Source organism: Ammodytes marinus (genome assembly GCF_949987685.1).
Source record: "Ammodytes marinus genome assembly, chromosome: 6".
Lineage (NCBI taxonomy): Eukaryota > Metazoa > Chordata > Actinopteri > Uranoscopiformes > Ammodytidae > Ammodytes > Ammodytes marinus.
In genome coordinates this window covers 30,365,074-30,435,778 of record NC_137235.1, presented here as the reverse complement: position 1 = coordinate 30,435,778, position 70,705 = coordinate 30,365,074, and the positions used below count along the sequence as shown (strand labels likewise).

Genomic DNA, 70,705 nt, shown 5'->3' with positions numbered 1-70,705 from the left:
TTTGAACGTGAAGAATTTTAAGGAATCACACAGGGAAAGAGTACAGCGCAATATTGGAAAAAGTCAAGACTCATTTTTCTAGAAAGGGAAATCAGGGGTTCAGCACAGGGAACTGATTTCACTCTTGCTACAGCCCCACTTGCAGCAAGCATTGGACAGTCCCACCACTACGTCTCGTCCCTTTCTGTCCGTGCTCCGTAGAGCCTCCAGCACCTCCTCGGAGATCGCTGAGCGAGCTGAGCGGCCGAACCCAGCAGCCACAGATGATGCCACACTCTGCGTTTTGTCTTTCCATGCTCGGGCCTGTGCGGGATCCTGCTCTCTGGCAAGTTGAGGGATGACATTGGTGTCCCATGGGTCAAAGGCCTCTCCTCCAATAAGAGCTGCTTATAACAGAAGATGGTAAAGCTCTTAATGTTGCAGTTTGGACTGTAAAAGTGGCAAATCATAAAGGCTAAATAATGTCAGTCTGTGTCTGACGCACACACACACACACACACACACACACACACACACACACACGCTCTCTTACCTGAGTCTCCTATGCTTCTCCTCCAGCGAGAGCCTCCACAGGTGAAGATCACAGCCCGTATGAACTCTCGTCCACACAGTTTCACCCCATAGAAAGAGCTGGGGTTCCCCTCATTGGATCTCACCCTGTCCACCAGTGCCACCAGCAATCCCAGGGTCAAGAGCGCTGCCTTCCACATAGTGAGAGAGAGGGGGAAAGGTTGCCGCAGGTGTCAGCAAAAGGCTGGAATTTGCTGGAGGTGTCTGTTTAGGTTTGTGTGTCTTTCTGGACAACACCACCACCTTATATACCCTCAACGTCCTAGAAGAGGACCTAGGCTCAATCCCACACTTCTTCGTCATCATGGCCAGAGATAAGACCGGGGACCTTTGGGGGCAACAATGCACCTGTAGAAAAAAAAGAGGAAAGTTGTGATTAAGCGGCGAATGATGCCGCAGCAGTTGATGTCAACAGAGCAGTCTGCTATCTAATCACCTGTGACCTTTTGCTGGCCTTTCTTTCCCTTACATTGTGCTGTGTGTGTCATCAGCATAACCCGAATCAATGTTGAACTTCTCAATAGTGAACAATATGAATTATTTATATGAGCCTTGGTGTATATAGGAAGCAGAGATAAGCGGTGGATAAGCGGCAACATTTTATATGAAATGAATTCCATCTTTTCCATCATCTATCTGCCTGACATTCTGAGCAATCAGAAAAGTAACACTAGAAGTGGTCATTTGACGTTAGGCCCTAGTGAAAGTGACAGACAGGGACTTTCCGCCAATCAACGATCGGTTCTGTCACTGACGCTGCGACCACCTCCCAAAACAGCCAATCAGCATTCAGTGTAGGGCGGGGCAATGACGAGAGGGTAGCAACAGTTGCCCCGGTGAAGGCAAGGCGCCATAGTCACGGTAGTCCTGGCGACAACAGCCAAGCAACGGGAGTCAACAATAACAACTTAAATCTATGGGGAAAAAACTTGAACGACTAAAAAAGGACAATACTGGAATAAACTAGAGGTGAAAAAGTAAAATATATCCTAATTGTGATTCCATTCTATCCTAGTTATGTACGCGTGCTTGCTTGTACAGTCGTCAGCGTTAACGTGAAATCGGTCGAGCGTGTCGGTTGACAAGAACTGGTTGCTATCTTTTTTCCAAACGCACATCGTTGTTATGGCGATGTCAAATCTTTGATAAGAGCACAAGATGGCGGGTGTGTTGGCTGAGTGCAAGTCGCACTTTTTCTTACCAGCTCATTTGTTTGAATGTTCGGGCTGTTTCTTACTGTTTCGGTTACGCTGAAATTACAGTGGCACGTGATGGGTGCAGTGGTGGTAGCTTTCTTGACTTTCCAACATGAGTACAAGCAACCAGCTCAGCTCGCGTAAACGTCACAACTCAACGTGAGCTGCTAGCTGGGGAAGCTATCACTCTCACTTTTCAAGTGAACTGTCCACACACGTAGATACAAGAAAAAAAGCACATGAAACAGCTCATGCTAGTAGATCTGCCGTGAGTTTTAAACGCCCAAACACGACTCTTGTATGTTTCGTAATCTTTGTGTGACTTTGAAAAAGTTTTTGGTCTGACATTGAATTGGGCAGGTCACGCTAGTGAACACGGTGTGCCGGATGATCATCTGATTGTCTTGTTTGCCTGTTGGTTTATGCAGGAGTGGCTTATCTTCCTGTGGGATGGCCCACAGGCCTGACTGACAGTTCAAGGATTCATATTATACAGTTTATTACCAGATAATAACACGTGACAATTTCCATATCCTTACTTTAGATTAATATTTATTTAGTTATTTTAGTGTTTTGTTCAACTCAAAACACCATTGTCATGGTCCATGAACCTTGTTTAGTACATTTAATTAATTGCTATTTTATGGTCCTTATACTCGTACTGTGTTTCATACTGCACCAAACAGGAAAAGCTGTAGACTCCTGCTTAGTGTCAGACAAAAGCCTTACTTCCTCCTCTGGTGTATGTTCCTTCCACACACACACACACACACACACACACACACACACACACACACACACACACACACACACACACACACACACACACACACACACACACACACACACACACACACACACAGAGGGGAGGGCACAGACACAAGGTCTGTGTGGTGTTCAAAACACAGAGGTAAAATAACCAGCCAAAGCGAAGTGTGTTGCTATGCATGTTTTTCTTAAGCACTTCAATTAATTGAGTTATCTCTTTTTTATTTATTTCATTCACAGTACATGCCTCAAAGCTTCGGTTGCCATGGCAACTCCTGGATTCTCAGAGGACCTTCATCCTCAGCAGCAGACCAATGCCGTTACCATAATAGCAACGGCCTCTTCCACCGGCCCCTCCCCTGCCAAGACGCCCACTGCGCACTTCCTCTCCGACATCCCCCCAGCCTCTCGGACCGGTGCGTCAAAGAGCGGACAGGATGCGCTGTGTTCTCAAACGCCTCCCGCCCCGGCCCAGTGTGAGAAGTCAGTGGTTCTGGCCACTGCATCGCAGCACTACGTTATCCCTGACATCCAACAACAGAAGAGTAATGGTCAGAGCAACTCGCCTCAGTACATCATAGTCACTGTCACAGGTGAGAGACTGATATGAATGACTGATACCTTCCTAATACGCACATGTGAAGACACGCACAATACACATGTTCTAGCTGACAGACACAACATGATAGGACATGCATGCACTCTGCAAGCTTCAGTTTGTCCTGCAGAGAAAGGTGTGAGAAACAAAGCTAGATGCTGGTTGGAGACAGTAGGCAGGTTGTCCGGTAAACAGTGCTGGAGTCTAGGTACGGATGGGTGCAGAGGAGAGTTGTGCATACTTCTTGGTCCTTAAAGTCTTTGAGGTGATGACACATGCTTGTCTTTGGTTCCCAGGACCCATCGTGATGATCCCTTCCTGGTCGTTTCTTGCCCTCTTTGAGGAGCAGTTGAAAAAAAGAAAAAATTACTATTTCAATAATCCTGGAATTGCAATTTTTTTGATTTATCAAGTTAAAGGTGCTCCGAGGAACTTTCAGTTTGTGTTCATTCTAGCGCCCCCCTTTGGACAAAAGCGATAGTGTTTTTACCACGCCAGCTGTTGTTCCTGGGTGAGCGTACCCATGACAAAGGCATTAAGAAAAACAATATAAAAATAGCATTCTTTGCACTGATGTAATTGATGATAATCAGAGGAAAAAGTTCAGAAATATTTAAAAGTTCCTCGTAGCACCTTTTAAGAAAAGGAAATATTTGTGCTTTAATGGCCTCTCAAATTTAAGGACAATATGCTTTCCTCTGTTTTATGTCATTGTTTATTGAATATCTTCAGCTTTTTTATTTGGATGGATCACCTTTGGATCTGGGTGCTTGACAAAGGTGTATTCACTATTTTCATAACATTTCATAGACCAAAACGATTGATCAACTTCTTTTTACTAATCATAAAAAATGATAAAAATGTAAACTAGTTCTTTCTATATTAGTTGATCTGTGTAATGATGTATAGGGGTTACTTGATCATCTACATTTGAATAGCAACATTTTCACAAAGAAATGTGTTTGCAGTTCAGGGCTGGTCATCAGTAGCTGTAGCACCATTAAGCACCAAACATCTTTCATTTATAATTGTTATTAGTTTTGGTGATGATGTTTGTTACTTCAGTGTTTCTTGGTCATGTAATAGGTCACAGGTTTTCTTTTAAATTAAGTAGCATGAAGAAAATCAGAGATCTAAAAAGCCCTGATGTAGTATACGCTTGTCTGCTTGGGGCGGAGCATACATTATGTGGACAAAATAAGCTTATGGACTTGGTTGCTAGGCTGCAAGGTCCCAAACGTGGGAGCGTGGATCACTGATAGATTAAACCTGACTTTGCTTCTACTCTGCAGCTTTTCACAGTCAGTGGTATAGTGATCTTTCTTTTTTTGAAATTGGGTTTTACATCAACATGGCTTTAGGTTTGTAACTAATGAGATGTGACAGTTTCTGGGAGCTCATTTAATGTGGGATTTCAAGGCTGCGGACCTTTTCCAGATATTAGTTCAAATGAATTAAAGGGGGAGTCAGAGCGATTCTGAAGAATAAAAAACTCTGGTGTTAATACCCAGCCTAGGCTTTGTAAACAGGTACAGTATCTACACAAAGGGTATGTAAACAAAGAGGGCCCACCATAGCTAGTAATATGCCCGTTTACGCCTAGGCTGTGAATTAGCACTGGATTAATTTTTTTACGACCACACACAGTACGCAAAAGCAGTGGATCATGGAGGAGATATTCACTGATTTTGACAAAAAGTATTCTCTAGAATCACTGACTCACTTTCAAAATGTGTCATGAATTAAAACTCAAATGCTCAGTCATTAAGAAACCAGTCGGTATTTTGAAAAACTTTGTCAACCAATGGTAAAGATAGAAATGGCCGTGGTGTGTGTCTGTCTGTGTGTTTATTTTAGGGCCGTCTATTCGTAGATATTTTTGCCGGCTTAGATCAAGTAACACTGTGCACTCTCACCCAGAGTGAGGGAGCCACAGGCCTGGGGCCTGTCTCTTTTTCATCAAATAGGCTGACTGTTAGCTGAATAACTGTCTTATGGCATTCCTTCATATTTCTAACATGGACTACAGTAAAGTAGCTGCTTCTGCTCAGTACAGTAACGCATCTGACTTAGTTATCGGTCTTCATAAGGAGATACACTTTAACTAATGTGTTTTTTTGTATTGTATATCCAAACTTGATGTATGATAGCAGCCTAGGATGGTGTACTCCATTGCATTTTTTATTTCCATTTATACAGTATAACTATACACTGAGTTTAAATATGGTAACAACCAACAAGAGAGGAACAATGTTTTCTGTTCAGCAGGGACTTCGTACTATCAAAGGAAAAGGAGTGTAGAAGCAGTCGGGCCGTTATAAGTATCTCACTCAATTACTCAATTCAATACGGCAATAATATTATAATAGACATCTATCTAGTAAGATTATTTTCATTACCAATTGAATATACAGATCTTATTGATATCCTAATAAAACACAAATGTCCATCACAGTCCATATCGATGCCTCTGTAGCTGCTATAACCAACAAATGTTTGATATTTTATGAAGATAAAAAACGTAATTGATGTAAAGGTGGTGAAAATAAAGAATAGTTTAATGTTCTATCAATGAACTAATCAATTTATGGACCAACAGTTGCAGTGCTTCCTACAATAGCCCATGATGGAACATTCTAACAGTATATTTCTGTGTGAAATATGCCTGTGTTATCAACAAGATTTGGTTTGTTTTTATGTGGTCACAGTCCAAAGTTCTCCATTCTGGTTTTAGCTGTACGTTTCAGGATTGGGTTAACCTTAACACAGTTATGATGAACCGGAAGGGCTCGCACACATTGACATTTCCCTCTTTATATTGTTCAGTCAGTACCCCCATTAGGCTTTTCCCCTTTGAGTCCAATAATGTAGTCGAGTATAAAAGTCTATAAAAAGATTACAACGATATTTATGCAGCAGTCTGCCTGTGGGAAACACTACCTAGAAAGTAACATCCTATTAATGTGCTTAATTAATAAAGTATTTTATTATATTATTTTCTTATTTCTCGCTCCTGTATTGTGTCATGAGAGGAATTTGAAATTGTTCAAATCAAAAAGTTCTTTATTTTGATGAGAGACTGGTCCTTCCCTTTTGATCAGTAACCAAATTCAAAACTAAATTGAATGAACAAGTGGCTCTTGCAGGGTTGCGCTGGCTTTTCGATATACATGCTATCAAGACTATTGTTTTGTCACCTAAAAGGGTACAAAGGAAGTGAATGTTACCCCCTCCTCCGCCCACCATCCGCCCTCTTATTCCCCCCCCCTCTCTCTCCTTCATCCCCTCATGTATCTCTCATTTCCCTCTCTCATCTGATCTGCCTGTTTACAAGATGGAGTGATTTGTCTCTCCATCTGGGGAGATTAGCTGTCCAAGGCTGTCCTCCTGTAGGCCAGATATAAGGATGAAGGGAGAGGTGTACAGACAGACACACTCTCCCTCCTCCCCAGTACCAGTCTCCTCCTCAGCTGAACAAAACAAAAAAGAGCAACAAAAAAAAACATCAAAAACAATCATTTGTTTCAGGATGTTCTGTAATGGCTGTTATTACGATTTGGAAGCAGTGTGTCGTGAGTACTGAACTTGTCTTAACGGTGTGTGACTTTTCTGTTGTGTACTCTATTGTTTTCCGCTCGTCTGACTCAAGCTTGAGGCGCAGTGGGTAGGGAGATCGTCCTCTGGAGTGCAGGGTCGGAGGTTCGATCCCCCGCCTACCCGCCACATGTCGAAGTGTCCCTGGGCAAGACTCTGAAGCCCACATTGCTCCCGATGGTTCAGAGAGTGCCTTGCATGGCAGCTACTGACATCGGTGTATGAGTGTGTGTATGAATGGGTGAATGTGGCAAGAATTGTAAAGCGCTTTGGGGCTGAGAAAATCGTCTAAAAAGCGCTATTTTAGTCAAGTCCATTTACCATTTTTATTTACCAAGCTTCTCTCCCTCCACCCATCCTTAGAGGGCTCTGTTCACTCCAATGACAGCCTGTCAGACTCCAGCCCAACCGGCCCTGCTGTTCCTACTCAGGTTGTCCAACCCATGCAGACCACACAGCAGGTAAGATGCACACCACTCATACACAAACCCAACAAATCTGTTTACTTTAAACCATGAAGGAGCAAGTCATAACCAATGATAGAGCAACCAACCGCTTACATCAACTATATATGCTTTCACATACCCATACATAGTTATACTTCTGTCTATACTAACCTACGGTTATTATAGACATTATACCAGGGGTGTCAAACATACGGCCCGCGGGCCGGATCCGGCCCGCGAGATGATTTGATCAGGCCCGCGACCTGTAGAGCATAAATTTCTGAGTATGTCAAAAAAAAAAGTAAGTCTCTAGCCCATTCCTGTGAGGAGTTATGAATTTTTAAAGAAATAACCGAAATGCTCACTCCTGCCGCTAGGGGGCAGCTTAAATAAAAAAAGCACATTTTAGCAACGTGGGAAATGGTAATTGGCAATCCTGCTTCACCGCTATTAATGTTTCCTACAGTGCTTTATGGCAAAGTAAAAACCAAAAAAAAAAACATTTTTATTTTTAGTACATTTATTTTATTACTTTTTTATAAAAATAAAACTATTTTTATTTTTAGTGCTGAACAATTAATGTACTAGCAAGCGTGGTGTGTCTGCGGCTCTGTGTGCGCAAACGAGCAGGAGCATGCTAGTGTAGGCCTACAAGATTTATTTCCTAATTTTCAATGTTGCTTTATTTGTTTTAAATTGGGAAAAACGAATTCCAAAACAACCAATAAGCTCTGTATTTAAAAATAAATCAAAACAGTAGAAGTTGCACTTTTATTTAATAGTATTTTGTACAGTCTGCATGTTTGCACAAAATGTGTACCTGTACATATAGTAAACAAAATTGGACAATTGTAAGGTCAGTGTCTGTTGTATTTGTGTATTCAAATAAACAGTTGTTTATTTCATTAGTGCACATTGGCATCTTTGAGCAAAATACCCCCAAAATGTTTGCTGCGGCGCTGCTCGCCGCACCTCCTATTCCCATGGCCAGCAGCAACCTTAAGACATTTCCTGGGGGTACAGAGATCCCTTGTGATCCATGATAATGTAGGTTACAAATGTAGGCTGAGTGATAAAGCACATTACTGAAAAACAAAGTTAGGGATTTGGAGTTATTTTGCCATTATTTTACTAGTCCGGCCCACTTGAGATCAGAGAGGCTGTATGTGGCCCTCGAACCAAAATTAGTTTGACACCCCTGCATTATACGGTCTATTGTCTAGACTGTATATAGACTGTATATAGTTTACACTGCATTCATATCTCCCATTCAACTGCTCATTCTACATAAAATGTACCACCATTGTCATTACTTGTACTGTCTATCTTTTTGTTCATACTGCACACACCTTTAGTGTATTCCCTTACTATTTATTCCATACACGTGTACATTTCTGTGCACTTTATTGCATTGTTGCTTTTCTAGTTAGAGGCCAAACTACAGTTCTCAGTGTTCTCAGTAGCTCTACTTTACCTGTGCAATGACAATCAAGTTGTATTCAATCAAATTAAAAAAAGCTTGTCATACACTGTGGCTCCACTCCACCACCAGCAGAGGTCAGTGTTGCAAGCGGTGTCGCAGGCAGCCAAGAGGAGTCAGAGCGGCCACATCAACAACCTGCACATTAACCAGGAGGTAAAAAGACCTGCAAAAACCTTTCCTCCTATCCTGTCAAAGAAACTACACGAAACACATTCAAGTGGAAGTGTAAAGGTCAAATGATGTATGCATTAGGAATGACCATGTCCAGTCTTACAGATGGATAAACAGATTTGTATTTTTTTTCTCCTATGTCACAGTCCTCTTGTCAGGCTGTCTGAGACCCAACCTAAAACACTGAGCTCTGCACGTCACCTACCCATACCCATTACCATCTACATAGGCCACATATATTCTTCTCTTTTTCAGGTTCTGAAGTGTAGGTTGCTTTTCTACTAGAAGCTGTTTTCATGGTTCAGTGTCCTAAAAAACCCTCTATATTTTTCACAGTGTCATCGCTAATTCGACTCTTTTCGGTCTCAAACGCTCCGTTTTAGAGCCTGTCTATTTAAGCCCCACCTTCTAAAAAGCTCAGTCCGCTCTAATTGGCCCTGAATATAACTGCCAATCAGATCTCAGAAAGGTTTTCAGAAAGGTGGAGGTGGAGAAAAAGAGGCAGAAGAGATTGTTATTTATTATTATTATTATTTGGCAATACTATGAACCATTAAAAAAGTGAATTTTTTGTTTTTTAAGATTTTTTTTGGCATTTTTATGCTTTATTGATAGTGTAGAGACAGAGGTGAAATGGGGCAGAGAGGGGAGTGATATGCAGAGAACGACCGCAGGCTGGAATCGAACCCGGGTCCGCTGCTGGCCGAGGCCATTTTTCACAATAGGTGACCTTTACTGTCTGTTGGATATGTACATGGACAACTGTTGTTTGCCATTACAACTTTGTAATACAATAGTATGTCAATATTGTGTGTATACTATACTATAATATTGTGTGTATTCAGCTTGTTGTGCTGGCTGGCATCAGGCATGAATGAGTCTCCTAATGGTATCAATGCATTAAAGGTTTGTCTGCTTGTTGTCCAGGTGGAGCATGTGTACTCTAGCCAGGTGCAGTACGTGGACGGAGCAGGAGACTCCACATTCACCACCTCCAACATGTGAGTACAGAGAAACCTGCTCTGTTTGCATATTACATATCTTATTAACAATCATGCTCACACAAATACACACACACACACACGATCAATTGCACACACACCATGCCACTTTCCTGGTCATACAACGGTACATTTATGCGTGTATGTATGTCTTTCACCTGTCCAGACGATCGAGCGCCTACTCTTTCTCCGACTCGCCTCTCTACTCCCAGACTCCTCCCTCCTCCACCTCCACCTACTACGAAGCCCCGCCCAGTGCCGACTCAGACCTCACCGGCCCTGGCACCTCGCAGTCGCTGTCCGTGGCAACGGTGGGAGCCAATAGCGGGGGAGCTGCTGCTGGCGGAGGGGGCTACGTCGTTCAGGGAGGTTACGTGTTAGGAGGAGGACAGAGTTACTCCAGTCCCAACTCTCGTGCCCCGCCTGCCACTGTGAGTACTCAAAAGTTCAGAGTGAAAGATGTGCCTGTGATAATCTAGAGACATGGAAGTGCAGAAAATAAAAAGGATTCGGTGGATGCCCGTCTTCCCCAGGTGCAGTGGCTATGCGAGAACTACGAGGGGGCGGAGGGGGTGAGCTTACCTCGCTGCACCCTCTACTACCACTACCTGCTGCACTGCCAGGAGCAGAAGCTAGAGCCTGTTAACGCCGCATCCTTCGGCAAACTCATCAGGTCTGTCTTCATGGGGCTACGTACACGGAGATTAGGGACCAGGTATATGTACACACACACACATACAGTACACATACACACACACACACACACACACACATACAGTACACATACACACACACATACACATAAACATACATACACACACACATACACAGATTAGTCTTGTGGAGCGATTATCTCAGGGCATTCTCTGAACTCTTCATGTGTGTCTTTCAGAGGGAACTCTAAGTACCACTACTACGGTCTGCGGATTAAATCCGGCTCCCCACTCCTCAGACTGATGGATGAGCAGCAGCATATGGCCATGAGACAGACGCCGTTCTCACAGAAGAACAGGTATCCACGCACGACCACGTAGTTCTGTCCTTTTGGCCTTTGGGGGACGTTTGTACACATAACACACAAAAAAGTGAACCGGGCATAAGTGCATCTTTGTGGTAAAAAGATCCATTCAAACAAAGGGACGTTATTGAAAGTGGGTTTCTTAGTGCTCCAATTGGCTAAATAAACTGTGTATTTCTCTCTCTGTCCCCCCCCCCCCATGGATGATTCATCTGTCCAATAGGCTAAAGCCTGTTCAGAAGACACCGGGCATCACCAATGGGACATCAGGTGGACTGGGTCAGCAGCCGACGGGGGCGCTGTGTGACATTTCGGCACAGGTGCAGCAGTATCAGCAGTTTCTAGGTGAGCAACACCTGTACTCTGCCAAATGTTAACCTTTTTATATATATATGTTTTATAGCAACATTACATATCCGTTGATGCTTTTTGATTTTCAATGTAATGATTGGTTGAAGAATTGGACTGACCTGTGTCACTGCTCCTCTGTGTGTTCCCTCTGTTTCTCTGTTATTGTTCCTTGTGAAGAGCCTTCACGGCCGCTGCCAGACTTTGTGGACATTGATCTGCGAGATGGAACCCTGCCTGACGGGATCCTGTTTGAACACCTCAAGGCCTTTCAGAGTCTCTACAGGGAACACTGTGAGGTAGGCAGGCAGGGACAAAGACAGGGACATGGAAACACTCATACTTTTATACTCTGGACTAGAAGTGGGCTTTGTTCATTATCCACACGTGCACATTGTTACTGTTGAAACCCAGCTTAATTGACAGTCGGCTATCGAATGTCAAAGATGCAGCTAAATTGTTGTATGGAACATAAGTGGTACAAGACATCAACAGACTCCCTTTACTACGTCTAAGGTGGAACCAAATGTTCCTTTCCAATGAAAATGTCAAGCAGTCGCGACGCCAGAAGTGGGCAGTCGGGTTAATAGGACGCTTGTGTGGTGTTGTGTGTGATCCCATCAGGCTATTATGGACGTGATGGTCAACCTACAGTTCACTCTTGTGGAGACACTGTGGAAATCCTTCTGGAGGTTCAACCAGAGCAGTGACTCAGAATCCCTCGACCTGTAAGTGTGACTCACACACTCACTCACACAACCCAATGAAGGGAATACTATATGAATACTTCATCAGCTGCTGTAATTGAGTATGAATGGTGTGACACAACTGTCTGGTGTGCTTCTTCCAGGCACAGTGAGTCTGAGAAGCGTCTCCCCAAATCCTGCCTGGTGGTGCTGTGTAAATTTGAGCCGGTCCTGCACTGGACCAAAGAGTGTGACAACCTGCTCTACCAGACTCTGGTGGAGATCCTCATCCCCGATGTACTGAGACCCATCCCTAGTAAGTTTAGAAAGGCCCGTAAGAGCCCTGTTTGCTGAAGTGTTTAGTCAGGCAATGACACATTTTCCCTCCTGAAAAGACAAGAGAACATTGGTCCTTCAGGGATTTGACCTTGTTACTAAATGTTAATATGAACTCATTGACTCTTTCTCCTGTCTACATCACCACCATCACTGCCTCAGGTGCCTTAACTCAGGCCATCCGTAACTTTGCCAAGAGTCTGGAGAACTGGTTGACAGGTGCCCTGATGAACATCCCAGAGGAGATGGTCCGCATAAAGGTATTCTTATGACCATTTATCTGAGATGATCAGTTTCTCATTAAAATGTGATATGTATCATGTTCAAATCTGATACCTATGTTATAACCAGATAAAGGCGTATCACGTTATAACAAGATCAGTCAGTATCTGATTCTGACGTAAACCGTCCAGTGGTAGTTGGCATGGAAACAGTTAAAAAAACATGACCCACATCACGGATATTTCTCCTCCAAATTTCAGGTTGACAAAGCTATCACGTATTAACGTGCTAAGTGTCTTATCACGTTATAACATGTTAAGTCTTTATCTCGTTATGATGTTGACTCCACATCATTGTAAATGAAGGTCACCCCCTCAATGATCTCTTGAGTATAACAAAAAGCTTGAATGAATATTGATTGTGCTTGCTTCCTCACACGTACCATCTTATCAAGTCTGCCTTCATTGTCTCTCCTCCATCTTTCCTCCAGGTGGTGTGTGTAGGGTCCTTCTCCCAGACACTGCGGCGCTACACCAGCCTCAACCACCTGGCCCAGGCAGCCCGCGCCGTCCTCCAGAACTCAGCCCAGATCAACCAGATGCTCTCAGACCTCAACCGGGTTGATTTCACCAACGTACAGGTCTGCGCTACTGTCTCCTTTTTCTTTCCCCTCTTTCCCCTTCCATTTCTGTACGTTGGTGTTTTAGCAGAGCACTGACACCTTTCCACCCTGTGTCCCCTTCAGGAGCAGGCATCCTGGGTGTGTCAGTGTGAAGACAGTGTGGTACAGCGGCTGGAGCAGGACTTTAAAATGACCCTGCAGCAGCAGAACTCTCTGGAGCAGTGGGCCACCTGGCTGGAAGGTGTTGTCTCTCAGGCCCTGAAGCCCTACGAGAGCAACCATGTGGCCCTACCAAAGGCCGCCAAGGTCTTCCTGCTGAATTGGTCCTTCTATAGGTAGGGCGGAACTAGAAAAAAATGGTCATGTAGAAGAATGTTTTGTTTTTTAAGGGTCATATATTTAGCTAAATGCTGTTTATTCAACATTAATATGGGTCCCTGATGTGCCTATATATTCCCAAAGTATGAGAAAAAAAACCCTCTCTCTTTTTCTTCTCCTCTACCTTTCTGTGTTGAAAAACCCCAGTCAGATGTTTCTACCAGTATGAAATCATGAGGGGAGAAGCTATGCCAACCCCACATAACCAACCCAACTTAGCACTACCTCTACCTGTGATAAGCACCCCCCCCCCCCCCCTCTCCCCCCAGATACCTCTTAATTTAACATCCGGTTAGATTCAAACCGGCAGTTACATTCAGGGTCAATCAGAGCAGACTGGGCTTTTTGGAATGCGGGGCTTAAAGAGACAGGCTCTAAAACGGAGCGTTCCAGACAGAGGCTGAGAAAATAAGAGGTTCAGCAATGGCACTGTGAGAGAAAATTTATTTTTTGGGACATTACAAACATGAAAACAGTGTCCACGCCAGATCCAAATTCCAATTTTTGAACCTGAAAATGAGCATGTGTGATATTAAAGCTTGTCTGCTTTCACACCAGTTCCATGGTGATCCGGGACCTGACCCTACGCAGTGCTGCCAGCTTCGGCTCCTTCCACCTGATCCGCCTGCTGTACGATGAGTACATGTACTACCTGATAGAGCACAGGGTGGCCCAGGCTAAAGGAATCACACCCATTGCGGTCATGGGAGAGGTATGTGTCTGCACATTGAGCCGCTCACATAGATCAGTCCTTACTTCCAGAACACACCTTTATGAATGTCCCATCCTTTCCTCTGTGTTTGCAGTTTGCCAGCACAGTCAAGAGCCGAACCTCTCAGGACCTGGAGAAAGGTAAATTCAAGCGCGGCTCTCCTCACATGCATGTTTGAGTTTCTAGGGTTTTTTTTTAACGTCATGTCAACGCCTGTTTTTCCTTCCACCAGAAGAAGAAGAGGAGGATGAGGAGGATGAGACGGATGACGAGAGCAGAGAGCTGGTGCTGCAGTCCAGCTCTCTGAGGGCGGTGGACGAGGAGCCCATGGAGCCCCTCGCCAAGCAGCCCCGGACCAGCTTAAACCTGCTCACTCTGAATGAGCCCCGCGGGACAACACCTTAGCCAATCATTGCTTCAATTGTCACACACAAACTCTCTCACACACACACACACACACGCACGTTTGCTTTACGTTTCCTATCATGTCATCCCGATCGATCGTCCCGTATACGCTTATGGTTTACAAACAGATGTTGCTGTCGAGGGTGCGGCTGTCTGTCTCAAAGTTGGGAGATTTGCCAATTTTTTTTATCCTGTATTTTTGTGCTGCCATTCTTCTCGTCTTTGCCTTCACCTCAGTCACATCCTTCCCTCATTCCCTGTGCCTTCCCCTGTCTAGATATCAGTGGCCACTACTGTCCAGACCACACTACACTGAATATGGTGTATGTGCGGATATTACATATATATATATATATATGAATGTTTTTTGATTCCTCCCTAACCCCGCCTTAACCACTGACCTGATTGCTGTGGAGAGATGAGTAGACTCCAGTGTTCCTCATTGTGCTAAAAAAAAATATCACTCTCCTTGCCTTTTTTAAAGCACTGACTATGCAAGGGAGCCGGACTGTCTGAAATATACACTTTTTTAAACCTCAGAGTAGCATCTGGAATGATACTGCGCCATGAATTTTGTTGGCACATAGTTATCAATTGACAGCTATATATGCCAACTTGAATTTTTGGCCAATTTACTGCATTACCCTGTGCCTTTTGAGAGATTTCTAGCGCCGAAAAAAAGCTTGTATTCTATATATTCTGTATCGTGGATTAATAAATGAAGGTCCTGTGACGTAGTTGACATGGTGTTGTCATGAGATTTTAACAAAAATATAATGATTCTGTGATGGAGAAAAAGAGTTGAGTCTTGTTGTGATGCTTCTGCCCAATTGGCCGTTCTTCAACCATGGCTCATAATCTCTGATATGCACACACTGACCTTCGTAGATGCATTGCTGCTTGAACGGGCCCACAGGACAAGGCAAACGCTTGAATCATCCCATACAGCAGCACTCACTTCACTGTATCCAATCCATGGTAACCATTGTACCAGCTTTTGTAGTTTAAAGCAGATTTTCTGGATTTCACTGTGGAAAACTTTCTAGATCACCCTTTATTATGTACCTTTTGTGAACATTGTCCAGGCTATTTGTAATTGAACCATTATTGCCTTAATGACTTAATGTTGTGATATGTCCACCCATTCAGATTATTGAGCTATATTTTTATTGTGATGAAGATGATGATGATGATGATAGAACAAGCATGTGATAAATATGGTGACATTCTGGATGGATCCTTCCCAAAGAGCACACGCTCAACCAGCAGCTTATGTTTTAAAGTGTTGGACTTTGGGACTGGGAGGGAAAAGCTAGAAATGGTAATGGGATGTAGTGGGATGTCCTTCAAGTGTGTCTACTCAGATCCCACCAAAGAGCACTAACTTAAAAAAAAAACAAGGGTATATTAACGTGTAATCTTATCTGACTGGAAAGATAAAATCAACTGCTAACTCAGTCACTATTCTATATTTAAAACAAATGTTAATGTGACTTGTGGATTCTGTCGTTAAGCTTGTCCTGCTGAAGCTTTTCTAGAGGGAGATATGCTTGATGTTGTTCTGAAGACCTTTGTACTTTGATCTGTGATCGTCTGTAGCTTTATTCTCACCGTTAACTAAAAAGGATGTGATTGCTCTCAAAACTTGTGCCATTTATTTTCCCCGATTTAGACTTACTTTGTTCTTGGTTGTTTCCCTTACACCAAATATTTACCGGAAGAAGTTGAAGTAGCCGAATTGTTCCCCAAGGCTTGACAATAGACCAAGGCGCAGACTGGACTTTTCCTCAGTGTTCAGGTGTATTGAAGAGATTCTAGACAGGACATAGAGAGGATTTGAGGTGCATGGTAGCAGCAGGTTGAGATGCCGCATCGGCTCTCTCTTAAGGCCTCAGAACAGTGTCTTATATCTGTGTGTGGGGTGCATCACATGTTATTAATATCCCAGAATACAGTAGACAACTTCTTTCATCACAAGTCAAACACAAGTCCATCTATGGGTGTTTTCATCCCTCACCAGTGACCCCTAACCTGTAGAAACGGTCTGCTCTGCAAACTCTGGTGATAGAGGCTATTCAAATTCACCACAAAGCATCACGAGATTCAGTTATTGAGTTATTCAAGAGAAATAAAACAAAGTAACAGAGCCCAAGCATACGCACACTTCTCCTTAAATTATTTTTCTATAAATACCAACGTTTTGCCGCTGCACATTTCTGCCTGTCTACGCAAGGTTTATGTAAGCAGCAAGCTTTATAAATGAAGCCCCTGGGGTTACATTGACCCTAATTTATCTGTAAGCAGATAAATTCAGATCAGTGAATGGGGTTTCAACGAGAGGTGTGTTGTGTCACACCTTATTAGAAGATGAAACGCATCATAGATGTCTCAAAAGCACAATGAGTGTACACATTTAAACCTGCAGTGTGTAGAATTTTGGGTTTTATTTCCTAGCAGATTTTGTAGAAAGTAATTATAATATCCATAAGTACATTTAATTTAGTGCATAATAGCTGAACAGATTTTTTTCAATTATAATGTTTTCCCTTAGAAAGGGTCTCATATATGTCCATATTTCTGCATATTTTGGACCAAAGCCTAGTGCCGCCATCTTGAAAGTGTCATAGTTGGAATGTCATCAGGTGCATTGTTTAAAATTTAGAATTGTTCTTGTCCTTGAAGGCCACTGTAGCTTCTGTTATTATTCTAAAGGGTTGGGGTTACCCAGGGAGCGTTGCATTCTAGAACTTTGTAGAACTTACTTGATGATCTCATATTACACACTGCACCTTTAAACCTCAACCTAACCAATATCACATGTTCCAATGCATGAATCCACCTAGTGTCGAGCGGCTAAATGTTTTTTAAACCACTACAAGTCAGTTTTGTCCCCAAGAGGCTTAAGTGAACCAGCAGTTAGAACATTATCTCTCCTGTTCACTGTTGAAAGTCCAAACTATATGAAGATATTGTGTAGCACAATGTTTAGTCCTAATGTTTACTATCTCATGACCTATTGTCAGGATCCCAACCCTCATGGCGGGAGCTGCTGATATGCACTGTAGATTCATTAAGATCCTTTTGGGTGTACCATTCTAAATACAACAGACTCACAAGGATTTTTTATTGTTTTATTTTAACAAAATATCCCAATAGAACACAGTCATACAGTGTGACGTAAACCAGCTTAACAGATGACTCCAACCCTCCATTCCCATGACATACATTTACGAAAACGGATGCAGTCCTGGGTTCAATTTGACATCTTAAATACTGCAGCCTTATGAATCGACACAGCCGGACTGAACTGGTCCAGACCAGGTGAGGGAAAACAACAAAAATAATCGGTCATATCACATACAAATTAAACATGCACACGCTTGTCCATACACAAACCCTTTTTGGATGAAATCCCCTTGTGAACATCACACAGGTGCAGATATTGCATTCGTTAAGATACAGACACGCACGAGAAAAAAACACTGACACTACAATAACAGTATGCCTTTATGTATAAAAAAAGAAAAGGAAAAAAATAAGGTAAAAACTAAATCTTCGTTCAGTCCAGCTCTTGGTTTTTGGTGATTACAAAAGAAACCTGTAAAATTAAACATAGACCACCTTAAAAAAAAAAAATCATCTATATAGTTTCGTTTAGGGAATTTCTTTGTTCAGTTTGACACGTGTCTTAACTACATGTTACCAAAGCCCAGTCACTGAAAAGTGTGCGTTGGGCTCAGATTAAGGTTAAGAGCTCCCTACTGATGATAAGGCCGTGCTTGTGCGGCCCTCTTCTTTCTTCATAATACAATCCAGGTACATCGGTCATTATCTGCCAACACTTGCAGGGACGAGCCTGCAGGTGAGAAGATGAGTGAAGATTCAAATTAGACTTCACAATTATCTATACAAGCACCTAAATCAAATAAAAAAAAGTTTGAAAACTTCCAATAGTTGCCAAGCCCAGTCTGATAATAATAGCAAAACTTCAGGTATATATAACTAAAATAATTGATGGCTGAATTCCTTTTAGCTGCTTTGGTTTTAGTGTCATGGTTGGGGCCCTTTTCACAGAATACATTTGATATGACATCAGGAAACAACAGTTGTTACCATTATTGGTTTTATGCAATTGTCCCAGCTACAATGCATCAGTAGGCTGTACAAAATATCAGCTAAATGGAATTCGGCCATACATAATGTGACATAAATTCTCACAGGGACACTTACAGTGGTTGCTAGGCCCAAAGCATCACAACCTCTAACTTTGGTGACCATGCCATAAACACAAGCACCAACCCTACAAACACAATAAATGCTTTGCACTGTGTTTGAAATTCTCCAACACACTTCTTGCAAAACACTAAACACAGTGTTTTACATAAGACACATTGGTCAAAAAGGAAATCACCTGCAATCCTTGGGAAAACACATCTATTTAAAATTCAAAACACAACTAAACTTGGAAAAGCACACAGACTCACACACATAAATAAAAAAAAATAAGCTAATTAAATACCAATCAGTGTGAGCCTTAGCATTACAAATAGACTTCAGGTGAGCTCAGCTCCTTTGTGAGACAGTAAGAGTCAGGGGAAGAGGAGGAGAGAAAGCGGCAGGAGGACGATAACAGACGGAGACACATACAACAGGGTCACTATAGTGGACCATGTTATAGATCATGGCCTAACAATATAGGAGCCTGGGCAGAGTCCAGCCCAACTACACAGTAGCTCCATAATTAGGACATTTAGACTGGATATCAGGAATATTTTCGCTCTTGGTTCTCAAAGGATGACATTGCATGTGATGTTGATGAGGCGATGTGGCCAGACGCAAACGGGAGGCCGTATCCAAAAGATTCATATTCCACCCGCCCCATTCCTTACAACACTGTTTTTATTTTATTTTACTGTAATTATTTCAGAGTTTATATTGACAAACTGAACTACTTGTTGAACTGCAATACCTATTAGTTTTTTTTGTTGGCCAAAACAATGACATTGCAAAATACACTTTTTTTTTCAGAAGCTTTTTTATTTTTATTTTCATGTGTCTAGATGAACTGTAGTGAATCAATCTTTCGCAAAAAAAATCTGTATGAAACTTGTAAAGTCAAAAACCATCCAAAGAACTGAATACAGCTGTGTTTTGCATAAAGCACATCTGTGTGTTGTTGCTGCTAGGAAAGAGTAATTCACAAGTACATGTGTGTATTGTTTTGATGCTAAAAACTGTTTTGAAATGGGATTGTTAGGTTTTGTTTCAAGAGTTTCATTTTGCCATATAAATTAGAAGTTTATCTCCATGTGCTTTGTCCTATTCGGCCTGTGTGTTAAGTTTTGACACAGTGGGCCAAAGTCTGCAACATGTGTGTAAGCATTCGGCAAAAACTGTAAATAGAACAGCGCCATCCTCATTTTATTAGTTACACCTGTGATTTTCCACTATTTCCATTAGGGATGCACCGAAATGAAAATTCTTGGCCGAAACCGAAACCGAATAAAATTAAACAGTTGGCCGAAAGGCCGAAACCGAATACCGAAAGAGGCTTTTGCAGTTTTGTTTATTATTTAGTCAATTATTTCAACATTGCATAGGCTACATGAACTCCCAAATGTTCTCCTCAAACATAGCCTACAACTAAAAAGCAACCCTAAATAAATAATTAAACAGTAAAACCTTCAAATCTAAGAGTAAAATTAATATTTTACTAGGAATTAATTTGTGAACCTCTCACTGATTTTTACCTTGACTTATATGAGGATGAATCTACAAAAAGATCGACTTATTGCCTTTCTTCATTTTTTGCAGTGCAGGTTGAGTTGCTCTAAAAAAAACTGCACCACAGCTGCCACCATAATGTTCAGACTGAGAGGCTTTAAACAATGTCCATTCTTAGGAGGTGATTGTAACCTTTTCGTCTATTGACTGAAACTAACGGGGGGAGGCGGCTTGCTGGACATATATTTAGTCGCGCTGTCAGTTTGCCGACTTGGCTCTGTGTATTCAGGCTCGAGAAATGCAATCAGACCGTAGGAGCCTTTTCCCCCAACAGCGCTAACGGACAGGATATCTCCGGTTATCATTTTAGATATCAAACTAAAGTTTTTTTTGCGCGGCGGCCCTCACCGGCGAGGTGTCACTGTGAGTGACACCGTTACCAACTGTCACACTGTCACAGAGTTTCACCGGGTGAATCGCTGCTTCGCTCGCGCAAGGCTTTTGTGTTTCTATGGTGATTAAACATCAGTGTTGGACGAGCGTTTTAACTTTATGCTGCATAAAGCATTGCACTGTCTGCGCCGTGTTTCATCCAGTTTGAAAAAAGTCTCCCACACTGGACTCTGACATTTTCATGCACGCTCCAAACTGCTCCTGCTGCGCGCTCACAAAGAGACGTGGACTCGCATACACGGTTACGTCTCTCTTTACTGCCATTTCCTGGTTTACAAGCGCGCAGCTCTTTTAAAAACATATTTCCTTAGTGTCATTTAGTTCGCCAATTTTCGGTAATGTTGTTCGGCTTTTTAACTGTTTCGGGCCGAAACCGAAAATGACTTATTTTGCCATTTTCGTCCGAACTTTTTCGGTGGCCGAATATTCGGTGCATCCCTAATTTCCATATTCGTATCCAGCTTTAACGAGAGGTACATTAAACACCAATGTCTACTAAATACTCCCCAGCAGTCACAGATAAGACACGATTGTGGGACGCTACTTGGTCTGTGTGGGACGGCAGGCCCAGATGTGTCCAGAACTCACCTTTGTGTAGAGCTTCGTTGGTCATGCGATTAATGTAGCGGCAGCTGCTCTCAGGAACCAGCCACTTCATCACTGTGTTGACACAGGACTTCCTGTAAGAGCTCCACACACTCCCACTGACAAGAGAGAGATGAACGATTGATACCTTTGACACAAGAGAGACAGACAGGTGTGTGTGTGTGTGTGTGAGAACAGTAGTCCCTCACCTGGTCTGACCCTTGAGCTCTGTGAGGTCACCCACACCCACGGTGCGACACATGCCTGTGTTTAAGTCCCAGCTGACCTGCAGGTTGGAATGGTACGTGTTTGGCCTGGGAAGACAAACGGTGAGAGGCAGACTCAGTGGAGACAGAGGACAGGGGGGCGGATGCTAGGCTGAAAAAGGCTTTAGTTTCATTAAGGACAAGTACCTGCAGTGCTCCTCCTCAGAGTTAGAGAAGGCCAGTAACATAAGACCAATGTTGATCATCACAGTGTTGGTTTCAGGACACACCTGACACATAGCAAAACACACAATATGTCCTGGTCATTTTTTTTTTTTGTTTTCAGTCAAGAAACATGCTACATGTGTTTACTGTAGCAAATACAGTGTCTGGAACAAGATAGGATATGTGTACATTGATTCGAGTACATTTCTGTAAGAAATATACAGTTAACCCCAAAGACTGCAGGCCTATTGAGACTCCATTGTAATCGAGTCAATATTGGAGGAAGACACACAGTCTTCCTCCAATATCCTTAAACATTCTTATTCACAATATATGTGTGTGTGTGTGTGTGTGTACTTACATCTAATATAACAACATCATAGTCGCTGAATGAGCAGAACTGTGGGGCCCAAGCAGCATCGCTCCTAATCACTTCATTGATGAGATACTCAAAGTCTAGAGTCAACTGCTCCACACAAACACTCTGCAACAGAAAACAAAACTGAATCGACATGTTCTACTAAGCAGGAATGCTGTTAACTAGGGCTGCAACTAACGATTATTTTGATAATCGATTAATCTGTAGATTATTTTCTCGATTAATCGATTATTAATCGATTAGTGTTTTGGTCCGTAAAATGTCAGAAAATGGTGAAAAATGTTAATCAATTTTCCAAAGCCCATGTTGACGTCCTCAAATGTATTGTTATGTCCAACACACACAGATATTTCAGTTTACTGTCATAATAGGATGAAAGAAACCAGAAAATATTCACATTTGAGAAGCTGAAATCAGAGAATTTGGAAATGTTTTATTAAACGATTAATCGATTATCAAAATAGTTGGCGATTATTTTAATAATCGATTCGTCGATTAATCGTTGCAGCTCTACTGTTAACAGTTATCCTGTAACAAGATCATTATGTATAAACACACTGAAGGCAGGTTATGTCATAGATATAATGGGCAAGTAAATGCCATTATATTAAAATTTAACTGTTTTGGTTTTTCTGAGTTTGCAGAATATTTTTTTCATTGTACTGTGTGTAACATTAAAAGAAGTCTGACACAGGTTGCCAACAGTGACAGCCAAATCATAGGCATGGATTAAATGTTAAGTTCCAGAACAGAATTTGAGACCAATACAGGTCCACAGATGTACCGACACACCCACGCACCTGTCCGTCGTGTGGCTCAGTGAGCAGCTGCAGGTTACGTCCTTTGTGGTCAGTGACGGTGAACGGCAGCTGGACTTTATCGTCTTCATAACCTGAAGGGAAGGAAACACAGAGGATTTCAGGATTGACAGCTCAGGCCATGACTACTACACGTACCGACAGATATTTTAGAAAAGTGCTCTCTCCGTACACCCAACAACCATAGACTGGCGACAACTCAAAACGGCTATTGAAAACGCTGACGTACTAGGCCATTAGGTGGCGATATAGTGTCAAACACCATAGGAGAATATTGTGAGCGAGCACATTGAGCATCTTCTTGAAAGAGGGTGGCGCATGCTATGTAGATGTAAACAACAATTGCTTTAAGCAAATAAATACGTCTAGCGTTTCAAAAAAACCTCAGAGTTTGTCAAAATCTCTACTTTGTGGCAGAGGTTTCAAGTTGTGATGTTTGCGTGTGGACTAAAGGCCAAATTGCACAGAAAAAGCTGCGGTCTCAAGAATATACCAGCTTATGTACGTGTAGAACCGGCCTCATTCTCAGTCCCCTCCTCTTGTCCTCACCTTCTGTATTTTGCTCTGCTGCCCCCGGCTGCTGGAGCCGATAGTGCAGGCGTGAGTAGTTGACGTATCCAGGCTCGCTGGGGCTGTTTTCTTGGGACGAGGACGGGGTCAGAGGGGACGAGGGTGCTGAGGAAGGGGAGGCAGGACACATCACTAGTCCAGGGCGCTGTGGCAAACTGTGGCTTCCACCCGACGTTGATGCGTGTGTTAAACTAGTCCGTCTCTCTTCCTCCTCCTCCTCTCTCATCCCCCTCTCTACGTTTATCCCTTTGTCTCCTGGTGCTGCCTCTTTTCCACCGTCATCCGCTCTTCTCTTTTCTGCCTGGCCATCGTTGTCTTTGGCCCCCCCTGCTCCCTGGGCCCGCCTGAAGAGGTCAGCTGCAAACTCCCTGGCACGCACGGCTGCTTGGGACTGGCAAGGAGACGAGGAGGGAATGTGAGCGGGTCTGCTGGCTGGAAGTCGGCTTTCCGGAGATCCCTGAGGTAGCGAGGAAAGACAGGCCAAGCCGCTGGAGGAGAAAGCAGAGGTAGCTTGGCTGGCTAGAGCTGCTCTCTTTGTGTAGAGGATCTGCGATGACTGACCCTGCTTTCCTGCAACAGACATACATGCACAGAACAGGAATATAACTAATGCTGAAATCAGAATACACAACAACAGCCTGCTGATTAAAAAAAAAAGCATGAGATTAGCACATCAGCTTTTTTTATGAAGGAATGTACTGATACTTTGCTATTGCATTTTTATTACCCGGGCAGAGTGAGATGCCGCAGGCCACCAGCGAGTAGCTAGTGTTTAATAGAATGACTTGGTCCTTCTTCAGCTGGAACGCTGGCTGGAACGTGGGGAACGGGTACACCACCTGGTATCTGCTGTTGAGCACATAGCCATGCTCCAGACACTCACCACTGCCTAGGGGGAGGAAAGGATGAGAAAGAGGCAATGACAACAGTAAAGTAGTGCAGTGTGTGTATGCACGTGCTTACCTGTGTGTGTGTGTGTGTGTGTGTGTGTGTGTGTTTACCTGTGCGTATGGTAGTGGCTGAGGGAACTGGGCAGCAGTGAGAGCAAGGTTTAGGAGGAGGCATGGGGGCGATGGTGATGTAGATGTCTCTGTTGTTTTCATCGCTCATCATTAAGTTCATCAGACTGGTGCTTGAACAGCGTGTACTGTGGTAGAAACACACATTACACACAAAATGACTAATAACATACACATCACATCACAATGACATAAGTCTACCTTAATATCAATCAGCATTGCACAGCTGCTATCGATGTATTTATTATTATTCCTTACTTGAAGCCAAAGATGACAATTTTGGAGTGGTCATTTGGCCATTCACACACAGTCAGGTAGAGGTCACTGTAGATTTCCTCTCCAGCAAACAGACGTAAATGATGGACCTGGAGAGAAAAGGCGGACATGAGACAAAGGACAAGATGTCTGTACATTAAGCAGATTTATCCAGGTTCTCCAATTGTATTTATCAGTTCATATGTGAATCTGCTGGATGGAAGACATTATGGTTTTAGTGAGAGTTGGGCGATATCCCAATACACATATATATACTAATACATTTCAAATCTCTTGATTAAGTCAGTTATACATCCGGTGTAGAACATCTCTGGATAAAATGTGTATACTGGATATGTCACCCAGCCCTAGTTCTCGAGTACAAACCCTTTCCTTTACCTGTTTGAGCCTACTGTGCAGGTTGAACTCCCACCAATATAGATGGTATGTATAGAAAGAGAAGTCGTCATCTTCTCCACAGTCGCTGGTGTAGGACAGAACGTAGCGGCCACATTTGGTGAAGCCCAGAAATATATGTCTGGAACCCAAAAGAGCAATGCACCTGTTGAATATGCAGCAGCTTGAGCAATATTACACATGGTGAATCCTCACGCTCGTTTGTTATGGTCACTGGCAGTCAGAGCCGGCCCAAGCCTTCAGGGGGCCCTAAGCGAAATATGATTAGGGGGCCCCTCTCCAATGTTAGCACTGCTGAAACTATAGATCTTTGTTAAATATCATTCACACACCCAGTGTTTTCCGCTAGTGCCTCCACTGTGCGGCTGTGTGAAAATATTAGACAGCCTCGATTCAGACCCTCCTAGGGGGGTCCGGGGGTATGCCCCCCCGGGAGATTTTTTTAACCTTTTTAAAGTGAAATGCATGAATCTGGTGCACTTTGAGAGGAAAATTAAGAGGCTAAATCTGAGAAATTTTGTATGAACAAATAATTTGGAGACACTGGGTCAAATGAATTAGAAGCTATTGAAGAAGGACACATGGATTTTCCATAAAAATAGTAATATAAAATAAAATATTATGGGTTGGGCTTGGAGCTCTTTTTCTTTTACGGGACATATTTCTCTGTAATATAGTGAATGCATTTAAATGCAGTGTGAGGAACGAAGCAGAAGAACTCTGTTGTCCAGCTACTGTATCTTTTTTTCCACAGACGAGGCTGAAGGCTATAGACTATACACAGTGCATGGGCAACTGAGGGCAGCCCCATTTCCAATTGTTTTTAAATAAACTCAATACACACTGTGCATGGATGTGAACGTGACAATTTCGGATTTCCTCCCAGATGAACTGATTAAATTTTTAGGCTATTAATTATCTAGACCAAAACATTTTATTCCTTTTTTTGTATGATAACTCACATTTGCATAGTATGATGTTAATATCAAACACACAAACTAAAAAAAAAAAAAAAAAAAAAAATTTTTTTTTTTTTTTTTAGGGGGCCCCCCAGGCAGTCGGGGGCCCTAAGCGGCCGCTTAGTTCGCTTATGCCTCGGGCCGGCTCTGCTGGCAGTTCAGGATGCCTGAATATGATGCGTCAGATTAGTATGAGGAGCAGAAAGTCACCATATTAAGCAGAGCGGGTATCAGTCAGGACATGTCATGTCACATACTTATTGAAAACTGTTTTTAGTCAATGTCAAAAATGTAATGTTTCCACTATTAGTCAGATTGATTGTATTATGGGGGGCAGCCAATGAATGCTCATTTTTGTGGCCTCACATTGTCTCACATAAAAACATATTCTGATGACTTCAACACTGTGAGATGTGAAACAACAAATCCATTCAACACACACATATACACTTACCCTGCTCTCAGGAACTCTTCGCTGACAATGTTCTTTAGTGGGACACAAACTCGGGGTGGTAGCTTCCTGAACAGGCGCTGAGAAAACTGGCCCGAGAGCTAACAGGCAAGAGTGGATACAGATGAAGGCAATTAACTATTAAATAGTGCAACATGAAAACACAAACTTATGTAAAAGATATACGATTTGCAATATTATAGGATAAGCCTTTTTTAGTGATTATTGATGAAAAATCTACAAAGGACATTGGGCTCCATTCAATGCCGGGAGCACATTAATACCAGAGTATTTAAAAGGTTTGGGCACGCGCGCAAACACAGCAGATTCGCTGTCTATAAAGTGAACTGGTTCAATACTTAACGTTATATCTAAGGTCTGGGGTTGAATGAACTGTGGAGTTACTGAAGGCTGCCTCTGCGGTGTAGCTGAAGCTAACGCTGATGAGCGTTAACATAACAGAAATATGTTTACCATTGGCTTCAAAGGTTAGCACGCTAACATGTTTAATTTAGCGTTACACTCTGACTTCCGAGCCTGTTAGTAAACTAAACGAAGAGCCGCAGAGAGAGAAACACTCATTGTTTCATACTTTGTAGCAATAAGCTGATTAGCCACCTGTCTGGTCTGCCATTATGTTAGTTCGCTTCCGAGGTAGTTAGCAGCTAGCCCCCAGGAGCTACTGAAAACATGGAGCATTCACTGAAGCGGGTTTTAACAATGTCTGAACTTTTTGTTATGTCATAGATGCCCACCTTCCCGCGCATGAGAAGCTTCACGACATGGTCTTTGTGTTTCCTTTGAGTCTTCAGTTTGCTGTCGTCCTTTTCGGATTTCGAGCTGGGCGCCATCTCCCACTGAACCGTTGTTCCTCGCTGTAGTCAGAACCGTCGCGATTGGTCGACAGGCGGCACGAGGCTGCCCTCACTCGCCGGTGGATGCATCCATCAAAACCAAAACAAAGGTAGGGTACAGCAAAGGTGACATCCTGCAGGAAACCACCACGAGGACCCAACCATGTCTCTTATGTCAGGTGTCATTTCCCCATCTACAAAGGGTGTTTCGTCTCATACGAATTTAGCAGTAGGCCTACAATGGAAAAACTCCCCAAAACAATGCTGGCAATTACCTACCACACAAAGAAATAATGAAATGGGCAAGAAATTGGTCATTTGAATGTTTTTATTTAAGTATTTAAAAACAAGCTGTAAAAAATAACATTAAAAAAATCAGCATACAGTAACGGAACCTATTGGAACAAAAACAAAACAAAAAATGATCTTCAAACATGAAATTAAACAGGGCAGTCAGTCAAGCACACAAACACATACATGCACACACACACATCCACCCAACCTACATACTGTAGGCCAGGCAGTGCTTTATTACAGCCGAAGTACACATTTCTGTTCAGTAGAATACACTGTATACAGATGGACACACACACACACGACCCCCTTAAGAAAAATAATTACAATGCATAAAATTAAAACTAAGAAATCATGATAGCAGGGAGAAATATACCTGCAACCTAAACACTGGGAATGTTTTTTTAAAATTAAGTTTTAAAAAAAGACAACAAAAAAAAGACCGAAATTCTTTACTTTCCTTACAAACATAATTTCTGAATATATTCAAAATACTGTTACCGTATTTTTACCCTCAAGAAATGGATGGGGAAAACTAGTTAAACATGTGTCAGTGTTGAAATCAAGCTGTGCTGGCTTGCTAGCAAAGATGCTCAATTTTTTCACATTTAAAAAAATTTAATCAGATGTATAACAAGATGGGCTTGACGTGAAGGGTCACACTGAATATAACCCCAAGTTGTTAGTTATTTAGTGCTTTTTTTATTTATTAATTTTTTAATCCATGGGCAAACTGGGTTACCTTTTCTTCAATTTTGACAAAAAAGAAAAAAAAAAGAAAAGAAAAATATGTAGGTCGGAATAGAAAACTTCTGGGTGCATGAATGGATGAATGGGTTTGTCTTAAAGCCAAAAAGGAAATCCAATAAGGAAAAAAAATAAGTCCAGAGAGCCATCACAGCCATCTACCAGAGCGATCCAATCATTTACTGGGCCTGAAATGAGAGAACAGACAAAATGTAATTTAATCAGTCAGTTCAGTATTTTTTTTAGCTTCTAATCGCGCTTTTCCACTGTGTGGCATCAGTTTAACTAGACTCGCATTTTCGGGACACCAATCCTACCTTTTAATGACCCGCCGCAATATTCTTCTACTTATTTTAACAAACAGATACAAGGGGGTATTTCTTAAACATTTTCCATCCGTATTTTTGGCGGTTGGTTCAGTTAATAGTGCAACAACTGCTCGTAATTTCTGCTTTGCTACTTGGGCCCGGAGTTGGCTTTCTGCCCCTTTGTATGACGACCCCGCCCACGTTCAGGAGGTTCTATATGCAGTGGAAAACGACCCGTGCTGTTACCAAACCAAGTTGAGCTAAGTCGAGTCAAGTAGAGCTACTTGCGCGGTGTAAAAGCGCCATAAGACATCGGAAGCTACCAGGTTAATTATGGACACTGGTCATGGATGTGCTACCTGCTGTCCCTGCTGTGGAGCCCCTCCCTGTCCAGGTGCCTGTCCTCCCTGTCCGTAGTAGGCTGCCTGCTGTCTGTAATACTCTGCCCAGGCTGCGCTGTAGTCCTGCTGGCCTCCAGCTGCCGCTCCTCCTCCTGCAGCAGCTGCTGATGCAGCCACTGCTGCACCTGGAGCAGCCTGTGCCCCTCCAGCTGGCTGGGCTGGAAATACACAACACAGTCATTTTATTTTACATAATGACACAATCACTTTAATAGTACAAATTCAAATACCTATTTACAAAACTTAATAGAAGCAAAACTATTGTTAATTCTCCCAGAAATAACCTTGTAGTGTTCCCAAAAACCGTCAACGTGTCTCAGAAGATCCCACTTACCCATGCCCATCTTCTTATAGTACTCCTCCCAAGCTTTAGTGTAGTCTGGCTGACCCCCAGCGGCCTGCGGAGCTTGGCCCTGGTCCCCTGGTGCTGCTGCTGCAGGGGCTCCAGGAGCCTGGGCGGCCATGGCGCCCCCTGGCTGTTGGCCGTAATATTGTGCATAATAGGCTGCCCATGCTGCGTTTGGGTCTGCTGCTGCCTTACCTAATGGGGAGGTTAAATAATATAATGAACATGTATATAAATATATAGGAAGTGCCCTAGAATAACTTTTGAGGCAAGTACAAAACAGAATAGTTTAGCACCGAGTGCATAGATGAGGTACTCACTGGGGTCATGTTGACCTGGGGCTTGCCACTGCTGATAGGTGTTTCCTCCCCAACCCTGAGGACAGAACTGGGGACCACCAGGCGCAGCTCCACTAAAGAGAACAACAGGACAGTTGAAAGAAACTGCTGGTTTGTACACGCAGGAAAATTCAAAATCCCTGCATTCAAGTTGTACTTACTGAGGAGCACCACCAGGAGGCCCTGGATTATAAGGGTTTGGATTATAGGGACCACCCATTGGACCACTTGGGCCTCCTGGACCAGGACCACCACCCAACGGACACAAAGGAGCCTTGGGGAAAAAAAGGAAGAATGTGAATCCTTGAAGGGGACGTTTTATCTTTATTTTTGGCATTTTTCATGCTTTCTTGATAGTTTGAAGAGACAGGAGGTGAAATGGGGCAGAGAGGGGAGTGACATGCAGAGAACGACCGTGGGCGGGAATCAAACCCGGGTCTGCTGCTGGGCCCAGCCCAGGGGGGGACGCCCTACCAACTGAGCTAAGGGCGCCCCCGACGTTTTATCTTTTGACAGCTGTTTGACCTGGCTTCATTCTCTACTCCACAAGTCACTTGGGCGTACCTCAATCTTCTCCTCTATAAGCCCCTTTGCGTGGTCAATCTGTTGTGGGGACCCTCGGATGGTGAACAGTTTGAAGTTTGGATCACCGTTTGGCGGTGGCTGACGAGATATCTCAACGAATGCACCAGTCTGTTGGTTGATAGACTTGACATTCTCTCCTCCTCTGCCAATGACAAGTCCACATTTGTGAGCGGGAATGGAGAAGGTCATCTCTCCTCCCGGAGGCCCACCCCAGTGTCCAGGGCCTCTACCACGTCCTCGCCCACCACCAGGCGGCATCCCTGAACCAGGACCTGGGGGACCCTGTGGAGAAAAAAAAAACACCACATATTAGGATTAACTATGTCACAGCAAAACCCTGTTTCAGTTTTCTGTCAGCAACACAAAAATCCAAGACCACTTTAAAGAAATAATATGGCTTACCCCTTGCCCACCCTCCTCTCGGGCACGGATGCTCTGTAGCAGGTCAGTGATGATTGAGGCAGCATGCTCACACTGGTCTGGTGGACCCATGATATGGGCTATTTTATCAGGGCCGCTGCCATCATCTGGAAGGAATGACAAAAGGAATTTGTTCCGGTACTAAAAATGCAAAGATCAATTTGAAGAATTTCCAACCCAATAAACCTAAATTATTTGACATTTGAAAATCAATGTGCTGCTCATTGAATCAGTGGCATATGTTAAAGGAGCTGTAAGCGGAATGGTTCTTTTAGCTAACTTCCTGTCAGTTACTGCAGTTAGCAGTCCCCTCCCTCGTCCCCACGTCACCACATTAATGCACTGCGGTCTTCGAGCAGCAAGTTATCTTGCTTGCATCACCTCAGATCCATAAGTGTGATAAAACATGATAAAAACCATCAAAAGAGACACTGGGAAGGATTTTTACCTGCTCCGCCATTGTAGGCGCATAAACATTCACCCATGTGTCGCTCTGGCGTGCACCGGCAGTGAGACCATGAGTGAGACGGGTGCGGACGGGTGTCGGTATTCTCTCTTGTGATTGGATACAATTTCAGGGGTACTACATAAAGTTTAATTGCTTATTACATGCAGAGCAGCTTACTAAGAGATTGGCTTTATGAAACGCGCACATCGTGTAAGTGATTACTGTATGAATAAAGAGCGATTTAACACTTATATTAATATAAATAAACCGCTTACTTCACCTATAAAAAGACCTTGGAATGACAGCAGTATTAAAAGGTTAACCAGACATTTTGAAGTAAAATGGTAAATAAATGACTTATTTAGACAGAAGCTTTAGCATCTTTAGTAGATTTTATCATTTTAGCTTTTGCCTCAAACACTGTTATTTCATCAGTTTTATGGTTCCTTGAAATATAAAGAGGATACAAACGTCCCCCAAGTGACACGTAATTAAGTATGATGCAGTTAGATCTTTCAGAAAAGGTTTTGAGAGTTCACCTGGTTTGAACTGTATCTTCACTCCAGCATCGCTCTGGATCTTCTTGATCATTTCTCCACTTCGACCAATTACAACTCCCACAGAGTGGCGGGGCACAGCGATCTGTGGAATTACAAAGGAAAACTTAAAAACTCACCCTAAAAGAAAAATTATTGAAACATAAACGATACATTCATAACTTCTTTCTCAACAGTCATTCAAGTAGTTCACTAAAATGTATCTTCTGTGGTCAGGTTTAAAGAGATAACTTACATCGATCCCAGCTCCTCCTCCTACTCCTCCTCCGCCGCCACCACCACCTCCTCCACCACCACCACCACCACCACCACCTCCTCCCATTCTTGATCCGTATTCGTTCCTGTCTCCAAAACCTGCATTGTCCCTTTCTCGAAGAATCTCATTAACCATCTCCTTTGCTTGCTAAAAAAACGAAAACAATAAAATGAGTCACGATTTGAAGGGTGAATAGTGGGGTGATACATCTCCCACTCAGCTATAAAAACATCTTACGAGCTTAGTACCTGCACTTTGTAGGGGTCTCCAATGATGCGTAGGGGTTTGTCAATGTTGGGTGGCTGAGATCCATCTTGAATCAGAATCATTTTAACTCCAGCTCGCTCCTAAGATTTTGCAGGAGAGGTTTGTTACATTGATGCAACACTCGGAAAATTCCTCTTATCCAAACACAAGCATGTTACACTGTTTGAAATGCAGTTTCCCATTAATTGTTTGAAATGCAGTTTCCCATTAATTGTTTGAAATGCAGTTTCCTATTAATTGATGCTATATCAGCACAAAACCGTCGCAATTATTTCATTTCTAATATTTGCACAGCAAAAACACTCCCGATTTCGGGTTTTTAATAGTCTTCTATAAAAAAAGTTACCCTGGGATTCTCACCTGTAGCTGCTTGATGGTCTCTCCTCCCTTGCCTATAATAAGGCCGGCCTTGCCTGCAGGGATGATCATCTCCTGCATGGAACCTGACTGTTGTTGTTGCTGCTGCTGTTGTTGACCATTGCTGCCCCCCTCATGACCTCGTGACACTATGTCATCTATAAGTGCCTTGGCTCTCCTGGAAGAAAATTCAAATTAAAGAAGGATGATGAAACAATTTTATAGCACAAGGCTAACCTGGCGTACAAGCTATTTAGATAATAGGTCACATTGTGACTTATTACCTGCATTATGCCATATTATTATTTGGCAGATGCAGAGGTTCATACAGACTTTGGAGTCTCTCTTTGCACTGAATGCTTGGCTAAATGTATATTAACTGTAACCACTGAAGTAGAAAACATGAACTGGTTTTAAGAATTTATTAGGGCTGCCTCCTGAAAGTAAATGATTCAAATCATCAGGCGGAACCCTAGTAAATTCTTCCAGTTGAGCCGTTTTGTTGCCTTTTGTCAATCAGTGTGCATTACAATAAAACAGGATACAAGCAAAACACTGATGTAAACATGCAAGGATAGTAAGTGTCTATAATGTGTCACGTCAAACACCATAGAAGAGAATTGTGAGCGTAGTGTTGAGCAAGCGGCAAAATAAAACTGGAATTGGCAAAAGAAAATTCAAATGTTTGTGGGCGCTCAGGTATTGTATTGTTTTAGTAAACTGAAGTTTCACCAACAATTAATCCCCGGACTAGACAGTAAGCGTCTCTGATGCGTTATTTACTCACACAACAGAATCACTCATTTTAATCTAAGCTGTTGTCACCGTTCCGGTGAGGCTGGTGCCTGTGTCTCAATGCCCGTTTCAGCCGCGAACACGAATAAAGGCTAAATAGAGCATTCAAAGATCTCCATCCTGGAGCACGTTTACCAAAAGCTCTGTTTTCACCGACGTCTACCAGTAACATCTAACTCCAATGCTCTTCTCTGATTACCTATAGCACGCCTACCGCAAATAATCAAATGTGCATTAAACTGACAGATCTGGAAAATTCTGAGTATGGGACAGACTTAGATCTGATATGATCCAAGTCTGATTAGAGTTTGATGACTGGCCTAATCATCTGATTAGGCCAGTCATCAAACTCTACTAGAAGTTGCATGGGAAATGAAGAAATGCAATGATTCTAACGTAAGCACCAACTTACTGAACAGCATCTGGGGACCCTGTCAGAGAAACACTTCTTTCTGAAGTACCGGCACTGTCTGTGAATGAAAAAACAAAACAAAATATGTAATAATCAAAGAGCAAAAGGGAAATCCGTTATAGTGTGATTTAGCAGTTAGCTCACCATGCGCAATCTGGACCTTGCAGCCAGAATCCTGCTGTATTTTGTTTATCTGTTCACCTCCTCGGCCGATGACTTGAGACAACAGAAGAGACATTTAGATTTAAGGTTGAACTCATGCAACACTGCCATGCAGGCATTATACGTCTATGGTTTAAAAAAGGCTTGTGCATGTACTCACTTAGACCAACCATGCTATCCGGAACCCTATACTCTTCAGACATTGTGGAGGGCCTTGCACTGCAGAAGAAGAAAAAACATGTTTTTTTTAATTAAAAAAAAAACAAACATCAAAAGTGTTCACGTCAAAGAAACATACAAAAATAACCCTTTACCTTTGCTGGGACAGGGCAGCCAGCTGAGCTCCAATAGCTGTAAGAGAAGGACAAAGTGGTGAGTGTTTTTTTGAAACCGAGTTAGTGTTCGTTATAGGATCAATGTTTTTGTATTTTTAACGTACACATTGGAGAATCTATTTCGCTCTGTGATGCTATCTTTTTAGCATCAGGTTCATCTGAAAACAAAAGAAACAGAGTCTTACAAGAAGGACCAAAAAAAAATTAAGACCAAGTGTCTGTCTGTGCTGATTTTTAACCTGCTTCTTCCAGGGATCTTTTCTGTGATGCGAATGGATAGCCCTCGCCTCCTCCGTTGTTGCTCACTGAGGGAACACCGTCTCCACCAATTTTAGCTGCAATCTAGAAAGACATGCAGTGGGTTTAGTATTTAAATATTAGAAATAGGTGACATTTAAACAAAACAAAATGTGTGTTAAACAAGTTATGCCATTTAAAATGGCATAATTTGTTTAACAGACACCCTTAACTATTAGACAATGAAAGTTGGTACTAGCATTATGGCAAGTGTAGGATTGAGTCTTTTTGGATATTGAACCATATCATCATCATCATCAGGAAATCTGTGTCTCTGCTGCTGCAGACCTTTACATTTTGACTTTTGACATTGACTTAAGATGCTCATTTTACAAAACTACATTGCTGGAGAACCCCTTTGATTTCTTCATGAGTATAAATACAAAGGAGGTAAACCGACAATACCAACAATGCCTTCACAGCAGCTGTATTTAAACTGATACAATTAGACAGCAGATTAATTTGCAACAGTTTAATCAATTATGCTTATTATAAAAAAGGACAAAACTGCAAATCTCTAGTTTCAGTTTCAGTTACTTTTTATTTGTATGTCCCTGCTCATTGAATCACTTTGGATTTGGAGCCGTTTCTCAATCTAGTTTATAGACTGGATTGAAAACACAAAATATATAAATAAAACCATTGGTTGCAGCCCCGTCTTTAATGGCTACAAAGACATGTTATGCGTTAGTCTTGCCCCACGCTCGCCGTGAAAGACGTTAGGCACTATCCCTAAATAACTTATGCGTTCCTTTGTCCATGTTGTCTAGTCTAAGTTATCAATACAATAAAACAAGACTTATTTAGACCGTATTTCGTCATAAATTCGCGACAATCTTTAAAAAATAAAATCCCCAAAATGTTTCATACCCGGAGTGTAATGAAACTCCATGGTCGGCTAACCGTTGACTATAGTGACTAACCTAAGCTAACTTAGCTCAATAAGCTAGTCCATTTAACTTGACCCGATGATACCGGTGGTGGTAGGCATTTTTATTTAAATTAAAGAGTGACCTACACTGCTGCCGCTAATCAATCCACTCCACAATCATTTTCAACGAACCACGGAGACTGAAACAAGCGTGCGAGACAAATGAATGGCATTGCTACTAGCGAGCTAGCTAGCGTGCTCGCTAACAAACGCTTAAGCTAACGTCACGGGTAATTAAGCTAGCTTCATTTTCCCACCAGCTAACAAGCTCACAGACTGTCCTCTATTGCCCTAAGCCATTAAGTTACCTGTCTGGCACGTTGTACTGCATCTGCAAAAGCGTCGTTTTTCATCCCAGCGCCGACTCCATTAGGCGGCAGAGCGCCGTAATCAGACATGCTGCTCACAGGGGGCGAATAGACACAGGGGGCAGGCTGGAGAGCTTTGGCCGGGTCGAGCTGCGCAGAAGCGGGAAGGCTAAACAGGAGCGTACAGGGGACACCAATGTGAGGCTGCCTACCACGCCGGCAAACTTCCCTGCTTAAAATAACCAATGAACGAACTTTTAACGCCGGGGTCTTCTTCCTTTCCTTACCCCTCCTCTTCTTTATTCAGCCGAGTGTTGACGGCCGACGACATGTAGCAGACTTAGCGCCACCTCCCGGCCTGGAGGGGAGCTGTCGGTGGTTTATACTGTTGAGGACAGGCCTCTTTCATAACATTTAGAACTCTTACTTGCATTAATCCATTAACTGGACAGCCAGAGCTACTCAGTGAACCTAGTATATTGAAATGCCAACTGGTTTATTAGCTGTGTGACAGTAGCTCGAATATGATGTTCTTTGCTACAGTTGCATTGCAACGAAGGGCAACAGGTCTGAGCAAAGTGGCAGCTAGTTAATACTTTCATGAGGACAAATTGGTTTAGTGTTTGTGCAGTGTTTTCACAAGGCTGTCTACGGAAAGCTACATCTTCCCAACATTTCTGTCCTTCAGTAAAACACTCACTCTTACTGAACAAAAGCAGCACCATGCATGTGTTTATTTGCACATCCCAAAATAAATACTGACACATCAAAACTGTTCAGAGGCATTAATTATGTCTCATTTCTTATTGTTTCATCATGATAATATAGACACAATTCACTATTTACTTCAGTGTTTAACCTGCACATTGTGCAAATACAGTTTATTAAAAATACTATGTTGCACTGGACCCTGTAGTGTGTTTCAAACATAGGAAAACAGACACAAACACACGTCTCTGCGTCCTCCAGGCTTCTTGATATGGCTTTGGCACTCTCACTCCTGAGAAATATGAAATATGAAGTCCCTTGTTGTGCTTACTCATTAGTAATCATTCAAGGAAAGAGCACATTTACAGTGTATCTTTCCTTTTTTCACCATTCGCTTTTTTACTCGTCATTCAAGAGTTGAGTTCAATCATTTCCTGTGGTGTTTTAGAATAAATTCTGGACTTCACAATGTAACTTTTATTTAAGACATGTTAATCAAAGTGCTAACTCTTTCACTCCAATGGTGTGCTGCAGGTTCTCCTCACTTACACAACAGGAAATGGGATCGGTCCTCCTATCAATCCCTTTTTCTTCTCTATATACCACCACCTAGGAGACAAAATATTGCTGTGGGAATGTAACATGGCTTTCAAGTTTAGTTCCTTTTACCTGTTTGTTCTCAGGCAAGTTCATGCAGCTCATCATCCGTCCAAAGTCAATGCAGTACCAGGAGGCTAGTTGATTAGCGTTCACGTAACACCTGCCATGCATTGCAATGCATAAAACACACAGAAAACTCCTGGCAGCAGCTGCCAGTTTAAGGTGAGCTCCTCCAAATGTGAGCAAACAAAGATTATATATGCCATTGATCTATTGTTTTTCTTTTTTTCTTGCGTAGTTCATTTTCCATCTTATCGACCATAATCCTGAAATCCCAAGGCTTGTGATCACAAGACGTATACATCATCACAAACAGGAAGTATACATCCACAGTCAAGGCTCATTTCCTCATGCATAGCCAACAGATCTGGACGTGCTCGTAGTTTAAAGCCACCCCCCACACCATCCAACCAGTTTTCTACCCCTTGCTCTTCCCACCCCTCATACCCTCAATGTCCACTCCCAGGAGTATCCTTGTGTATTCGTAGACGACGTAGGACACGCTGACAGCGGGGATGACTTTCAGCAGGTTGGGGGAAATTCCTCGATAAAGTCCGAGCACACCCTCCTTGGACACGATGTTGCGAAGCAATGCCAACATGGAGGGTTGAGGGGCTCCCTTCGCTAAAGCTGAGGGGAGAGAAAAAGATGAGGCTCCCCCACAAACCCATGTTGGTCTATCATTACATGTGAATCTGAAAACCTGAAGGCATCTGGCAGAAGTCATGTTTGCTCTTGATTGTCTCTCTAATTGTATTTTTGTTTAACTAGGCCAAGGGATCATCCTGGTGGTTTTGCCTTTAGTTCATTAACTACAACGATAGTGAACAATCTGTCATTTTTTGTATTATAAAAGACAGAATAGATCTCAAATTATTTCTTGCAAAGCATAACATGCATTGAGAAAGAGTTTTTAGAAAGCCTTCAAGTGCATTTCACGGACTTCCACATTGGACGGACGTGGCTCCGTCAACATTTGACCACGTATGGAATTTTGGCAACGTGACAAAACTGTTTGCCATGAAAAGGACCTTGACATGCTGGTGAACGCCTCAAAATGATTTTCACGATAGTTGTCATTCTTTTCAAAGTACCCATGTTTACATAGGCCTATTGCTTGTCATTTGAGTTACCTTTGCGACACCATCTTTAAAAAGCCTTGCTGATCTTGATCTTTGGGTTTGGAAGGTTCTTTAAGCGTGAACATTTCATGAATCATAACATAAGGCTTATGCCCCCTTAACATCTCAAGCCAACTGAATGTGTGGGGCTCACATGATAAACAGTTCTCTCGATCTATACAAGAAAAGTGATCTTAACACCCCTTTATACGCAAAGAAATAGAGAGCAAATGTAACATGATGGACCCTGCTGTAGAGAAATGAAGCAAATCAATAACGTTAGCCCTTAAATGTGTGGGAGCTGATTGTTGTTACTTTTACAGCTCTCTCCACTTACACCAAATGAGGGAATGATGGTGTTGATTCCTCAAGCACCGTTCAAGGGACGTGAAAATAATCTATGACTAGGAGCACTGAAGCTCTTCTCGATTCATATTTTGGCCCAACACCTAATTATCTTGCCATAATTTAGCACCCATCTTTATCTATATTATTACTGACCTTGCGCCTGCATTCGGGTGCGGATCAGTGCCAGTGGGTAACTTGCCAGCTGTCCACAGGTGCTGGAAGCGGCCCCGCAGCAGACCAGCATCATGACCCCTGGGTCGGCTAAACCTCTGTTCCTGTTCAGCCAGCCAAACTTCAGAGTCTGTGAAATAGACGGGAGTGAGAAGCAGGAAAACACTAAGCAGGTGCACTGTAAAAAGCGGCGCGCTTTCACGCCTATCTGACCTCGTAGACAGCCAGGTCGATGCCAGCGTAAGGGACAATACTCAGCAGGTTGGGTATATAGCCCTTGTAGAAAGCTGCAACGCCTTCCTTCTGTAAGATCCGTTTGGCACAGTCTGCTATTCCTGAGTATTGGCCCGTATTTCGTAGTGTGAGACGGGTCTTTAGCACCTGTGGGGAGTTTGGGGGGGGGGGGGGCAAGACAACAAGGAGGAGGAACAGAATGAGGAAAGACCTCAGCCATTTCACTTATCATGTAACCCAAAAAGCCTGTTTCCCTGAAGCTGTCTTACATCTGAAATATTTCTATGTGTGTATTACCCTGATATTACCTCCATTGGGTAGATGGCTGTCTGAGCTGTAGCTCCAGCCAAAGAGCCGGCAACAAACCTCTCATGAACCCTCAGATGTCTTCTTTCATTGCCGCCACGCATCACCTTCTTTATCTGAGTCATATAGCAAAGGGATGTGCAAATTGTTGCTTAGAGAGAATGGGCTTATTCTTTTGACAACAGTTAGATGAGAAGATACAGTATACCACTCTTCAGTATGACACACATGAATCTACAGCCAGCAGCCAGTGAGCTTAGCTTAGCATGAAGAGATGAATATACAGTATATACTGGTAAGTGATCTTCTCATCTAAATTAAATCAAAAAAGCGAATGTAAAAAATATGGGAAGGCCTCGAGTTTATTCCACCTGTTCATAAGCTGTGAACTTGATAGCAGTTTCCGGGGCAATTTTAAGAACATTGATGCCGTTACCCCTCCACAACGACCAGGGTCCTCCTTCTTTTATCATGTTCTTAAAAGTGGTCAGCACGTTTCCTGTGAAGTCAATGGTACCATGAACCTGAAGGAGCAAAGAGAAGTAGCAATATTTCCTCAGTTGTACACTAGTAAAAGGGGCTATAAAAGGTTCATCTGAGAGCTCCACAGATCAAAGATATAAACCAAAAAAACGCTCACACACATGAGCAGCAGTGATGCTTGAGTGATCATTTTGTTTTCAGATTAGATCTCAACCGTCCCCACACCAACCTGCCGGAAGACTTTAACGCGGTCCAAGGGGGCAGTCCCAGTTCGAGATACAGATCCAGCGATACATCCAGCCATCAGCTGCCGCCACACATAGCCAGACTTCTTCTCCTCGTCCGAAAACTCATCTGGCACTGTCAGCTGCTCACCTATATCCAACATCTACTGGAGCCATGATGGTTAGATGGAGCATCGCCCAATGAAGAGATAAGGGGAAGGCGAGGAAGAACAAAAAAAAGATATGGAACACTTCAAGCTAATCCAACTCGAAAAAAACAGTTTCCTGTTCAAATCATGTTTTTGACTTTCTTGTAAAATGTTTACGTTTCATTGTTAGTTATGGACGACTGGAAGCACTGCAAAAGAGATACACAACGCTGTTATTGATGAGTTGTTTGTGTTTTAAGTGTGTTTGTGACTTCACCATTGAGCGTTTCCAGTAGCGTGCCACGTCCTCAATGTTAGTGAGGGGGTTAAACAGGAAGTAGTCTCGCCATTCGTCCCAGTCGATGTTCATGTTGCCGTCTTTGTCCATCCTAAGTGGCAAACACATAAACAAGTTCTGAAATTCGTAGAATGTAAAAAATCCCGAAGAGTTACAGAGGGGTTAAAACGATCATTTGCACATGAGGAATCCTTTCACTCATTAGTATGACAATGTACAAGACAACGCTTCTTGTTTAAAACACAATCTAGAGTGTGAGCGTAGTAGAAACATGGTGAAGCCTACAATGTGCTGCATGAATTTCTCTGTGTTGATACTTGGTAACATCCTTTACTTTGTGGATATTTTCTTTTGATGTGATATCAACATACTGTTAGCAGACCTTTGCAAAATCCTGGATGCATCCTTAAGGCTAATATCCACACCGATGGTGCGTAGCGAGTGCTGGATCTCCGATGCATCTATCTGACCTGCAAAAGAACCACCAGTTACAGAGCAGAAAATGAGAAAATCTGAAAATGATCTCATTATGAACATCTTAATAATAATAATAATAAGTGCCCTCCATTATTGTTTCAACTGTAAGGCCGCTACAGACCGTCATTGTTCTTGTCCAGGCTCTTAAACATGATTTTGAGCTCTTTTTCATGGGCACGAAGATACTGAGAGAACTCTTCAAAGTCCAGTACTCCATCCTTGTTGGTATCCCCGGCCTTTACCATCTGAAAAACCCAAACAGATAGGGAAAAAACAGATCTCTGGTCAGATATTTAGGACTGGGACCAAACAAGATACAGTTAGCCAGAAGGTACCACTTGTAAAAAAAAACGGAAGTAACAAATAGTTCATGAATGAGTTGGAAACCCTAACGTGTCTGTATCCTATTCTTTATGGGATCTGCTGGACTCTTACTGGTGGCCCATGCACAGCAGGAAAAGTAGTTGCATTGATATTATTAATATGAGTTATTCTCTACAAGGCATTTGTTTGCCCATTTTATCAGTGCAAATACCACAGAGGTGACCCACCTAGCAGGAAAATACCACAGGATCAAGATTGCACTCCAGGTTTATAGTCTTTCAATTGCGCAATACCTTCCCATCTGTTGAACTAATTATTTCATGCAGTTGAGGAAGGACCTACATGAATAAGTGTAAAATACTGGAAAGTTTATGATCATTTGATTCACTTGGCTGTTGAAATCAATAAGAGTTACTACACCGTACATTTTGATGTGTTAATGTAACACTTAAAGAGTTACATTTGAGTGTTTTTGGGTCCCACACAGAATTGGTGTTAAACGAACTATTTCCCCGGTGTTAAAAATTTTCAGGTTTTCAGTTTAGTTTTGCAACGCTAAGGGGTGGGTGGGGCTTAATACTACTTTTCATACCCCGTCTTTTAACTACAGACATTTTCACCAACACTAGAGAATTCTATTTCCGCAGTAGTTGTATACACTCACTTTGACACTGCATATTTAACACACTGTGGAATTAACTGTGTGTGTTACCACAACCAATAGAATATGCTTCAGAAAGGTTGACCCTAGTCTGGACAATGATCCATATGTGAAGAGATCAAGTGTAGAACCGATAGAAAGGTTACTATTCTCATCTTACCATGCCCTGCTCCCTCCGTGTACTAAAATAGACGGCATGTGACTCTTAACATGTGCAGCCATACACGTATTAACACACACACACACACACACACACACACATACACACACACACACCCTAACTTACACCTAAAAGTATTCAGTATAAAAAATGTAATGATATGCAATGTAATGCACTTGCATTTCTTCCTCTAAAGTCCTCCCATTGTGGCTGTGTAAACATATTTATGTTCCCACATGAGAAAGGTATGTTCACATACACACACTTAGAAGAGAGAGAGAGAGAGGTAGAGGCAGCATAGGAGAAAGTGACAGCGAGTGAGTCTTCTCTGCGACCAACATGCTTTCTTGCCAAAATAAATAGTCAAAGACGGACTGAGAGGAGAGAGACAGTCTGTGTGTATTCACAATACAGTCGCGCTGTTGATGCTCTTGGCTTCTGCTGTTGCACAAACAGATATGGTGGATGGTATGAGATTAAAGAGATTATTATTACATTATGAAAAAATTGGAAAGATCTCACAGGCCTTCGCTGAAGATTTAATGTAGAGGAGAGATTATTAATTTGTCTGATTAATTATAGGAGAAAAAACACTTCTCTCTGTCTCTACCACGCACGCACGCACGCACGCACACACACACACAGGTTTAGCAGTGTAAAGCAAATGATTGGTTTAAACAATGGCACTGTCAACAGAGCAAACAAATGATTCTAGAGAACAATTATGGGATCATTATTGATTGACTGATTATGTCAGATGACTTGACCTATCACCCCTGACCAAGATTCTTTAATTGGACCCCAAATGAACATTAATGCTGGGGAGTTTTTAAATGCCTTGATATTACAGTTTTTTTCGATTGCTAAACCACAGTGGGTACAACTGGAGCGACATGTGCAAAACTCTAACAACACTATGCACCGCAGCGGTTCATGTGGACCAAACTGTAGCTCGTTTTTCATTGCTTAAACACAATTTTCAAAACTCTACACACTTATCAAATGGCTTAACCACAGCCTGCACAACACTGTGGATTTCTAGCTCTTTGCTCAAATGCTAAAACACTAGTGGCACAACTGTAAACCACACATTCAAAACAGAATGGATTTCAGACTAGTGCATTTCAAACACTGCGGATTACAATTTCAACTGAAACACTAAGAAGGTGTCTTGTTTTGGACTTTTTAGTGAACATACTGTATACAGTATAGGGAAGGCTCAAACATTTAAAAAAAATTAAATGGACCAATGAATGTTGTTGGTTGTTGGAGGGAGAAGTGTGGCAGTGAGAGTGTGGATGTGTGGAGGAAGACCTAGAAGACATTGAGCTGTAATTTTTGATGAAATACAGTAAGGGCAACACTGATAGACCCTGTTGTGAAGGGTTGAGAGTGCAACCCAATCTGCAAAGATCTAAAGTTGCATCTGTAATACGGATTTTCCAGCAAACAAACAGCTTACAGTTGCATCCTTATAGTAAATAACAACAGGAATTGATTTCTGTATTACAATTATAGAATATTTACACGGATAAATATTACATTTGGAAATGTTTTCAAAAAAATATAAAATATGTATCTATCGAAGCAAACTTCTGATTTCCATGTATTTTTGTTTATACGTAAACATAACAGCTATGTTAGAAAATAAACAATTTCATGTGAAATAATGTCAGTCTTTCCTCAAAGAAAATATTATGTAATTTGTGTGAAGTAACTCAAATTATTCAAACTGTAAAGATTAAAAGTTTGTAATTTGAGTATTGGGGTTTGATGCTAGTGTTTATACTCTGAGTATGTTCTGAGTGACATTATGTGTTATCTCAATGAGGCTGGTTCATAGTGTTCGCTGCCCTAAGCCTATTTTGCAGGTGAAGTGAACTGTCCAGTGAATGTTGGTAGTGCAGACTGTAGTTAGAGTTTTGCACATTGAGCTACAGTTGTGCCCTCTGTGGGTTAGCAATCGAAAAAAACTGTAACAGCTGCATTTGTCTAATGGGCTATAATAACATATGTTATACACTGCTGAGTACCCCAGTAAACAGAAAGGTTTGTGTGATACAGGTGCCCTGCTGTCTTACCCTCTCCAGGGAGCCTCTGGAAAGCCCTCTGCCTGCCAGCCCCGTCCGCAGTTCATTGATGTCGATGTGTCCATCTTTGTTGACGTCCAGCTGATCGAACAGCTCAGCCCAACGCTTCTCCGCTTCCGGGTCCGTACCGGGGGATTTGCTGTCCTGGCATTGCGCCCAGGGGAACCAAGTCCATTGATGTCCCATAACTGGTGCCAGTCACAGTCAGCTGAAGGGATACATGAACATCAATTCAATCGCCACAGCCTGACACAGCAAATTCCCAAACACTTACTTTAACGAACGCTATTTCAAGGCAATCAGTATAATTGAGGTAGTTAGAAGTGTGGCTTCCAACCTAGGGGTTGGGGACCCCACAACGGGTCACAAGATGATTTGGAGGGGTCATTAAAACAACACTTCACTGATTTGACATTGCGATACAATTGATATAAAATAGTGGTGTAGTTGTTAAGAGCGTCCACCCAGGCTCAGTCCTCCTCGCAGTAGACCCGGTTTGAATCCGACCTGTGGTCTTTCTCTGCATGTCATTCCCCTCTATACCCCATTTCCTCTGTCTCTCTGCACTATCAATGAAGCCTTGAAAATGCAAAGAAAAAAAAAATGTATATAACATTTTGAGCTCCATTTCTAAAACAAAAAATTAAAACTGTTGCGCCAGGCCAACATATATCATATTTTTTTTCTCATACATGCCTCTTCCTCCCCTGGCACCTACATTAGGCCCACCCACAATGGAAATTAAGTTCAGTTTCATTGTAACATGCTAGTAGTGGCTAAGGTATGTAGCCTTGAGCTAGCCTTGTACCCTAAATTAGAGATGAGAAGCGGGCAGGGAGAGCTGGAGAATTAAAAAGCAGAGTATCAAATGTCAGCCCAGTCCCACCTCCACACAACAGAGCACATATTTGTTTTACTGTTCATGACAACAATAATATATCCTTTTTTTTTTTTTTTTTTTACAACAGACACATGCAGCAGTAGATGGTACACCCCTTTAACTGTTAACAGACCTCAGAGGACAGAAAAAGGAACACATTTCTGTTACACGAAGATATAATTTTAGATATTTTTGGTTGAACAGAACACATCCAGACTTGTGCAAATAATGAGGGGTCACAAGTAGGCTAACATATAGGGCTCATAAGCCAACGTTAGGAGTTAGGACACCACTTATTCAGACTGAAATTTGCTGTTACACTGAATATACATTGTGTTCCTGTTACTTTGTCCTACAGCATCGGATATAAGGGCAGAATGGACAGAAGCCTCTAAAGTTTCATCAACAAGCGTGCGTCAAAACGTCAACTTGCGTCAAAGGGCACGTTATGTTCTGGTTTGTGTTCCTCTCATCTGTTGTGATCATTCAAAGGACATTTCAGAATAATAATAAAAAAAATGTATGTGGATTTTTTGAAGGAGAACTAGACAAGCATTGTTAGTAGAGAAGCAGTGTCTCGTGTTTAGTGACATAGTTATAGATTATTACGGATAGCATATATTGGGTTTATATGTTTTTAGCCCAGACTCGCGCACATTGATCCGCATCAAGAGCGGGTTAACTTGCACAACCACGACTGCGCTAGCCTACACTTGATCTTAACACTTTGATGGATGATGTTATGGTCTAATTATAAAACATAGAGACCATTTTGTGACTCACTCGCTGTTGGTTTATCTCAGACGCGACTCGCCGCCCATGGTAGGCTGCAGAGGATCACCAGCGGGTCCGGACCGTAGCTCAGTTTAGTCCGTCTTGAAACAACCGAATTTGACACCAAACAAGCAGCTTGCTCCCTCTGGATTGAGCAGGTGAAATGACTGTCACTGTTGACCCCTATTTTATCGCTCCGTGTAGAGGATTTTACAACGACCCTTGTTGAACAAGCAGGAAGCGCAGCCTGCTGACGACCGTGTGTGTGTGTGTGTGTGTGTGTGTGTGTGCGTGCGCGTGTGTGTGCGCGCGCGTGTATATGTGCGTGCGTGTGTGTGTGTTTAGGTTTAAACATGTTGGGACTGGACACTGTAGGCTATTTAAACAGTGTAGACTACAGTCTATGGCTGTCAACTGCTCGAATGTGTAGGCAGGCTATTCACAGCCTATGGTTGAATAGCCTATTGAGAGAATAAAGATCGTCAAACAGAGCTGTACCCAGGATTTTAGAGATAGGCCTACTGCTGTCCCCCCCCCCCCCCCCCCCCCCCCTTGACAATTCTGACGAGCTAGCAAAAGTCTTGTAAAATATGATCCATTAAAAGGGCAGAATCACAATAAACCTAGAGAAGTTCTACGGCCCTGGCAGCCCAAATGCACTACATTCTTCTAACTTTGTTATTCCGGGAATAGGTCTAATCTGAATGCTGTGCATTTAAAAAGAGTGAGGCATATTTGTCAATCCATAGTAAAACATGTTTTCATTCAGTTCATTATGAACCTGAACTAATCACAATATGCCATAAAGATTCCATGACTGTTGCAATGGAGACTGTTTGATACATGGGCCTGGGAGCCAAGCCCACACTCTCTGGCAAATATTATAGACGGTGAAAAAACTATTCGCTTCGAGTAAATTTAATAATATTTATAAAAAATTCATTTCAATCAGATTTTTGTAAAAGCTTATTGAGACACCAAACTTTGATATTGTGTGTGTATTGATTTTTACTATTTTAGACCAGGTTTACAGAGCCTTTAACAAAATTGCGACTTTACAATGAAGTATGCGTGTGAGTGAATGCATCAGTATCTGTAATATCTGTAGGCTATTGAATTATTAAATACAGCACCTCTTACTCTTGAAAATAAAATAAATCCAGAATTCATGAATATTGTAAAGCGTACATATTTTTAATTTAAAAGTTTAACTGATGGATATAAGATATCTTATTTTTTGTTGAATAAATATATACTTTTTAGTTTTTTTTTAACCTTTTTATTAGATGGTTAGAGGGTTAGTGGAAAGGGGGAGAGGTAGGAGGAAGACATGCAGGGAACGGCCCGGGCCGGAATGGAACCTGGGTCCTGCTGGATATAAGATATCCGTCTGGACCGTCTTTGAGTCAGAGTAGACTTTTGTGCAAACTTTGAAGAAAATCCCTCAAAGCGTTAGTGAGATATTTCCTTCACAAAACATGAGGTCACAGTGGCCTTGACCTTTGACCTCCAAAATGTAATCATTTTATCCTCTAATCAAAGTGTGTGTTTTTGCCAAATTATGGCGGTGTAGTGGGTAGAGCATGTACTACAAAAGCTCAGTCCTTGTCGCAGTGGTCGCGGGTTCAACAACAATTAAAAGCAGTGAGAGAGGTAGTAAGACGATAAGTTACAGTGGGAGTTAGTTGAGCCTGGAATGGGCAAAGTCTGGAGATAATTATTATTGTTCAGTTATTTGTATAGTTTTTTTTTTTTGGGGTGGTTTGAGGGGTGGTTATGGGCTTTGGTGAGGGTGGTTTTGGAGCCGTAGAGCAAGTCTTGCTGTCATTGAACTTCTAGACCAGATCCTGCTCATCTAGTTCCTGATGTCATGAAGCAAGCTCTTACTCTAAGATTTGAGCACTTCTTCCACCAATGACGACACATGACACACCTGTGAGGTTCTTTTTTCCTCTTTTTAAAAACAATTTTTAGGAAGAAAAGGAAAAGGGAAGAGCCAACGCATAGTTGCATTATTGTTATTGCAGCGCTACTACATTGATTGTGTCAGGTGTTCTGTTTTTTTTTTTAACATTTAACACCCACTGGTCCATCCTGCAGTTCTCTCCACAGATGCGTGATGTTGCCAGCCCACCTGCTCCTCCTTCAACACTCTATTCTCTTTAGACAAACTCCCCCCCCCCCCCCCCCCCACACACACACACCCTGGAGCTCCTCTTGCTTTAATTTTTCCCATTATATGTGCTCACTTGCTTTGTATGAGCTGTTGAAAGGCCTACATGTCCTGGCAGCACGTACACCACCCATCTTATTCAGCTGTTTTCACCTGTTGGTCAGGGAGGTGCAGATTGACTGATCAGATAACAAACAGGGAGCCTATATAAGGGCTATAGTTTGGGAGGTCGGTGGACTGGCTGATCAAGGACAGCACAACCTTCTAATTTTTCCCTTTGCAGCTTCTCCCAAACTACAGCCCTCGATGTGTAAGGGACTCTCCTCCCTGCCCTCCTCATGCCTGGAGAAGTAAGTATGCTACAGCGTCATGATGCTTTCTATGTGAATAAGAGATTACCTGGATTGACAAGATTGTCTTATGGAGGTCCGCATGTTTGATTTCTTGTGCCGGTGTGTTTCAGGGCAAAGGGGATGCGGGTGAAGTTAAGCCAACGGGCTGAGACGTACCACAAGTACAAGTAAAAACTACTGTAACTCACGTTTCAATAATAACATGGGAATCCATTCAGCTGCCAGTCCTAAGCGGAAAGCTAAATTTGGACTGTGTTTCTTCTCTTTCTTCTCAGGGTTCACGATGGAAAAGCTTGCCAGGACCTGGAGACTCTTCTGACCCACAAAGGTAAGAGAGTATTTTTCCACAGGAGACATGTCAGAGAAAAGGAAAGCACGGGCGTTAATAATAAAATTCATAAAGTTTGAATTTAACTCATTTAGAAGATCAGTCTCAGGGTCCTCCTTGTATTGTTGACTCAAGTCATACTGTCAGAGCTTACTAGGACACAGGATATTAACTTCATGTATAAGTATACAAAAAAGTAGCAACAGTGTGTTAAGCTTGCACAGAAGATCAATTTATACTAAATTTTGCAGTAGTAACACTTATCAAACACCGACTCCAATTTGCAATATCTGAATGCAATACCAGTGACTAAATATTACTGTGGTTGATACCTGTAGTAGGGAGGGGAGAGAGAGAGAGTTGTGCGACTGAATCTTCTCTACTTGTACTACTTTTACACCTTACCTAATCTGACTTTATTATTGAATATATGAAAATATTTGATCCTCACTCATTATAAATGAAATTGTCCTCTATTGTGCCAATGCCTTGACAACTTTACTTTGATCCTACCTTAAACACTCAAAAACGGCATAATTGTGAAAAAACATGATAAAAACCATCAAAACAGACATTGGGAAGGATTTTTACCTGCTCCGCCATTGTAGGCGCATAAAAAATTCACCCATCTGTTGCTCTTGCGTGCACCGGCAGTGAGACCATGAGTGAGACGGGTGTCGGTTTGTAGCGTTCTCTCTTGTGATTGGATAAAAATTTCGGGATCCTCCAATAAGTTTATTTGTCGATTACATGCTGAGCAGCTGACTGAGAGACCGGCTTTATGAAACGCGCACATTATGTAAGTGGGTAACACTTTACGATAAGGTAAAGGTACACAAAATTGTAGTAGCTACTACATACCTACTACATAGATATGTGTTACCTACTACATAGGTTTTTTTTTTTTTTGTGTTACCTACTACATAGGGTTTTTTTTTTGTGCTACCTAACACATAGGTTTTTTTTTGTGCTACCTAACACGGTAACACTTTATAATAACTATCCGTTGTAACTTGTTAATAGATCATTAGTAAACTCTTAATTAATGATTTATTAATGATTTGTTAAGTGTTTGTTAGCAGTTTGTTAAGAATGTATAACAATGCCTTACAGACAGTTAATAGACCATTAATAAACTTTTAGTTAATTGGTTATAAATGACTTGTTAAATGACAGTTAACCGTTTGTTAAGGATTTATAACTGTGCTTTATAGATAGCCGATAGATAATTTTCAAGCTAGTAGTGAATTACTTATTAAATAGACTTATTAAGTATCAGTTAATAGTTTATATGTGTTATCGGGACGTTATTCTAAAGTTGCAACTATTCCTCATGTATTAATTGTTTGTAAATGAGGAATAGTTGCAACTTTAGAATAACGTCCCAATAACATATATAAACTATTAGCTAATACTTAAAGGCCTACTTCACCGGTGGGAATATGAAGGTGTATTGAATTCTGAGATCCTATGTAGTATAAATGTGCAAAAAAAAAATTTAATTGGTTCATCCTAGCCTGAGAAAAGGCAGAAAGAGTGTTTTTTTAACCCTATATTTCTCTTTCTCGTGACATCACAGAAAGAGAAATATAGGGTTAAAAAAAACGTACTTTGTAAATATTACTGTGATGTCACAGTAAAAGACATCACAGTAATATTTACAAAGTAAGTGTTTTGGTTAAAGTTGCAACTATTCCTCATTTATTAATTGTTTGTAAATGAGGAATAGTTGCAACTTTAGAATAACGTCCCAATAACATATATAAACTATTAACTAACACTTAAAGGCCTACTTCACCAGTTGGAATATGAAGGTGTATTGAATTCTGAGATCCTATGTAGTATAAATGTGCAAAAAAAATTGAAATTGGTTCATCCTAGCCTGAGAAAAGGCAGAAAGAGTGTTTTTAACCCTATATTTCTCTTTCTCGTGACTAAATCATATCTCGGTATGTAATATAAACTGGTTAAAAAAAAACATACTTTGTAAATATTACTGTGATGTCACAGTAAAAGACATCACAGTAATATTTACAAAGTAAGTTTTTTTTTTAACCCTATATTTCTCTTTCTGTGATGTCACGAGAAAGAGAAATATAGGGTTAAAAAAAACACTCTTTCTGCCTTTTCTCAGGCTAGGAAGAACCAATTTTAAAAAAAATTGCACATTTATACTACATAGGATCTCAGAATTCAATACACCTTCATATTCCCACCGGTGAAGTAGGCCTTTAACTAATATATTAACTCACACTTTACAGATCAGTTGTTAATAGATTGTTAACCTTCTACTAATACCAGTGAAACTTTGTAAAACTGCACATGGGTGAAACAAGTTCAAGGTACAGAAATTTGACATGATATTTAAAATATCAAATTTTTGTACCTCAACCTTGTTCCACCCATAGGCTGTTCTGTGTACTGTTTTTTACCAAAGAAACACCACAGATGAAATGTTGAACATTGTGTTTAATCTATAGAAACACACATACTGAGCCATCACATGGCATAACAGTAGTATACAAAAGTATACAACAACATACAAACCCATGAGGTTTGGGAACTTTTTGTGGTAGACACTGGATAAACAGAATTTCAGAGGGACATTTAATGTCCATACATCCCGGCAATGTCATGGATTATCCGTCCTAATGGCCCTTTGCGATGCTACAAAGCACAGTTATAAATCCTTAACAAACGGTTAACTGTCATTTAACAAGTCATTTATAACCAATTAACTAAAAGTTTATTAATGGTCTATTAACTGTCTGTAAGGCATTGTTATAAATCCTTAACAAACTGCTAACAAACACTTAACAAATCATTAATAAATCATTAATTAAGAGTTTACTAATGATCTATTAACAAGTTACAACGGATAGTTATTATAAAGTGTTACCCATGTTGATAAAAACATGTAGACTTGATAAATAATTCAAACTGCATCTTAAATGTGTCACAACGTTATAGGCCTATAGTATAGCCTATCCACAACTACAACTTGGCTTTGTACAGTGTGAAATACATTTGCTGCCAATTATTTTATAGTTAATGTGTGTTTTTTCACTGGTTTTATATACTATAAAGCCGCGGAAAAAATTAAGAGACCAGTCTGGATTTTTCTTAAATCTTGATCTCTACATTAGCCTATTTATTGAAAATGTTCTAAATGAGAATATTTTTATTGTGAATTTGGTAGAAATATTGTCAGTACCGTACTTTCCGTACTATATGCCGCACTGGACAATAAGCCGCAGGTGTTATAATGTTTAATTACCATATGTAAGAGTTCGTGCACAGAGGGGATTGTCGGGAAAGAGATGGCTGCTTGAGGAAGCTCCCACATTTCAACAAACAAGTTGCATATTTGCATAACGTACGTAAGTGTTACCATTTTGTGCAATAGTAGCTATTAGGGATGGGCACGAGTGTTTTCGCTACTCGTGTGATTGCTTGCATTCCTCGAGGATCAATCGATTCCTCGTTAAACTTTTTTCTATTTTTAGGACGCAACGCATCTGTCTACAGAACAACGGTTGACCGCAATAAAGCGCTCAATGCTTATGTCAAACAGTCACAGTTGCCATATGATATTAAGGATTTATTTTCCACAAGTTTAAAACACATTTTCCTAACTGAAAGTAATTAAATAAGCGGGCCACAATTTAGACCGATCGAGTAGGTCTTCGGTTGAGAGAGAAAAAAAGCATGGGCTGTAGTTGGCTAACATTCAAAATAGACATTTAAAATAAGAAGTGCAGCAAATACAATAAAATTATTGTCCTACAATTTAAACACATAGATAGGCTAAATAACTCACCAAAGCAGTAGAAGTAGTAGGCTAGTATATCCAACCGCGTAATGCTCACTCCTGTCCGTGACTAATTACCGCGACTAATTCCTCGTTAACGGAACGTTACACCGTCGGCTTTTGAATCTCAATCCTATATTCCATAATAAAGGCTTCTTAAATGTCGTTTGCTCGAATGTGCCCGAAGTCAGCCTGGCTTCTTTACGTTACTTTCCAAGTTTTCCAGCACCGCATTCAGCTCCGCGGTGCTGTGGAGACCACACACTGGCTGCGCTGCACGGAGGTGGCAGTTATTTGCGGTTTCTGTTTGACACAACGCTTAGGTTATTTAACTTGGATCAAAATATTTAATTTTGTTAAACTTTATATCCGTTTTGTGCCGTTTTGTACACGTATACATTTTAAAATAGGGGCGGCCCGCCGGCCGGCCTAAAGGCTACAAACACTAAAAAAAACAAAAAACGATTTTCCTCATCCACCAATCGAGATCATTTGAAACGAGGAGTACTCGAGTACTCGATTACTAACGCCCATCCCCAGTAGCTACAGAATATATACTGTGCTGTGTAATAACAGGGTCGAAAAACACGGAAAAAGTCGCGGCTTGTAGGCCGAAAAGTACGGTAGTTTATATTCTAAAATCAAATTGTCCATTATACTCAAACATATGGCTATAAAGAGTAAAACAAGAGACACTGAACATTTGAAGTGGTGTCTTATTTTTTTCCGCGGCTGTATGTGTGTTTTTGTGATGACTGAGCTTTATTTGGTGGTGTTGCCATTGAGTGTCGCTGATTCCCCGAGTTAGGAAAACCTTGCGGTAGCTCTACGCATGGTCGAAAGTAGGCGTAGGAATACGCACACTTCTCCGCAAATAATGTTTTTATAAATACCAACGTTTGCCACCGCACATTTTGCCGCACATTTCTTCCCGTCTACGCAAGGTTTTTGTGCGCCGCAAGCTTTATAAATGAGGCCCCTGCTCTCTAAACAGGCTACCATGGATATTTGAAGAAAGCTAAATACATTACATATGTTGAAACCGGAAGTGCCAACCGATTTTACTTTGTAATTTATCGCTTCACTTCCTGTCTGACCGTGGAGGCTGCGTGAGCTCTGCTCTCTTGATTGGCTTTCCTCGTGAAAAAGAAAATATAAAACGTTCATAACTGTCACGGGAGGTGTAAGCAGGCGACTCTGTAGACGTCATCCCTCCTCTGAAATAAACATGTGTTTTTTTAAACGAGAGAACACAATTTAACAGTTACATTAAGCATTTACAGCAAAGAAATAATAATTATTCAAAACGCTTCCTGTTTCCGGTTTAGGACAGCGTCATAGCTACCAGTATATCAACCTGAAACAAATGTTGTATTTCAACATTTTCTTGGCGATGTCCAGAATAATATTCGTGATAACCATCAAACTACATCGTATACCTTCACTGAGTGAAGATTGTGAAAGTAAGACACACATTTCTCACTAACAATGTTATCAAAAACCCATTTAATAACTTATACATCTTAAAAATCTTCAGAATAAAAGCTGTGGCAATGGCGGTCACAGCTTGGGTTTCGTTTCGGCCGGGAGGACTGAGAGGCACCTATTTGTAGACCCATGGAGGAGCGGAGCTCCACCGGAAATACGTTTTACTGGTAGCGATCACCCAGCGCTTCTTCTTCGTTTTGTTTTACTCGCGGCGATCACCTAGCGGTGAATAATAACAAGACAGAGTTTCCACCGGCTATGGTGCTAGTAGACAGTAAAATAACTCAGTTTGTTAAGGGTCCCAAGTGGCCAGGACGGTGGTAAAAAGTAGATGTTGAGGTTGAAGATGAATGAAGCAACGAAGCTTTGTGTACATCTTCCGAAATCCGTCTCTTTAATTCACAATTATCACAAGTAGGCCTAGGTCAATCGCATACAAATATAAACTCTTATAAATAAAACACAAAAAGTGCCCACATTAAAATAAACAGCTCATTTTAAAAAGTGGGTTGAAAGACATTAACGTCTGACACATAAGGTGACAGTTTCCATTGTAGATCCTGATTGATTTATTATCAGATCCCTTGTCCTCTAGTGATCACAGTTTACATTATTATATAATTTCTATATTCATATTAGGCTATTGAACGAGGCTCGTCTGTGAATTTGTGATTACGCAAGTGAACAGTAACGATCGCGTGCAGCCGCAGAATTACATTTCAACCAGACATAAATAGCCTATGTTCAGTGGCACAGACGTTAAAAAACTCCTGTTAATAAATACATAAATAATGAGATATACAATAGGTTTATTAATCTGAATGTAGAGCATGTTCACGATGTGTAAGGTGGCCGCATATGAGAACTACGCTACTGATCAGATAAATGATCGATCAAACGTAAAATCATCAGGAAATGATAAAAACATCCCGATGGAGATTTCTATGGAGTGATTTTGCTTTTAACTGTACAGGGTCGCGTTGTGGCAGTGACACTCTTTCTTCAGTCGGAGCTGCAGCGTAAAGTGAAAACAAACTCAGAGTAGGTCGTTAAATCACCTATCCAGCAGGTTAGAGCCACGGCGTATGTTGCCGCAGTAACTGACTCTCGGTTGCCCTGAACCTGCTACCGAGAGTTTCCACTAACTCAGAGCGAACAAACTCTGGGTTGCCTCAAAACCAGCTACATGAAATAAGCCCCTGGCCACTTGTCTTGGCCGCCAATAAAACAAAACTAAGAAGAAGGTAGCGTATTTCCGGTGGAGCAGTTTTCGTGTCTCCGGTGGAGCTCCGCTCCCCCATGGGTCTGCAAATAGGTACTCTTGGGAGGACTTGAAAGTCACGTGACATGTACGCTGTCCATTAGAAATTAATAGGGGGAACAAATGTAGCTAATTCACAATTTCAAGGCCTTTATTGTGAAACCTCTACATTTTGCGCTGTGGACCAACGTAGCTATTACACATTTCACTGTGAGACTGGGTTGGACCTGCCACTAGGCGCTGGCAAATTACATTTGCTGCGCCTGTTGGTCTGGACACTCTCCATTGAAGCTTTTTCAAAAAGTCAAGAAATCCCAACTCACGTTTCAATTGGTTATATCTAATATGGGCGGGCCAGAGCCCTATGTATGGTGCTCTGGGGCGGACGTAACTGGATGACGAAGTGCTGGGCATGCGCCGTCAAAGCCGTGATAGTAAACATCAAAGATGGCTGCGGATATGTTGTTTGAGTTTGAGACAGCTTTGGCCTCGACACTTAACGATTTGGAAGACGGCACTCAAATCTTTCATTAACAAGTAAGAGGAATGTTCTGTTTTGCCGACCGACCACAACAAAAGCTTAATTTAACAGTTAATCCCGCTGTTCGCTAAACGAACGGGGCTTAATACGTCACCTTGCTCATTGCTCTGATTGGTTGTAGTGCTATCCAATTACGTGCAGTGGCATTTGAAATGCACGAGTAGGAGCCGCCCCTTGAGTTGGGAATTACTATTGATCGTGGCCAGACCCTCTATCGTTCAAGATATCAGAGTCTGGATTTCCAGGCTAGGTATAGAGGCATACTACAATAAATGATCTGAATGGTTTTTTCAGCAAACAACTAAAGAAAAACGTATTAGGGACCTCTAAGACCATATACTATTGACAGAAAAGTGTATAATATGAGACCTTTAACTGCTTTAATTTAGAAAGCCGTGTGGTGGTGCTGACCGACGGGAGTTTATTAGAGGCAGACGTTAGAATAGCCGCCCGCCGAGCACACATCTTTCACCAGCCAAAGTGGCGTAATAATTTACTAAGACATTTTACCCGGATTTGGCGAATGTAGAGCCCTCTAATGAGTATTGTGCATCGCTCCTCTGTGTCTAAATGAGACAGTATCTCGTCAACCTGTCGAGTGGCCTTGTAATTATCTTCGCATGTAATAGGCCTACATTTTAATAGCAAATGTGATTAAAACTGTGGCACTATACAGCCCTGTATGTCTACTTGTTTGAGCCCCACCGGTTAAAAACACCAATGCAAACGGAAATTATGTACGTGTTGCTTTACATACAGAGCGGGGAAATGGAATCAGATCACAATTGTTTAAAGAAAACACATGTGTTACTGCTAGGTGTGAACACACAGACGGAGAGCTGTCTACTTGTGATCAGATTACTAAAACTACTTCATAATCCCAGGTGGAAACAGGGTAGAGGCAGAGGAGAGCCTAACTTCGGCAATTTTAAGATGGTACGGTCCACTGTAGGGGTGTTAGAAATTATTGGGGAATATGTATTAACAATTAGGAGGGATTTGTAAGTGTTTCAACATCCTGAACTGTAATTTTTACCTATTTTGGGGAAGAATAGGGTTGTCTTCCTTACTTTTTGAGGGGGACAAATGTATCTCTTCTAATTATTGGGGGGGGGGGGGGATGTCCCCTGCGAAACCCCCCTAAATCTACGCCTATGTCTTTTGGGCATTTGTTTCAATACCGCTCTACCAAAAATCGCAACTTCTGAAGCACTTACTGTATGTCAACTAAACTTTCTATAATCATTCATAGCACTATTTTGAAGGTTTTACCCAAAGGTTCGGATTCTATAAATTAAAATGTTTACCCCTATTTACCTGCAATCTCACGCCTCCATTACAGTAGCCCATACTTTAATTGGGGATAACCACTAAAAAGCGCTACCAATATAATCGGTGTATATTCCGTTCAATCCATATCCGTTTTGAAATAAAAACACGAAAAAATAAAATGTACCCGTTTTTTAATAATCTATTAATTATGTTTTAATGTTTTCATCTACGTTATATTTTATACTAAAAACACACTTTTCTCTTTTTAAAAACACAATTCATGACCAGGATATCAAGTATGAGAATAATGGCCTAAATGTTGATTTTGAAACTTACATTTTGCAATTTAGTGGCTGAGGTTCCGTTGTCGTGCCAAAGTTACCCCGATAAGAAGTGTGTGCCTGGGTGTGTGTGTGTGTGTGTGTTTGCACAGGCTATTAGCCATTAGGCAATGGTAGGCAATTGCCTTGGGTCCTGGACTACCAGGGGACCCATAATCATCTAATACAATTATTATTAAGATTTTGCAAACCTCCACATCGCACCGGAAACTGAAGGACAAACATTAGGCCTAAGCTACTTATGCCCGTGATCAGCCGAGGCATGAGCAGACAGCTGCATGAAGGCATTTCTGTTGGTGAGCTGCGCGACTGAAAAATGGGTCTGAGGCGCTTGTCTCTGTCTTTCTCTTTCTCTGTCTTCACTTACACAGTGAAAAGCCTGTTTTTTCTCTTCCCTCCTGCCATTCTGTGGGACAGGCCCGGTTCTAGACAGTTAGATTTGGGTGGGCCTGTAGAAATTTTAGGTGGGCACACTGGGCAGAGAGACCGAAGGTGCGAGCGTGCGCAGAGCCATACCCATTCAGTTCATCTGGGAGGTAATCCGAGATACCGACGAGGCTGAAATAGGCTATAGACTATACACAGTGCATGGGCAACTGAGGGCAGCCCATTTTCAAATATTTTTAAATAAACTCAATACACACTGTGCATGCCATGGACTTGAACGTGACGTGATCAGTTAATCTCGGATTACCTCCCAGATGAACTGATTCAATTATTAAGCTATTAACTATCTACCATTGTTATAAATCCTTAACACACTGCTAACAAACACTTAACAAATCATTAATAATCATTAATTAAGAGTTTACTAATGATCTATTAACGAGTTACAACGGATAGTTATTATAAAGTGTTACCGGTTTTTTATTTTTGTGCTACCTATGTGTTAGGTAGCACAAAAAAAAACCCTGTGTTAGGTTTTGTTTTTTCTGTGCTACCTATCACATAGGTAGCACAAAAAAAAACCCTGTGTTAGGTAGCACAAAAAAAAAACCTATGTAGTAGGTAACACAAAAAAAAAACCCTATATAGTAGGTAACACAAAAAAAAACCTATGTGTTAGGTTTTTTTTGTGCTACCTATGTGTTAGGTAGCACAAAAAAACCCTATGTAGTAGGTAACACAAAAAAAAACCCTGTGTTAGTTTTTTTTTTGTGCTACCTAACACATAGGTAGCACAAAAAAAGAAACCTATGTAGTAGGTAACACAAAAAAACCCTATATAGTAGGTAACACAAAAAAAACCCTATGTGTTAGGTTTTTTTTGTGCTACCTAACACATAGTTTTTTTTTGTGCTACCTAACACATAGGTTTTTTTTGTGCTACCTAACACATAGTTTTTTTTGTGTGCTACCTACTACATAGGTTATTTTTTTTGTGCTACCTATGTGTTAGGTAGCACAAAAAAAAAACCTAACACAGGGTTTTTTTTTTTGTGTTACCTACTACATAGGTTTTTTTGTGCTACCTAACACATACAGTCATATGAAAAAGTTTGGGAACCCCTCTCAGCCGGCAACATTGCACTGATTTGTTGAACCATGTACAGATACACAATCTGCAGCCAGATGTTCTTGCAGGTCTTTGGAGGTGATCTTTGGGTTGTGTGCAACCATTCTCACAATCCGCCGCATATGCCGCTCTTGTACTTTTCTTGGTCTGCTAGACCTGGGTTTAACTGCAACTGTGCCTGTGTCCTTCCATTCCCTGACAACGTTCCTTACAGTAGAAATTGACAATTGAAACCTTTGGGAAAGCTTCTTGTAGCCTTCCCCTAAACCATGATAATGAATAATCTTTGTTTTTAAGATCTTTTGGGAGCAGTTTTGATGATCCCATTCTGTCTCACTTCAGCAGAGAGTCAAAAAGAAGTGCAACTTGCATTTAGGCACCTAAAATAAATTTTCTCATGATTAAACAGACATTTCTATGAGGTTCAAGGCTTAACAACATACAATTCAACCAACTTTGTGTTTAAAGTCATCAGTTTTACATGCTGTTACAGGCATTAAAATCAACAAAACCACAAGGGTACCCATATTTTTGCACAGCCAGTTTTTCACATTTTATTTTATTTCATACAACCAAATACTGCTTTTCAAAAAATCTTTGTTTGGAAAACATCTCAGTAGTTAGCTGTTCCTGGTAAATTAAAGACATACCACTTTTATCTTTTTTTTTTGTGAAAGCAGAGTCAATTATAATGCCGGCTGAGAGGGGTTCCCAAACTTTTTCATATGATTGTAGGTAGCACAAAAAAAAAATAACCTATGTAGTAGGTAGCACACAAAAAAAACTATGTGTTAGGTAGCACAAAAAAAAACCTATGTAGTAGGTAACACAAAAAAAAACCTAACACAGGGTTTTTTTCTTTGTGTTACCTACTACATAGGTTTTTTTTGTGCTACCTAACACATAGGTAGCACAAAAAAATACCTATGTGTTAGGTAGCACAAAAAAAAACCCTATGTAGTAGGTAACACAAAAAAAACCCTATGTAGTAGGTAGCACAAAAAAAACCCTATGTAGTAGGTAACACATATCTATAGGTATGTAGTAGCTACTACAATTTTGTGTACCTTATTGTAAAGTGTTACCTGTAAGTGATCACTGTATGATTAAAGAGCGATTTAACACTTATATTAACATAAATAAACCGCTTACTTCACCTTTAAGCAAGCACAAGGAGCTGTGAGTTGTTATTTTCAGTATATAGTATACAGTATATGTGGCCTGAATTGCTTGCAAGCTTCTTTTCTTCCTTGTCACATTGACTCTTCTTGACTTGGACTCATCCTGTCTCCCCCCTCTTTCCTTTTTCTTCTCTCTCTCTTTCTCTCTCTCTCTCTCTCACCCAGGTGGTCTGCAGGCGTTTCGTGGGTTCCTGCGTAAAGAGTTTAGTGAGGAAAACCTTGCCTTCTGGCTGGCCTGTGAGGACTACAGGGTATCTCCTTCAGACCAGCAGAAGACCAAAGCCAGCAGCATCTACAATCGGTTCATCAACCCTGACGCCCCGCAGGAGGTTTGTGGAGAGAGAGTCATAACACAAAGGACCCAGACTGAAAGGAGTGTGCAAACAGTTGGCAAAATTGAATAATAGTGGTGTCCCCAATAAGGAATTAAAGTAAAGGAAAGTAAGCGATATATTTATGTTAATATAAGTGTTAAATCGCTCTATATTCATACAGTGATCACTTACATAGCGTTTCATAACTCCGATCTCTCAGTCGCCCGCTCTGCATGTAATCGGCAAATAAACTTTCCTGGGATCCCACAACTAAAATCTAATCAGAAGAGAAAACGCTACAAACCGGCACATCTCACTGCCGGTGCATGCGCAGAGCGACAGATGGGTGAATGTGTATGCGCCTACAATGGCAGAGCAGGTAAAAATCCTTCCCAATGTCTTTTTTGATCGTTTTTATCATGTTTTATCGCACTTACAAATCTGAGATAATGCTAGATAACTCGCTTCTTGAAAACCGCAGTGCATTATTGTGGTGACGTGGGGACGAGGGAGGGGACTGCTAATTGCAGTCAGTGACAGGAAGTTTGCTAAACTGACCATTCTGCACTTCACCTTTAACATAGTCAAATCTTGCCTGAAGTACAGTCGAAACAGGGTTTTTTTCTGTTCATTGATCCATATTTTCGAAAAATTTAGGATTTTTGAAAAACCCGATAAACACACAAGTCGATTCTTTTGTTGGATAAAAAATAAAGTATATTTCATATCAATATTTGACAGTTCAGAGAGACAGAGGTGAAAAGGGGCAGAGATGGGAATGGCATGCACAGTACGACCACAGGCCAAATTCAAACCTGTGGTCTGCTTCTTCTGAGGACTGAGCCTCCATGGGCGGGCGCTCTAACCACTACACCACGAACACCCGCCAACATTATGTAGATTGACTGAGAAATATCAAAATTTGATAAAAAATATAATAATGGGCTGACAATCGGACAATAGGGGGAGGATGTATCATGATTTTTATTGGGAGAAATCAACCAATTCCATATAAAATCAGACTTGCACACCCATATAGCCGGAATAGCAACAATCCTTGTCTAATCAGACACCTTTGATTGAATCGTAGTTGACTACTCGAGTCAAATACCAACGATGACAGATGAATGGGATTTGTGCAATGTGTAAAAAGACTGTAAAAGAGGTCCACAGCAACTAAAGAGCTTATTTTCCCCTCAGGTAAACTTGGATGCTGAGACCCGGGAGGCTCTGCTTAGTCTGATGGACTCCCTGCGTGCCGACACATTCAACGAGGCACAGCAGAGGATCTACAGCCTGATGGCCAAAGATTCCTTCCCCAGGTTCCTGCGCTCCACCCACTGCATGGAGGCCGTTAAAGCTTACTAAACGTACACTGTTTATTAACCTACTTGAGGAATAGGTGCCGATTAATCAATACTGCTTGACATGTTGATTGTATACTACCAGTTATTTTAACACTAGCTCGTTTTGTGATTGTTTTTTTCCATATGATTGTGCTGTCTTTGTACACTGCATGCATGTATGATGTTATCTTTATGACAGTGAGTTGTGGACAGTCAAAAGGTCTCACACAGAAACCTCTGATATGAATCTCAAATCTACGGACAGGGGTCAAAGTAAAAACTTCAATAAACGAGTGGACAGACAAACACTTTGAACGCGGATGATTTGCTCGGAAGGATAAGGCTATGGAGATCCCATCATGCTTTGTGACACTGACAGGTATAAAATGCAGACTTTAAATGTTGGTTTTTGCTATATTTTGTCACCTCTCTGTAGATTAATCTACATTGTGCCCCTGGATTGCAAAGGCTATAATTGCTATTCGCCATGGATTTAAATAAATGCATCATAAAGAGAACTCAGTAGGCTGTGGTATTTATTGAGTTTTTTTTAAATTTTTATTTATTATTATTATTTGTTTTATACAATCACACTGAGACATGAACAAAGAATGGTGTCGAAATACTTTAAATGGATATAAGACTTTTTTCTTGACAGCGTAATAAAATGCAGATTTTTTTTGTCGTTTGAAACATAATTTTCAAGGCTCCCCTCCGTTAACCACTTGCATGGACACTCAATCTACTGCCTCCTACAGGCTCTGATGAAATGTTCAGACACTTGCAGTCATGGTCTCACTTTTACTTTCGTAAACATTCAGGTTTAGGTTCATTTTGGATTGACCGAGAGCACTGTAGTTGTTCAATAATAAAATGAATCCTCAAAAATACAATTTGCCTAAACATTTTGCACACAGTGTATAGCCAACTTCTACAAAGTAAGTTACTGATAATAACCTTCAACAGTGTAAAATTAGCCATCAATGATAGCTGCCAAATGTAGCCTACTGTCTATTTCTTTGTTTACCTGCTTCCTACGGGCACTGCACTATATGATGGATTACATTAGGCTCTCTTTTGGCTATGACAATTGTTCAAAAATATTGTAACCTATTTCATTTTTTTTCACATTAATAGGCTTAGGCATTATGAATTTCTGAATAGGCTAAATTACCAACAAACAGCAATCAGCAACAAACCTGCTGATTGTATAAATCCTTAACATTTAGGTTAATATGCTAGGATAATTGGAAAGGATTTATGGAATAACGATCTTTAAATGCAAAAAGCTGATCATTTCTGTTGATTGAAACAGATCACTACACTTCTATTGAAACCCGGATGTTTCCTAAACCTAGCAAGGTTGACCTAAATTGTTGATGACTTGGGAATTAAAATCGGATACAACACCGGTTAACGTAAACCCGATTGTGTAGGCGTCCATACCTGGGCTCTGATTCAAGTTGCAGCAGATGTCCCTAAAGTTGTCCAGGCTATCAAGGGAAAATCATAACGAGGAACGAGACAGAAACCTTGGGGGATTGTGTGTGTGTAGTAGCAATGGATGCTACAAGCAGTTCTACGTCGGCTTACGGTTGCTATGCAGTTGTTGCTATGCGTACAGAAAAGTAATTACGCATCGGCGGGCCTATCAATTAGAAAATATTGCAGTTAATATCGTTTAAATGCCCACAGTAGATCTAGAACGAGCCAATGATGCTGCTGTTTAGTGTCCCCTTTTAAATTGCGTTTAGCGGTTAAACTTGACAAGACTTGAGCTATAACTGACACATTTACAAGCGGACAAAAATGTGAAACAAAGCTACAGATTCTTCTCTGGTAAGTGCTTTGTGATGGTCATGCAGCTAGTCGGTGTTTTATTTCGGATATTAGGACCATTTTAATAGGCTAGCAGAAACTGTCCTGTTCTGTTGTCGTTAGCCTAATTAGGCTACCTTTTCAATGTCTATTTAATGAACCATTAACTTTATTGAAGAAGTGGGCTAAAATGCTAAACGGCAAGGTTGTCCATACAAGTCTTTACAATGTAGCCTTCAACAGTGGGGCGACATATGTTAATTGTCAAATGTTTATCATGTTCTAAATGGGTTGTGTTTCAAAATAATTACTCATAGTAAGCTAGTTTAGCTAACGCGTAAGGTTACTAAAAGTGCCAATTGCTAAGCCAGTAGTGAAATTAACCTGAATAGACTTCAAACTCCATAACTGAGGTCGATTAATTTCCTTCTTTTGTACCTGAAGACCCCACGTGCTTTTCGTCGTCATGACAGCAGCTAACTTTACCGGTAGCAATAAATGAGCTTACAGTCAAACCTATATGGGTTTTAAATTCACCTTATAGTTTTGTAAATAAGCACATAACAATAGCTACTAGTCCCTATCATCAATATTGGCTGGGCATTTTTCTAACTGTAAACCAACTAAAGATGACAAAGAAAATGCCACAATAAATGTAAAAACCTGCCTGCAAATAGTGAGACAAGATATGCTATTGCCAACAAAGGTTAGTAATGGACGCAACTTTAACTTCAGTCTGTGACACATGGAGGTAAAAAGGCATTTCTCTGTGAAAAATTAAGAAATATTAGACTTTTTACTTAAGGATATGGTTTAACGTAGGCCTACTGCAAACGGTTAACATAACTCTAAACAGTTAAAATGGACCCCAACTTCAGTTAACCTTGTATTGCTACTTAATTAGAAATGAATGCATGAGTATATTATCCAAATATATTGCATAACTCTCATATCGGTCTGTTTTTGTACATTTTTTACAGTTTAGTTTTAATATTTTAAGTGCAATTCACTTTTCACATGTAATTACTTTTAATTCTGTATTTATACTACAGTATTCATGCCTTCACCCAAGTAGTCCACGTATAAATAAAACACTTATTTTTGTGTTATATATTGTTTTATTTGTGACTTTTCTTTGCCTTTCTTGGTCCAAGTCTCTCGCTGCCTTTTCCTCTCTCACTCTCACCTGCTTGTTTTTTTTTACTCTTCACCTTTGTGTAACTGTAACCTCTTTCTTTTGTGACCTCCCTCCAGGGCATCTGTGCTTGAACGTCATCATGACTGATTTTAAGAAACAGGCGAAGCAGCAGCCACAGGTGGCGCTCTCTATACCAGAACAACGAGTTCTAAACCTAAAAAGAGTCTCCACGGAGGAAAAGCTGCCCTACCCAGACGTGGCTCCTGTTTTCCTCTGCTTGAAACAGACAAGTAGACTCCGTAAATGGTGTCTCCAAATTACATACAGCCCATATCCTTTCTTAATGCAGGAAGTGTTACCTTGGCTGACACCTGGTAAGACCAAATGTGTGTAATTATAGTAATGCAGAAAGCTTTTAAACTTGACTCAATATCATACCTATAGTATGCGTGTTGGCAAGGACAAAAACCACATGAGCACATGTACTTCTCCCATGAATTTCTGCAAGTGCCTTTCCCCCAACCTGGCTCTTACATGTAACAACATATACAAATTAATGTAAACACACTATAATGGACAAAACACATACACATTACACCTGCAGGAGTTTATGACCATTATTAATCTATAGGCATTAATATGGAGTCCCCCAACCCTCCCCCCCCTTTTTTTTGCAGCTATAAGAGTTCAACTCTTCTGTGAAGGCTTGCTATAAGATTTAGAATTGTGTCTGTGGGAATCTTTGTCCATTATAACAGAAGAGCATTTTCTATGTCAGACACCGTTGTAGTACGACAGGGCCTCGCAATCTCAGTTCTACGTTGTTAATCCCAAAGGGTTTTTTTGGGGATGAGATCAGGACTCGTTCTTGCAGTCAAGTTCTTGAAAAGTTGTTCCACAACTCATGCTTGGCATTGTGCTTGGCATAAGGCTTGCATGCAACTGCTCGGACATATTAGCCCATGCCATGAAGCTCCCGGCTTACAGTTTTGTTGCTGATGTTAATTCCAGAGGTGTTTTGGAACTCTGCAGTTATTTAGTCAGCTGAGTTTAGCGTCTGCAAGTTTTACGCACTGTGCTCCTCAGACTTTACATAGTCTACTACTGACTTGATGTGATTTCTATACACTTCCACTTTGCAATAATACCACTTGCAGTTAATCATGGAAAATCTAGGATATGTGCTTTTAATATGTAATCCTCTGTTGTTGATGAATTCTTTGAATGAATTGTGATCTCATCCTGTGTATGTTGAGCTTAACCTTTTCCTCTACATGGTTCGATCTTGTGTCCACACTGATGGTCATGCTCAACTGTGTGACTCTGGGTATCCACAAGCCCTATGAAGAAAAGACCTTCACCCTCGAGGTTTGTGGGACCCTTGCCCTCTCACAAGTGGATACTGGCAGGGGAATTTAACATTTAATGTGTCAGGATCATGTAGTTGAAGTACAATAAAAAAAAAGTGTAAGCAGAAGTAAGTGGTTGGATCATATTAGCTAACTTCGTGTCAGTCACTGCAGTCAGCAGTCCCCTCCCTCGCCCCTACGTCACCACATCAATGCGCAGTAATGTAGCGTCATCTCAGATCTGTAGGTATGATAAAACATGTTAAAAATGATAAAAACAACCATTGGGAATGATTTGTATATGCTCTGCCATTGTATCCGGGTAAACATTCAATTCTCTGTACTTTTACGGATAGAGGGAATCGCCTTTTGTGTAGTTATCTCACCTGATTGGATGAAGGGTTGTGGGCTAAAATAAAAGTTTCTCCACTGATTACTGCAGAGCAGAGCGACTGTGAGAACAGTGTTGTGAAGCGTGCATACTGTGAATGCTGTATGAATATAGAGCGATGTAACAAGTATATTAGCTTACTTATACTTTCATTTTCCTGCGTCAATCTATTTCTGCAATATGGCTAGACACCTGTGATGTAATTAATAATGTATTAACATTATTGTGTAAGCATTGTTGTTTTTACTGAATTTTTAACTGTACTTTTGTTTCTGATGTGTATGGCCAGGTAGTGGAGGCTGCTATGTTTGTATACTTTATCATTGAAATGGTCATCAAGATGTTGGCCCTGGGAATCTATGGCTATGAAGGAAGTTACCTTAGCAACAACTGGAACAAGTTTGACCTCTTCATCAACTCTGGAGAGTTAGTATCCTACAATGACTTTCACTTATGCTATCATATTGCTTTATTTTCCTTTTTTTTCTGGCATTTTTATGCTTTATTAGACAGGTTGGAGAGAGAGATGAAATGGGGCAGGGAGGGGAATGAAATACAGAGAACGACCACGGGGCGGATTCGAGCTTTATTTTCCCTTTTGTCTGCAGACAGGCAACACCATTTACCTTAGGAAAACTTCATATTCTTCATGGTTTAAGACAAGATGCACAATCATTCAAGCACAAACATAGCAGGGTACATAGTTTCATATCTGAGAAACAAGAATGTTAGAACAGCTTCGATCAGACTGCCATTACTTTTTGAAAATGTGAAGAAAACATTCTGCAAAGATTTTTTTTTAACCATCAACATCTCATGTTTTCACATTTAGTATTAAAAGTGTGTGTACACACGGAAGAACTGAAAAAATATGTTTTCTTTCTGCAACTGTCCCTCCAGGATGTTGGATTATTTGGTTTCTTTGTTCAACATAAACTTGCACGTCTTTCAAGTGCTCAGGCCAGTGAGACTGATCTGCAGAGTACAAAGTAAGTCGGCATTTGAACATTTGCAGGACTCAATATAAACATTGATTTACTGTTTCATTGCATGCTAACAATTTAGGATTTTTGGTCCTCACTTTCTTTACCCAAAACCCTGATGGTATTCATTATTGTCATGCAGTCTGTGCAATGGCTCAGGTGATTTATTAATTGATGAACATAGCAAACCCCATTTCATGCAAATATCAGGTCTTTCAGTACTTCATCCATTGAAATCCATAAATGGATTTACCTTATGGATCCTAAATGGATTGATCTTATGTATCAGTGTCTTTCCGAACTGTACTCATGTTAATTAATCCAGTTTTATTTAATATGAAATTATTATTTGTTTTAATTGGTTTCATTTTCATACTGGCTTTTGTAAAATTTTGTAATTTTGAACAAAGTAGGTAATTAACCTTAAACAAAATGTACTTTGACAACTTTTGACACTACCTTTAACACATACAGACACGGAGGACTTTCTTTCAAACTGTTTTGACCTTATAAGCCTGGAACCTAAAGCATCCTCCCTGTCGGGTGCCTGCACGACACGTACCTAGCAACATCGCTGACTATCTATCATATACATATATAAAGTAAACTTTAAACTTGTACATATGCATGCTTTTGTCAGTGTGGTAAAGTTAATCCTTTTCTGTTCATCTGTGTAGGTTTGCGAGTCTTGGTGGCAATACTCTCAGACACCGCGCCAATGTTTGCAAACGTTCTCGTCCTCTACGTCTTTGTCATCCACATCTTTGCCGTTGTGGGAGTCCAGCTGTGGGCGGGGGCCCTGCGCAACCGCTGCTTCCTGGGAGAGGACATTTCTGCGTAAGGAAATAGTTTTGGCTACCGTTTGGATTTTTTCATTTCTCTCTGGGCTAGAAGTTGCACAAATAACATACAGATAGTGATTTATAGCCCAAAATGTACAGTAATACGAAACATAAATGCTTAGAATTTTGGCATGAGAAAAATTATTTTTTACAAAAATTAATTTTAATCAATGAATATTCTGTTGATGGAGTAATTGATTCATTGATGTGTTGTTCCTGCAATGGTATGGGTTATTGTACAATGCTTATGATATGACTTCTCAGACACAATCGTGCAAAACACTTGGGACAGTATAATGATCATTTTAAGATTTTTTTTCAAGAAAATGCTTAAAATAAAATAGGTTTTGAGTATGTAGTATGCTGAGCAAGGCGATAACTCTTATTTTCTGTAGATAATCACATTAAATAAATACTCAAAATGCCATGTCATTTGTAAACAAGTTGTAATATTCTGTTTTAAGGACATTCGGTCTTGGCATGACTCAGACATATATATATATATATATATATATATATATATATATATATACTGCATATAAAATTAACCTATGTATATGAACTTTTTCTCAACACACAGTATATAAATTCCAATGTGTATAAACTTTGATCATTCTTTTTCTATCTAGAAAGTACAATGTGTCCCTATGCCCATACTACAAGTCCGAGGATGATGAAAAATACCCATTCATCTGTGCGCCTCCCGGACAGAATGGGATACGGCACTGCGAGGATGTGCCACATTACAGATACACAAATAGCTGCTCAGTGGCTGCTCTTCGACATGCTGGATCTGCTTTGGATGAGTTTGTCTCTCCGAAAGCCGGAGTCAATGTTAGCTCCTCTGTGAACTGGAACTCGTTCTACAATGTATGTCGCGCCAGTGAAGACAACCCTTACATGGGATCTATCAATTTCGACAACATCGGCTATGCTTGGATAACCATATTCCAGGTAACAAGGGCTTTTATCTGTGCAGAAAAACATCTAGACGTGAAGGCAGAATCATGGAGACTGGGGAGTTTAGAATATCAGGGAGAGGACCCTGAAAGTGTCTTTTGACAGTTTGTGATGGCAGCACGGGTTAACAGCCTGGAAGTTGAGAACTTGAGAACTCAGAAATCATATGTCATGATGTGAACTTATTGTTCTCAGAGGAAGATTTGGAAGAAAAAAATCTATCTATCATTTAACCTTGTGGCAATGATGCATCAAACAAACAAATGGTCCAACTCCCTTTGTACTGTATACATACATGTGCTGTGTAAAAACACCTTTTTTTTTTAATGCATACACAGTACGGACAGGTAGGAGATGAGTTGAGTAGATACTTGACGATTCGGGCAAAAATTGTTGTGGATTAGAATCGCTGACTCTTGTTAGTTATTCTAGATAGTTTTGATTGTCTGGTTCATTATTAACCATGTTTTTAACAAAGAGCTGATTAAATATCTCTCTCTCTCTCTCTCTCTCTCTCTCTCTCTCTCTCTCTCTCTCTCTCTCCCCTTCCCCAGGTTGTCACTCTGGAAGGATGGACAGAAATCATGTTTTTTGTAATGGATTCTCATTCCTCCTGGAATTTTATATTTTTTATACTCATCACTATTGTAAGTAGCCACTTATCTTTGTTTTTGTTTACAAATTTAGCATTTGACCGGTTCCTTTAAGCTTCAAAACAACATAAAACTAAGTTTTAGTATTCTTCCATGCTGGTCAATTTTATGGTTTACATAATGGTCTGTAAAGCTGGTTAACACTTGAAAAAAAAAAGTTTTTAATTCTCAAAGTCAAGTTCTCATAAGGTGCTCTGGTACCACGCACAGTTGTGTGAACTTTCCTATGTTTGAACATAGTGTTAGCTATGGATAAACCACGAGTAGCACGTCCAATAACCCTCAGAGATAACCCTCAGAGGAACGGCCTCACACCCAGTCGGAAATGTGTAAACACCCCCCCGACGCCTCACACCTTGAATTCTTAGACACAGATTTGGAATGGTCTCCTTGTAGAAACAACCCAAACCTGCCAACCTGTGTGCACTTATCATAGCAGGTATGCATTTTGACATCATACGTTTTAAACTCTGAGTCGAACAGCTGATGGGCAGAGTGAAATGCTAGACTGCACCAGTGCAAGTTGGCGTAGTAATACAATGGCT

The 70,705-nt window shown here is 41.1% G+C and overlaps 6 protein-coding genes across 11 annotated transcripts; 2 read left to right on the top strand and 4 right to left on the bottom strand.

The window, feature by feature from the left end:
• Positions 1–99: 99 nt before the first annotated feature.
• Positions 100–710, bottom strand: rln3b (relaxin 3b; the record flags this gene model as incomplete). The annotated part of the gene is made up of 2 exons (XM_080029672.1): positions 100–383; positions 533–710. 2 exons carry the CDS (start codon positions 708–710, stop codon positions 100–102), a joined length of 462 nt encoding a protein of 153 aa, XP_079885798.1.
• A 707-nt stretch (positions 711–1,417) lies between these two features.
• On the top strand, positions 1,418–16,159 carry rfx1b (regulatory factor X, 1b (influences HLA class II expression)). 5 transcript variants are annotated; one of them, XM_080030193.1, is made up of 18 exons: positions 1,418–1,539; positions 2,775–3,127; positions 7,090–7,187; positions 8,728–8,808; positions 9,754–9,827; positions 9,994–10,258; positions 10,361–10,542; positions 10,720–10,839; positions 11,069–11,190; positions 11,374–11,492; positions 11,818–11,921; positions 12,044–12,195; positions 12,378–12,475; positions 12,928–13,077; positions 13,183–13,394; positions 13,996–14,149; positions 14,244–14,289; positions 14,385–16,159. In XM_080030193.1, the coding sequence occupies exons 2-18, from the start codon at positions 2,800–2,802 to the stop codon at positions 14,552–14,554; spliced, it is 2,475 nt and encodes an 824-aa protein (XP_079886319.1). In that variant the 5' UTR covers positions 1,418–1,539; positions 2,775–2,799; the 3' UTR covers positions 14,555–16,159. The 5 variants fall into 5 exon arrangements, with proteins under 5 accessions (XP_079886319.1, XP_079886317.1, XP_079886318.1 ...); XM_080030191.1 differs by having other exon boundaries at positions 14,382–16,159; XM_080030192.1 differs by having other exon boundaries at positions 8,725–8,808.
• Positions 16,160–17,689: 1,530 nt separating this feature from the next.
• Positions 17,690–27,483, bottom strand: dcaf15 (DDB1 and CUL4 associated factor 15). The gene is made up of 13 exons (XM_080030117.1): positions 27,371–27,483; positions 26,619–26,716; positions 25,188–25,326; positions 24,792–24,898; positions 24,516–24,661; positions 24,242–24,403; positions 23,494–24,084; positions 22,927–23,018; positions 22,109–22,231; positions 21,730–21,812; positions 21,526–21,630; positions 21,320–21,435; positions 17,690–18,410 (listed from the first exon to the last, which is right to left on the bottom strand). Exons 1-13 carry the CDS (start codon positions 27,464–27,466, stop codon positions 18,355–18,357), a joined length of 1,914 nt encoding a protein of 637 aa, XP_079886243.1. The 5' UTR covers positions 27,467–27,483; the 3' UTR covers positions 17,690–18,354.
• Positions 27,484–28,449: 966 nt separating this feature from the next.
• LOC307251566 (far upstream element-binding protein 2-like) lies at positions 28,450–36,327 on the bottom strand. Of its 2 annotated transcripts, XM_080028937.1 has the most exons (19): positions 36,034–36,327; positions 34,737–34,839; positions 34,602–34,655; positions 34,477–34,513; positions 34,323–34,381; positions 34,145–34,216; positions 34,001–34,058; positions 32,797–32,971; positions 32,418–32,516; positions 32,149–32,316; positions 31,896–31,998; positions 30,891–31,015; positions 30,468–30,770; positions 30,152–30,177; positions 30,065–30,082; positions 29,886–29,977; positions 29,554–29,760; positions 29,178–29,377; positions 28,450–28,698 (listed from the first exon to the last, which is right to left on the bottom strand). In XM_080028937.1, exons 1-19 carry the CDS (start codon positions 36,121–36,123, stop codon positions 28,690–28,692), a joined length of 1,998 nt encoding a protein of 665 aa, XP_079885063.1. In that variant the 5' UTR covers positions 36,124–36,327; the 3' UTR covers positions 28,450–28,689. The 2 variants fall into 2 exon arrangements, with proteins under 2 accessions (XP_079885063.1, XP_079885062.1); XM_080028936.1 differs by having other exon boundaries at positions 30,065–30,177.
• Positions 36,328–36,770: 443 nt separating this feature from the next.
• Positions 36,771–46,348, bottom strand: LOC307252434 (mitochondrial adenyl nucleotide antiporter SLC25A24-B-like). Its single transcript, XM_080030101.1, has 11 exons — positions 46,111–46,348; positions 44,439–44,655; positions 41,334–41,457; positions 41,118–41,205; positions 40,715–40,826; positions 40,294–40,452; positions 39,953–40,105; positions 39,584–39,697; positions 39,255–39,422; positions 39,024–39,171; positions 36,771–38,031 (listed from the first exon to the last, which is right to left on the bottom strand). The coding sequence occupies exons 2-11, from the start codon at positions 44,631–44,633 to the stop codon at positions 37,820–37,822; spliced, it is 1,473 nt and encodes a 490-aa protein (XP_079886227.1). The 5' UTR covers positions 44,634–44,655; positions 46,111–46,348; the 3' UTR covers positions 36,771–37,819.
• LOC307252435 (regulator of G-protein signaling 5) lies at positions 46,188–62,048 on the top strand (the record flags this gene model as incomplete). Its single annotated transcript, XM_080030102.1, has 6 exons — positions 46,188–46,259; positions 48,558–48,624; positions 48,738–48,794; positions 48,903–48,955; positions 60,532–60,695; positions 61,881–62,048. Exons 2-6 carry the CDS (start codon positions 48,581–48,583, stop codon positions 62,046–62,048), a joined length of 486 nt encoding a protein of 161 aa, XP_079886228.1. The 5' UTR covers positions 46,188–46,259; positions 48,558–48,580.
• Between the last annotated feature and the right edge of the window lie 8,657 nt (positions 62,049–70,705).

Bases quoted from the DNA above. Each gene is read 5' to 3' on its own strand.
- rfx1b (XM_080030190.1), top strand. From the start codon at position 2,800: ATGGCAACTCCTGGATTCTCAGAGGACCTTCATCCTCAGCAGCAGACC. The intron at 7,188-8,724 runs GTAAGATGCACA...CTCCACCACCAG, and splicing joins CCATGCAGACCACACAGCAG to CAGAGGTCAGTGTTGCAAGC. The intron at 12,196-12,377 runs GTAAGTTTAGAA...TCACTGCCTCAG, and splicing joins TGTACTGAGACCCATCCCTA to GTGCCTTAACTCAGGCCATC.
- dcaf15 (XM_080030117.1), bottom strand. From the start codon at position 27,466: ATGGCGCCCAGCTCGAAATCCGAAAAGGACGACAGCAAACTGAAGACT. The intron at 24,662-24,791 runs GTAAGGAATAAT...TTTCTACCACAG, and splicing joins ATTGTCATCTTTGGCTTCAA to TACACGCTGTTCAAGCACCA. The intron at 22,232-22,926 runs GTGCGTGGGTGT...TTTCTGTTGCAG, and splicing joins CTGAGCCACACGACGGACAG to AGTGTTTGTGTGGAGCAGTT.
- LOC307251566 (XM_080028936.1), bottom strand. From the start codon at position 36,123: ATGTCTGATTACGGCGCTCTGCCGCCTAATGGAGTCGGCGCTGGGATG. The intron at 34,382-34,476 runs GTAAAGGGTTAT...CTTCTTCTGCAG, and splicing joins GCTGCCCTGTCCCAGCAAAG to TGCAAGGCCCTCCACAATGT. The intron at 30,178-30,467 runs GTACGCCCAAGT...TTTTTCCCCAAG, and splicing joins TTATAGAGGAGAAGATTGAG to GCTCCTTTGTGTCCGTTGGG.
- LOC307252434 (XM_080030101.1), bottom strand. From the start codon at position 44,633: ATGGGACATCAATGGACTTGGTTCCCCTGGGCGCAATGCCAGGACAGC. The intron at 40,827-41,117 runs GTCTGCTAACAG...TTTGCCACTTAG, and splicing joins GCATCCAGGATTTTGCAAAG to GATGGACAAAGACGGCAACA. The intron at 38,032-39,023 runs GTCAGTAATAAT...CTCTCCCCTCAG, and splicing joins CACCCGAATGCAGGCGCAAG to CTTTAGCGAAGGGAGCCCCT.